Consider the following 70290-nt stretch of genomic DNA (forward strand, 5'->3'; position numbering starts at 1 on the left):
ACATTCCCGGGCACCTCCAAGTTTCATCGCCGCTGGTGTCTTTCCCCTGGGTCTAGGCCTCGCTTGAGGCCTCCTTGAAGGGGAGGTTTCTGTCAGGTGTATCTCCACACTGCAAGGTGTTGGAGCTCAGAGGGCCTCATCAGAGGGAAGGGGCGAACAAGGGGCTGTATGCCCAAGACCTCTTTGACGCAGCTGCTTCAGGGAAGCAGGGAGAGCATGAGCCCAGTGCGCGCCTAGGTCGGCTCTGCCTCTTCCCACATAGGCGGCCCGCAAAGCAGCTGTCTGACAGACTCTGGCTCCCCCTAGCTCTCTGACGGTACAGCGGGAGGAACAGACATGTGCATGTGATTCTGCCGTGGCCTAGGAGTGTGGACCACCAGGCTGGCCCCCAGGCTCAGGGGCAAAGTTCGGGAGAGAGCACCACCCCGAAGCGCTTTTCTCCCGGGCTTGGGAGCATTGTGCGCGGCTTGCAGGAACAGCCGGCGAGAGTGCTTCCAAAGCGGCCTTTGGAGCCAGCCGGGGAGGTCTTCCAGCGGGAGAGGGCCGGTTGTGCTCAGAGGCCCCACAGGCAACGGGCAGGACCCAGCAGGGCCCCTGACCCTGGAAAGCCTTGCCCAGACCTTCATGGCCTCCGGCGGTACTGCCCCAACTAGGGGCAGGCTGCGGGGTCTGGGTCCAGACATGCCCGGGCACCACCCCAGGTTCATCCCCGCTGGTGTCTTTCCCCTGGGTCTAGGCCTCGCTTGAGGCCTCCTTGAAGGGGAGGTTTCTGTCAGGGGCTGTTTCCACACTGCAAGGAGCTGGACCTCAGAGGGCCTCATCAGAGGGAAGGGGCGAACAAGGGGCTGGATGGCCAAGACCTATTTGACCCAGCTGCTTCAGGGTAGCAGGGAGAGCATGAGCACAGTGCGCGCCTAGGTCGGCTCTACCTCTTCTCACACAGGTGACTAGGACAGCAGCTGCCTGACAGACTCTGGCTCTCCCTAGCTCTCAGACATTACAGCGGCAGGAGCAGACGTTTGGATGTGGTTCTGCCTTGGCCTGGGAGTGTGGCTCCCCAGGCTGGCCCCTATGCTGAGGGGGAAGAGCCAGCAGGGTCGAGCCTTGGGAGGCGAACGGGCATGTTCTGACCCACTCCCGGCAGCCTACTCTTAGGAGGGGAGCACCCACGGACGCCAGGAAAGTCTGGCCAAGGCTGGCCAGAGGCATGAACCCTGCCGCTGGCCTGTGGGGCCTCTGAGTACAACCGGCCCTCTCCCGCTGGAAGACCTCCCCGGCTGCCTCCAAAGGCCGCTTTGCAAGCACTCTCGCCGGCTGTTCCCGCCAGCCGCGCACAATGCTCCCAAGTCCGGGAGAAAAGCGCTTCGGGGTGGTGCTCTCTCTCGGCCCTTCCCCCTGAGCCTGAGGGCCAGGCAGGGGGTCCACACTCCCAGGCCAAGGCAGAACCACATGCACACGTCTGTTCCTCCGGCTTTCCGTCCAAGAGCTAGGGGGAGCCAGAGTCTGTCAGGCAGATGCTGGGCTGGCCGCCTGTGTGGGAAGAGGCAGAGTCGACCTAGGTGCGCACTGGACTCATGCTCTCCCAGCTTTCCTGAAGGAGCTGGGTAAAAGAGGTCTTGGCCGTCCAGCCCCTTGCTTGTCCCTTCCCTCTGACGAGGCCCTCTGAGTTCCAGCACCTTGCAGTGTGGAGATCGCCCCTGTCAGCAACGTCCCCTCCAAGGAGGCCTCAAGCGAGGCCTAGGCCCAGGGGAAAGGCGCCAGCCGGGATGAGCCAGGGGAGGCACGCGGGCATGTCTGGACCCAGTCCCCGCAGCCTGCCCCTTGTTGGGGCAGTAGCCCCGGAGGCCAGGAAGGTCTGGCCAAGGCTAGCCAGGGGCAGGGGCCCTGCTGGGTCCTGCCCCTGGCCTGTGGGGCCTCTGAGCACCACCGGACCTCTCCCGCGGGAAGACCTCCCCGGCTGCCTCCAAAGGCCGCTTTGCAAGCACTCTCGCTGGCTGTTCCCGCCAGCCGCGCACAATGCTCCCAAGTCCGGGAGAAAAGCGCTTCGGGGTGGTGCTCTCTCCCGGCCCTTCCCCCTGAGCCTGACGGCCAGGCAGGGGGTCCACACTCCCAGGCCAAGACAGAACCACGTGCACACGTCTGTTCCTGCCCCCTGCACCGGCAGAGAGCTCGGGGGAGCCAGAGTCTGCTGAGCACAACCGGCCCTCTCCCGCTGAAAGACCTCCCCTTGTGCCTCCAAGGCCGCTTTGCAAGCACTCTCGCCGGCTGTTCCCGCCAGCCGCGCACAATGCTCCCAAGTCCGGGAGAAAAGCGCTTCGGGGTGGTGCTCTCTCTCGGCCCTTCCCCCTGAGCCTGAGGGCCAGGCAGGGGGTCCACACTCCCAGGCCAAGGCAGAACCACATGCACACGTCTGTTCCTGCCCCCTGCACCGGCAGAGAGCTCGGGGGAGCCAGAGTCTGCTGAGCACAACCGGCTCTCTCCCCCTGGAAGACCTCCCCGGCTGCCTCCAAAGGCCGCTTTGCAAGCACTTTCGACGGCTGTTCCCGTCAGCCGCGCACTATGCTCCCAAGTCCGGGAGAAAAGCGCTTCGGGGTGGTGCTCTCTCCCGGCCCTTCCCCCTGAGCCTGACGGCCAGGCAGGGGGTCCACACTCCGAGGCCAAGACAGAACCACATGCACACGTCTGTTCCTCCCGCTTTCCGTCCAAGAGCTAGGGGGAGCCAGAGTCTGTCAGGCAGCTGCTGGGCTGGCCGCCTGTGTGGGAAGAGGCAGAGTCGACCTAGGTGCGCACTGGACTCATGCTCTCCCTGCTTCCCTGAAGGAGCTGGGTAAAAGAGGTCTTGGCCGTCCAGCCCCTTGCTTGTCCCTTCCCTCTGACGAGGCCCTCTGAGTTCCAGCACCTTGCAGTGTGGAGATCGCCCCTGTCAGCAACGTCCCCTCCAAGGAGGCCTCAAGCGAGGCCTAGGCCCAGGGGAAAGGCGCCAGCCGGGATGAGCCTGGGGAGGCACGCGGGCATGTCTGGACCCAGTCCCCGCAGCCTGCCCCTTGTTGGGGCAGTAGCCCCGGAGGCCAGGAAGGTCTGGGCAAGGCTGGCCAGGGGCAGGGGCCCTGCTGGGTCCTGCCCCTGGCCTGTGGGGCCTCTGAGCACCACCGGACTTCTCCCGCTGGAAGACCTCCCCGGCTGCCTCCAAAGGCCGCTTTGCAAGCACTCTCGCTGGCTGTTCCCGCCAGCCGCGCACAATGCTCCCAAGTCCGGGAGAAAAGCGCTTCGGGGTGGTGCTCTCTCTCGGCCCTTCCCCCTGAGCTTGAGGGCCAGGCAGGGGGTCCACACTCCCAGCCAAGACAGAACCACATGCACACGTCTGTTCCTGCCCCCTGCACCGGCAGAGAGCTCGGGGGAGCCAGAGTCTGCTGAGCACAACCGGCCCTCTCCCGCTGAAAGACCTCCCCTGCTGCCTCCAAAGTCCGCTTTGCAAGCACTCTCGCCGGCTGTTCCCGCCAGCCGCGCACAATGCTCCCAAGTCCGGGAGAAAAGCGCTTCGGGGTGGTGCTCTCTCTCGGCCCTTCCCCCTGAGCCTGAGGGCCAGGCAGGGGGTCCACACTCCCAGGCCAAGGCAGAACCACATGCACACGTCTGTTCCTGCCCCCTGCACCGGCAGAGAGCTCGGGGGAGCCAGAGACTGTCAGGCCGCTGCTGGGCTGGCCGCCTGTGTGGGAAGGGGCAGAGCCGACCTAGGGGCAAACTGGGCCATTTGCTCTCCCTGCTGCCCTGAGGCTGCTGGGCCAAAGAGGTCTTGGGCATCCAGCCCCTTGCTGGTCCCTTCCCTCTGACGAGGCCCTCTGAGCTCCAGCACCTTGCAGTGTGGAGAGAGCCCCTGCCAGCAACCTCCTCTCCAAGGAGGCCTCAACCGAGGCCTAGGCCCAGGGGAAAGGCACCAGCCGGGATGAGCCTTGGGAGGCGCCCGGGCATGTCTAGACCCAGTCACCGCAGCCTGCCCCTTGGTGGGGCAGTACCCCCGGAGGCCAGGAAGGTCTGGGCAATGCTGGCAGGGGCAGGGGCCCTGCTGGGTCCTGCCCCTGGCATGTGGGGCCTCTGAGCAGAACCGGCCCTCTCCCGCTGGAAGACCTCCCCGGCTGCCTCCAAAGTCCGCTTTGCAAGCACTCTCGCCGGCTGTTCCCGCCAGCCACGCACAATGCTCCCAAGTCCGGGAGAAAAGCGCTTCGGGGTGGTGCTCTCTCCCGGCCCTTCCCCCTGAGCCTGACAGCCAGGCAGGGGGTACACACTCCCAGGCCAAGACAGAACCACATGCACACGTCTGTTCCTGCCCCCTGCACCGGCAGAGAGCTCGGGGAGCCAGAGTCTGCTGAGCACAACGGCCCTCTCCCGCTGAAAGACCTCCCCGGCTGCCTCCAAGGCCGCTTTGCAAGCACTCTCGCCGGCTGTTCCCGCCAGCCGCGCACAATGCTCCCAAGTCCGGGAGAAAAGCGCTTCGGGGTGGTGCTCTCTCCCGGCCCTTCCCCCTGAGCCTGACGGCCAGGCAGGGGGTCCACACTCCCAGGCCAAGACAGAACCACATGCACACGTCTGTTCCGGCCCCCTGCACCGGCAGAGAGCTCGGGGGAGCCAGAGTCTGCTGACCACATCCGGCCCTCTCCCGCTGAAAGACCTCCCCGGCTGCCTCCAAAGGCCGCTTTGCAAGCACTCTCGCCGGCTGTTCCCGCCAGCCGCGCACAATGCTCCCAAGTCCGGGAGAAAAGCGCTTCGGGGTGGTGCTCTCTCCCGGCCCTTCCCCCTGAGCCTGACGGCCAGGCAGGGGGTCCACACTCCCAGGCCATGGCAGAACCACATGCACACGTCTGTTCCTGCCCCCTGCACCGGCAGAGAGCTCGGGGGAGCCAGAGTCTGCTGAGCACAACCGGCCCTCTCCCGCTGAAAGACCTCCCCTGCTGCCTCCAAAGGCCGCTTTGCAAGCACTCACGACGGCTGTTCCCGCCAGCCGCGCACAATGCTCCCAAGTCCGGGAGAAAAGCGCTTCGGGGTGGTGCTCTCTCCCGGCCCTTGCCCCTGAGCCTGGGTGCCAGGCAGGGGGTCCACACTCCCAGGCCAAGGCAGAACCACATGCACACGTCTGTTCCTGCCCCCTGCACCGGCAGAGAACTCGGGGGAGCCAGAGACTGTCAGGCAGCTGCTGGGCTGGCCGCCTGTGTGGGAAGGGGCAGAGCCGACCTAGGGGCAAACTGGGCCTCTTGCTCTCCCTGCTGCCCTGAGGCTGCTGGGCCAAAGAGGTCTTGGGCATCCAGCCCCTTGCTGGTCCCTTCCCTCTGACGAGGCCCTCTGAGCTCCAGCACCTTGCAGTGTGGAGAGAGCCCCTGCCAGCAACCTCCTCTCCAAGGAGGCATCAACCGAGGCCTAGGCCCAGGGGAAAGGCACCAGCGAGGATGAGCCTGGGGAGGCGCCCGGGCATGTCTGGGCCCAGTCCCCGCAGCCTGCCCCTTGGTGGGGCAGTACCCCCGGAAGCCAGGAAGGTCTGGGCAAGGCTGGCCAGGGGCAGGGGCCCTGCTGGGTCCTGCCCCTGGCCTGTGGGGCCTCTGAGCACAACCGGCCCTCTCCCGCTGGAAGACCTCCCCGGCTGCCTCCAAAGGCCGCTTTGCAAGCACTCTCGCTGGCTGTTCCCGCCAGCCGCGCACAATGCTCCCAAGTCCGGGAGAAAAGCGCTTCGGGGTGGTGCTCTCTCCCGGCCCTTCCCCCTGAGCCTGAGGGCCAGGCAGGGGGTCCACACTCCCAGGCCAAGACAGAACCACATGCACACGTCTGTTCCTGCCCCCTGCACCGGCAGAGAGCTCGGGGGAGCCAGAGTCTGCTGAGCACAACCGGCCCTCTCCCGCTGAAAGACCTCCCCTGCTGCCTCCAAGGCCGCTTTGCAAGCACTCTCGCCGGCTGTTCCCGCCAGCCGCGCACAATGCTCCCAAGTCCGGGAGAAAAGCGCTTCGGGGTGGTGCTCTCTCTCGGCCCTTCCCCCTGAGCCTGAGGGCCAGGCAGGGGGTCCACACTCCCAGGCCAAGGCAGAACCACATGCACACGTCTGTTCCTGCCCCCTGCACCGGCAGAGAGCTCGGGGGAGCCAGAGTCTGCTGAGCACAACCGGCTCTCTCCCCCTGGAAGACCTCCCCGGCTGCCTCCAAAGGCCGCTTTGCAAGCACTCTCGACGGCTGTTCCCGTCAGCCGCGCACTATGCTCCCAAGTCCGGGAGAAAAGCGCTTCGGGGTCGTGCTGTCTCCCGGCCCTTCCCCCTGAGCCTGACGGCCAGGCAGGGGGTCCACACTCCGAGGCCAAGACAGAACCACATGCACACGTCTGTTCCTGCCCCCTGCACCGGCAGAGAGCTCGGGGGAGCCAGAGTCTGCTGAGCACAACCGGCCCTCTCCCGTTGGAAGACCTCCCCTTCTGCCTCCAAAGGCCGCTTTGCAAGCACTCTCGCCGGCTGTTCCCGCCAGCCGCGCACAATGCTCCCAAGTCCGGGAGAAAAGCGCTTCGGGGTGGTGCTCTCTCTCGGCCCTTCCCCCTGAGCCTGAGGGCCAGGCAGGGGGTCCACACTCCCAGGCCAAGGCAGAACCACATGCACACGTCTGTTCCTGCCCCCTGCACCGGCAGAGAGCTCGGGGGAGCCAGAGTCTGCTGAGCACAACCGGCTCTCTCCCCCTGGAAGACCTCCCCGGCTGCCTCCAAAGGCCGCTTTGCAAGCACTCTCGACGGCTGTTCCCGTCAGCCGCGCACTATGCTCCCAAGTCCGGGAGAAAAGCGCTTCGGGGTGGTGCTCTCTCCCGGCCCTTCCCCCTGAGCCTGACGGCCAGGGAGGGGGTCCACACTCCGAGGCCAAGACAGAACCACATGCACACGTCTGTTCCTGCCCCCTGCACCGGCAGAGAGCTCGGGGGAGCCAGAGTCTGCTGAGCACAACCGGCCCTCTCCCACTGGAAGACCTCCCCTGCTGCCTCCAAAGGCCGCTTTGCAAGCACTCTCGCCGGCTGTTCCCGCCAGCCGCGCACAATGCTCCCAAGTCCGGGAGAAAAGCGCTTCGGGGTGGTGCTCTCTCTCGGCCCTTCCCCCTGAACCTGAGGGCCAGGCAGGGGGTCCACATTCCCAGGCCAAGGCAGAACCACATTCACACGTCTGTTCCTCCCGCTTTCCGTCCAAGAGCTAGGGGGAGCCAGAGTCTGTCAGGCAGCTGCTGGGCTGGCCGCCTGTGTGGGAAGAGGCAGAGTCGACCTAGGTGCGCACTGGACTCATGCTCTCCCTGCTTCCCTGAAGGAGCTGGGTAAAAGAGGTCTTGGCCGTCCAGCCCCTTGCTTGTCCCTTCCCTCTGACGAGGCCCTCTGAGTTCCAGCACCTTGCAGTGTGGAGATCGCCCCTGTCAGCAACGTCCCCTCCAAGGAGGCCTCAAGCGAGGCCTAGGCCCAGGGGAAAGGCGCCAGCCGGGATGAGCCTGGGGAGGCACGCGGGCATGTCTGGACCCAGTCCCCGCAGCCTGCCCCTTGTTGGGGCAGTAGCCCCGGAGGCCAGGAAGGTCTGGGCAAGGCTGGCCAGGGGCAGGGGCCCTGCTGGGTCCTGCCCCTGGCCTGTGGGGCCTCTGAGCACCACCGGACCTCTCCCGCTGGAAGACCTCCCCGGCTGCCTCCAAAGGCCGCTTTGCAAGCACTCTCGCTGGCTGTTCCCGCCAGCTGCGCACAATGCTCCCAAGTCCGGGAGAAAAGCGCTTCGGGGTGGTGATCTCTCCCGGCCCTTCCCCCTGAGCCTGAGGGCCAGGCAGGGGTTCCACACTCCCAGGCCAAGACAGAACCACATGCACACGTCTGTTCCTGCCCCCTGCACCGGCAGAGAGCTCGGGGGAGCCAGAGTCTGCTGAGCACAACCGGCCCTCTCCCGCTGAAAGACCTCCCCTGCTGCCTCCAAAGGCCGCTTTGCAAGCACTCTCGCCGGCTGTTCCCGCCAGCCGCGCACAATGCTCCCAAGTCCGGGAGAAAAGCGCTTCGGGGTGGTGCTCTCTCTCGGCCCTTCCCCCTGAGCCTGAGGGCCAGGCAGGGGGTCCACACTCCCAGGCCAAGGCAGAACCACATGCACACGTCTGTTCCTGCCCCCTGCACCGGCAGAGAGCTCGGGGGAGCCAGAGACTGTCAGGCCGCTGCTGGGCTGGCCACCTGTGTGGGAAGGGGCAGAGCCGACCTAGGGGCAAACTGGGCCATTTGCTCTCCCTGCTGCCCTGAGGCTGCTGGGCCAAAGAGGTCTTGGGCATCCAGCCCCTTGCTGGTCCCTTCCCTCTGACGAGGCCCTCTGAGCTCCAGCACCTTGCAGTGTGGAGAGAGCCCCTGCCAGCAACCTCCTCTCCAAGGAGGCCTCAACCGAGGCCTAGGCCCAGGGGAAAGGCACCAGCCGGGATGAGTCTTGGGAGGCGCCCGGGCATGTCTAGACCCAGTCACCGCAGCCTGCCCCTTGGTGGGGCAGTACCCCCGGAGGCCAGGAAGGTCTGGGCAAGGCTGGCAGGGGCAGGGGCCCTGCTGGGTCCTGCCCCTGGCCTGTGGGGCCTCTGAGCAGAACCGGCCCTCTCCCGCTGGAAGACCTCCCCGGCTGCCTCCAAAGTCCGCTTTGCAAGCACTCTCGCCGGCTGTTCCCGCCAGCCGCGCACAATGTTCCCAAGTCCGGGAGAAAAGCGCTTCGGGGTGGTGCTCTCTCCCGGCCCTTCCCCCTGAGCCTGAGGGCCAGGCAGGGGGTCCACACTCCCAGGCCAAGGCAGAACCACATGCACACGTCTGTTCCTGCCCCCTGCACCGGCAGCGAGCTCGGGGGAGCCAGAGTCTGATGAGCACAACCGGCTCTCTCCCGCTGGAAGACCTCCCCGGATGCCTCCAAAGGCCGCTTTGCAAGCACTCTCGATGGCTGTTCCCGCCAGCCGCGCACAATGCTCCCAAGTCCGGGAGAAAAGCGCTTCGGGGTGGTGCTCTCTCCCGGCCCTTCCCCCAGAGCCTGACGGCCAGGCAGGGGGTCCACACTCCCATGCCAAGACAGAACCACATGCACACGTCTGTTCCTGCCCCCTGCACCGGCAGAGAGCTCGGGGAGCCAGAGTCTGCTGAGCACAACCGGCCCTCTCCCGCTGAAAGACCTCCCCGGCTGCCTCCAAGGCCGCTTTGCAAGCACTCTCGCCGGCTGTTCCCGCCAGCCGCGCACAATGCTCCCAAGTCCGGGAGAAAAGCGCTTCGGGGTGGTACTCTCTCCCGGCCCTTCCCCCTGAGCCTGACGGCCAGGCAGGGTGTCCACACTCCCAGGCCAAGACAGAACCACATGCACACGTCTGTTCCTGCCCCCTGCACCGGCAGAGAGCTCGGGGGAGACAGAGTCTGCTGACCACATCCGGCCCTCTCCCGCTGAAAGACCTCCCCGGCTGCCTCCAAAGGCCGCTTTGCAAGCACTCTCGCCGGCTGTTCCCGCCAGCCGCGCACAATGCTCGCAAGTCCGGGAGAAGAGCGCTTCGGGGTGGTGCTCTCTCTCGGCCCTTCCCCCTGAGCCTGAGGGCAAGGCAGGGGGTCCACACTCCCAGGCCAAGGCAGAACCACATGCACACGTCTGTTCCTCCCGCTTTCCGTCCAAGAGCTAGGGGGAGCCAGAGTCTGTCAGGCAGCTGCTGGGCTGGCCGCCTGTGTGGGAAGAGGCAGAGTCGACCTAGGTGCGCACTGGACTCATGCTCTCCCAGCTTTCCTGAAGGAGCTGGGTAAAAGAGGTCTTGGCCGTCCAGCCCCTTGCTTGTCCCTTCCCTCTGACGAGGCCCTCTGAGTTCCAGCACCTTGCAGTGTGGAGATCGCCCCTGTCAGCAACGTCCCCTCCAAGGAGGCCTCAAGCGAGGCCTAGGCCCAGGGGAAAGGCGCCAGCCGGGATGAGCCTGGGGAGGCACGCGGGCATGTCTGGACCCAGTCCCCGCAGCCTGCCCCTTGTTGGGGCAGTAGCCCCGGAGGCCAGGAAGGTCTGGGCAAGGCTAGCCAGGGGCAGGGGCCCTGCTGGGTCCTGCCCCTGGCCTGTGGGGCCTCTGAGCACCACCGGACTTCTCCCGCTGGAAGACCTCCCCGGCTGCCTCCAAAGGCCGCTTTGCAAGCACTCTCGCTGGCTGTTCCCGCCAGCCGCGCACAATGCTCCCAAGTCCGGGAGAAAAGCGCTTCGGGGTGGTGCTCTCTCCCGGCCCTTCCCCCTGAGCCTGAGGGCCAGGCAGGGGGTCCACACTCCCAGGCCAAGACAGAACCACATGCACACGTCTGTTCCTGCCCCCTGCACCGGCAGAGAGCTCGGGGGAGCCAGAGTCTGCTGAGCACAACCGGCCCTCTCCCGCTGAAAGACCTCCCCTGCTGCCTCAAAGGCCGCTTTGCAAGCACTCTCGCCGGCTGTTCCCGCCAGCCGCGCACAATGCTCCCAAGTCCGGGAGAAAAGCGCTTCGGGGTGGTGCTCTCTCTCGGCCCTTCCCCCTGAGCCTGAGGGCCAGGCAGGGGGTCCACACTCCCAGGCCAAGGCAGAACCACATGCACACGTCTGTTCCTGCCCCCTGCACCGGCAGAGAGCTCGGGGGAGCCAGAGACTGTCAGGCCGCTGCTGGGCTGGCCACCTGTGTGGGAAGGGGCAGAGCCGACCTAGGGGCAAACTGGGCCATTTGCTCTCCCTGCTGCCCTGAGGCTGCTGGGCCAAAGAGGTCTTGGGCATCCAGCCCCTTGCTGGTCCCTTCCCTCTGACGAAGCCCTCTGAGCTCCAGCACCTTGCAGTGTGGAGAGAGCCCCTGCCAGCAACCTCCTCTCCAAGGAGGCCTCAACCGAGGCCTAGGCCCAGGGGAAAGGCACCAGCCGGGATGAGCCTTGGGAGGCGCCCGGGCATGTCTAGACCCAGTCACCGCAGCCTGCCCCTTGGTGGGGCAGTACCCCCGGAGGCCAGGAAGGTCTGGGCAAGGCTGGCAGGGGCAGGGGCCCTGCTGGGTCCTGCCCCTGGCCTGTGGGGCCTCTGAGCAGAACCGGCCCTCTCCCGCTGGAAGACCTCCCCAGCTGCCTCCAAAGTCCGCTTTGCAAGCACTCTCGCCGGCTGTTCCCGCCAGCCGCGCACAATGCTCCCAAGTCCGGGAGAAAAGCGCTTCGGGGTGGTGCTCTCTCCCGGCCCTTCCCCCTGAGCCTGAGGGCCAGGCAGGGGGTCCACACTCCCAGGCCAAGGCAGAACCACATGCACACGTCTGTTCCTGCCCCCTGCACCGGCAGGGAGCTCGGGGGAGCCAGAGTCTGCTGAGCACAACCGGCTCTCTCCCGCTGGAAGACCTCCCCGGATGCCTCCAAAGGCCGCTTTGCAAGCACTCTCGACGGCTGTTCCCGCCAGCCGCGCACAATGCTCCCAAGTCCGGGAGAAAAGCGCTTCGGGGTGGTGCTCTCTCCCGGCCCTTCCCCCTGAGCCTGACGGCCAGGCAGGGGGTCCACACTCCCATGCCAAGACAGAACCACATGCACACGTCTGTTCCTGCCCCCTGCACCGGCAGAGAGCTCGGGGAGCCAGAGTCTGCTGAGCACAACCGGCCCTCTCCCGCTGAAAGACCTCCCCGGCTGCCTCCAAAGGCCGCTTTGCAAGCACTCTCGCCGGCTGTTCCCGCCAGCCGCGCACAATGCTCCCAAGTCCGGGAGAAAAGCGCTTCGGGGTGGTGCTCTCTCCCGGCCCTTCCCCCTGAGCCTGAGGGCCAGGCAGGGGGTCCACACTCCCAGGCCAAGGCAGAACCACATGCACATGTCTGTTCCTGCCCCCTGCACCGGCAGAGAGCTCGGGGGATCCAGAGTCTGCTGAGCACAACCGGCTCTCTCCCGCTGGAAGACCTCCCCGGCTGCCTCCAAAGGCCGCTTTGCAAGCACTCTCGCCGGCTGTTCCCGCCAGCCGCGCACAATGCTCCCAAGTCCGGGAGAAAAGCGCTTCGGGGTGGTGCTCTCTCCCGGCCCTTGCCCCTGAGCCTGGGGGCCAGGCAGGGGGTCCACACTCCCAGGCCAAGGCAGAACCACATGCACACGTCTGTTCCTGCCCCCTGCACCGGCAGAGAGCTCGGGGGAGCCAGAGACTGTCAGGCAGCTGCTGGGCTGGCCACCTGTGTGGGAAGGGGCAGAGCCGACCTAGGGGCACACTGGGCCTCTTGCTCTCCCTGCTGCCCTGAGGCTGCTGGGCCAAAGAGGTCTTGGGCATCCAGCCCCTTGCTGGTCCCTTCCCTCTGACGAGGCCCTCTGAGCTCCAGCACCTTGCAGTGTGGAGAGAGCCCCTGCCAGCAACCTCCTCTCCAAGGAGGCATCAACCGAGGCCTAGGCCCAGGGGAAAGGCACCAGCGAGGATGAGCCTGGGGAGGCGCCCGGGCATGTCTGGGCCCAGTCCCCGCAGCCTGCCCCTTGGTGGGGCAGTACCCCCGGAGGCCAGGAAGGTCTGGGCAAGGCTGGCCAGGGGCAGGGGCCCTGCTGGGTCCTGCCCCTGGCCTGTGGGGCCTCTGAGCACAACCGGCCCTCTCCCGCTGGAAGACTTCCGGGGCGGCCTCCAAAGGCCACTTTGCAAGCACTCTCGCCGGCTGTTCCCGCCAGCCGCGCACAATGCTCCCAAGTCCGGGAGAAAAGCGCTTCGGGGTGGTGCTCTCTCCCGGCCCTTCCCCCTGAGGCTGAGGGCCAGGCAGTGGTTCCACACTCCCAGCCCAAGGCAGAACCACATGCACACGTCTGTTCCTGCCCCCTGCACCGGTAGAGAGCTCGTGGGAGCCAGAGTCTGCTGAGCAGAACCGGCTCTCTCCCGCTGGAAGACCTCCCCGGCTGCCTCCAAAGGGCGCTTTGCAAGCACTCTCGCCGGCTGTTCCCGCCAGCCGCGCACTATGCTCCCAAGTCCGGGAGACAAGCGCTTCGGGGTGGTGCTCTCTCCCGAACTTTGCCCCTGAGCCTGGGGGCCAGCCTGGTGGTCCACACTCCCAGGCCAAGGCAGAACCACATGCACACGTCTGTTCCTCCCGCTTTCCGTCCAAGAGCTAGGGGGAGCCAGAGTCTGTCAGGCAGCTGCTGGGCTAGCCGCCTGTGTGGGAAGAGGCATAGTCGACCTAGGTGCGCACTGGACTCATGCTCTCCCTGCTTCCCTGAAGGAGCTGGGTAAAAGAGGTCTTGGCCGTCCAGCCCCTTGCTTGTCCCTTCCCTCTGACGAGGCCCTCTGAGTTCCAGCACCTTGCATTGTGGAGATCGCCCCTGTCAGCAACGTCCCCTCCAAGGAGGCCTCAAGCGAGGCCTAGGCCCAGGGGAAAGGCGCCAGCCGGGATGAGCCTGGGGAGGCACGCGGGCATGTCTGGACCCAGTCCCCGCAGCCTGCCCCTTGTTGGGCAGTAGCCCCGGAGGCCAGGAAGGTCTGGGCAAGGCTGGCCAGGGGAAGGGGCCCTGCTGGGACCTGCCCCTGGCCTGTGGGGCCTCTGAGCACCACCGGACTTCTCCCGCTGGAAGACCTCCCCGGCTGCCTCCAAAGGCCGCTTTGCAAGCACTCTCGCTGGCTGTTCCCGCCAGCCGCGCACAATGCTCCCAAGCCCGGAAGAAAAGCGCTTTGGGGTGGTGCTCTCTCCGGACCCTTCCCCCTCAGCCTGGGGGCCAGCCTGGGGGTCCACACTCTCAGGCCCAGGCAGAACCAGATTCACACGTCTGCTCCTGCTGCTGTACCGTCTGAGAGCTAGGGGGAGCCAGAGACTGTCAGGCAGCTGCTGTGCTAGCCGCCTATGTGAGAAGAGGCAGAGCCGACCTAGGGGCGCACTGGGCTCATGCTCTCCCTGCTGCCCTGAAGGTGCTGGGCCCAAGAGGTCTCGGGCATCCAGCCCCTTGCTCCCCCCTTCCCTCTGACGAGGGCCTCTGAGCTCCAGTACCTTGCAGTGTGGAGACAGCCCCTGCCAGCAACCTCCCCTCCCAGGAGGCCTCAACCGAGGCCTAGGCACATGGGAAAGGCGCCAGCTGGGACGAGCCTCGCGAGGAGCCCCGGCATGTCTGGACCCACTCCGAGCAGTCTGCCCCTTGGTGGGACCGTACCCCCGGAGGCCAGGAAAGTCTGGCCAAGGCTGGCCAGGGGCAGGACCCCTGCTCCTGGCATGTGGGGCCTCTGAGCACAAATGGCCCTCTCCCAATGGAAGACCTCCCCGGCTGCCTCGAAAGGCCGGTTTGCAAGCACTTTCGCGCGCTCGTCCCGCAAGCCGCGCAGAAGGCTCCCAAGCCCGGGAGAAAAGCGCTTCGGGGTGGTCCTCTCTCCGGGCCCTTGCGCTTGAGCCTGGGGGCCAGCGAGGGGCTCCACACTCCCAGGCCAAGGCAGAACCACATGCACACGTCGGTTCCTACCCCATGCCCCGTCACAGAGCTCGGGGTACCAGAGTCTGTCAGGCAGCTGCTGGGCTGGCCGCCTGTGTGAGAAGGGGCAGAGCCGACCTAGGGGCACAGTGGGCCTCTTGCTCTCCCTGCTGCCCTGAAGGTGCTGGGCCCAAGAGGTCTTGGGCATCCAGCCCCTTGCTGGTCCCTTCCCTCTGACGAGGCCCTCTGAGCTCCAGCACCTTGCAGTGTGGAGACAGCCCCTGCCAGAATCCTCCCCTCCCAGGAGGCCTCAACTGACGCCTAGGCCCAGGGAAAGGCGCCAGCGTGTACGAGCCTGTGGTGGCGCTCGGGCATGTCTGGACCCACTCCGAGCAGCCTGCCCTTTTGCGGGGCAGCACCCCCGGAGGCCAGGAAGGTCTGGGCAAGGCTTGCCAGGGGCAGGGGCCCTGCTGGGTCCTGCCCCTGGCCTATCGGGCCTCTGAGCATAACCGGCCGTCTCCCGCAGGAAGACCTCCCCATCTGCCTCCAAAGGCCGGTTTGCAAGCACTCTCGCCCGTTGTTCCCGCAGGCCGCGCACAATGGTCCCAAGCTCGGGAGAAAAGCGCTTCGGGGTGGTCCTCTCTCCGGTCCCTTATGCCTGAGCCTGGGGGCCAGCGAGGGGGTCCATACTCCCAGGCCAAGGCAGAACCACATGCACACGTCTGTTCCTGCCCCCTGCACCGGCAGAGAGCTCGGGGGAGCCAGAGTCTGTCAGGCAGCTGCTGGATTGGCCGCCGGTGTGGGAAGGGGCAGAGCCGACCTAGGGGCCCAATGGGCCTCTTACTCTCCCTGCTTACCTGAGGCTGCTGGGCGAAAGAGTTCTTCGTCATCCAGCCCCTTACTCGCCCTTTCCCTCTGACTAGGCCCTCTGAGCTCCAGTACCTTGCATTGTGGAGACAGCCCCTGCCAGAAACCTCCCCTCCCAGGAGGCCTAAATCAAGGCCTAGGCCCAGGGGAAAGGCGCCAGCTGGGACGAGCCTGGGGAGGAGCCCCGGCATGTGTGGACCCACTCCCCGCAGTCTGCCCCTTGGTGTTGCAGTACCCCCGGAGGCCTGGAAAGTGTGGGCAAGGCTGTCCAGGGGCAGGATCCCCTGCCCCTGGCCTGTGGGGCCTCTGAGCACAAATGGCCCTCTCCCACTGGAAGACCTCCCCGGCTGCCTCCAAAGACCGCTTTGCAAGCACTCTCGCCCGTTGTTCCCGCAAGCTGCAAACAATGCTCCCAAGATCGGGAGAAAAGTGCTTCGGGGTGGTCCTCTCTCTGGGCCCTTGCCCCTGAGCCTGGGGGCCAGCCAGGGGATCCACACTCCCAGGCCTAGGCAGAACCACATACACATGTCTGTTCCTGCCCGCTGCACCGTCAACGAACTCGGGCGAGCCAGAGTCTGTCTCCAGTCTGCAAGGGCCTGGAGGGCAGAGGGCTTCCTAAGAGAGATGTGGCGAGAAAGTGGGTGGATGCCCTAGACCTCTTTGGCCCAACATCCTCAGGGCGCAGGAAGTGCAAGAGGCCCACTGTGCTGCTATGTCGGCTCTGTTCAGTGGCCCCACAGGCCAGAGCCAAAACCCAGCATTGCCCCTGACCTTAGCCAGCCTTGCCCAGAGCTTCCTGGCCTCCACGGTTACTGCCCCATGCAGAGTCAGGCTGCGGGGAGTGTGCCAGAAATGCCCGGGTGCCTCCGCAAGCTCATTCCCCCTAACGCCTTTTCCCTGGGCCTAGGCCTCATTTGAGGCCTACTTGAAGGGGTGGTGCTGGCAGGGACTGTTTCCACACTGCAAGGGCCTGGGGTGCAGAGGGCCTCGTCAGAGGGAAGGAAGGGTAGAACAAAGGGCTGGAAGCCCAAGACCTCTTTGCCCCGCAGCCTCAGGGCAGCAGGGAGAGCAAGAGGCCCACTGTGCCCGTAGGTCGGCTGTGCCCCTTCACACGCAGGCGGTGCTTCTGGGATTGCCGAGGAACTGCCTGACAGACTCTGGCTCACCTAAGCTGTCTCTAGTTGCAGGTAGCAGGAACAGACCTGTGTGCATGTGGTTCTGCCTTGGCCTGGGAGTGTGGAGCCCCTCGCTGGCCCCCAGGCTCAGGGGCAAGGGCCCCGAGAGAGGACCACCCCGAAGCGCTTTTCTCCCGGGCTTGGGAGCATTGTTTGCGGCTTGCGGGAACAGCGGGCGAGAGTCCTTGCAAAGCGGCCTTTGGAAGCAGCTGAGGAAGTCTTCCAGCGGGAGAGGGCTGGTTCTGCTCAGAAGCCCCACAGGCAAGAGGCAGAGCCCAGCATGGCCCCTGCCCTTGGCCAGACTTGCCCAGACCTTCCCTTGTTTGTTTCACTGTCGTCTAATTCATCGCCTTTCCTCTCTGGCTAACAGGCCTCCAGCCATCACTCTTTCTTTACTGGTACCCAGTGCCTGCCTGGCACTGGCTCTAGAAAATAAAGAGATACATAGCTTGTTCAAATCCGCTCTTTAACAAAAGTAAATAAACACACCCAAAGGAGCTCTCATACTAAGAAGTGTTTGTACAAGATAACTCAAAGATCTTCTTTAGAATCTCATCAGACAATTCCAAAGCAAGATACTGAATGACACAAACATCACTTTATTCTTCAAAATTGAGAAGAAAAAAAAAAAACTGAGCACAGACTTCCCAGTTAATGGGAATGAATTCACTCCCTATTGAAAGGAAACAGATACAGAAAGGTAATTTTTTTTTGTATTGTAAAAGAAATAAATGTTCACTGTAAAAACTCTGGGAATAGTTTTTTATTTTTTAATAAAGAATAAATAACAAAGATTCTTATACATAAATCTTTGAACAAATGTTTTATTTCCCAAGGACAATTTTCTGGAAATAAAATTTCTGAGAAAAAGGGCATATGTCATGAGATTTTTCAATATATTGCCTCATTGCCCTCCAGGAAGGGAACCTTCCTGGATGATATTATTATCATTCGAATAATGGCAATCTAAGTTACCTTTTCTCAGTACCTCTTCTCAGTTTGGACATAATTTTCTAAAATTTTTTCTCATCATAAGTGTTAAATAGAGTTTCAGGTTTTTTTTAATGTCAATGTTTTAATTTGAATTTCTTTCTTAGGTTTAATATCATTTCATGTAATTTTTTTTTTTTTTTTGCATTAAGTCTTCAAAATTTTGTTTTCTGCCCTTCATTTATTTATTGGAATGTTTGTGCTTTTATCATTTTAACAGGTAAAGCTATTACATTTCATACATTTCATAGTGAAGTTATCAATTCTTTGTCATCTGTACTGGAAATATTTTCCCCATTTAATTCTTGTTTTTGGTGCTTTGTGAAGTCAAGAAGTATTACATTTTTATGTAGTCAGTTCATTTTAAGCTTTCTTTACTAATGAGATATGCTTTTCCCACCCTGACCTGAAAACTGATAAATACTTAAATATATTTTTCTAGTTGGTTTTTTTTTTATAGTTTAGATTAAATGTAACTCTTTATTCCATTTGGAATTTATTTTGATCTATGGGGTAAGGTAGAACTCAAACTATTTTTCTGCAAATAGTTATTAACACATTACCAGCCAGAATTTTAAAATATAATTTCTTTTATTTATCCCCTTTTCCTACTGGATTTTTGTATTTTACAGTGTTTATGCTTTGGGCCTGCATAAAGTACCTCAAATTCGTTTTGAATGTAGGTAGGGAATAAATAAAATATAATTAATAAACTTTCCCCTGGAAAATTAGTTGTATTACTTTCTTGTGAATCAATCTAAAATCTCATATTGTGTCCACATTTTTCTTTGTTTTAGCAAGATTAACCCTTTACCAAGGTCACACCTATGGAAGAAATAATCAAATTAAAGAGGATTAAAATTGGATGACATTTTTCTCTTGGCTTTGTCTTCCATTTAGCCATAGAGAAGATTATCAGTAATAAAATTATCTCACCTCCACTTTTCTCAACCATGGCCAATTTTCTTGATATCTGATTCTTTGAAATCCCAACCAGAGGATTATAAGAGAGCAGGGTAAAAATCACTTCTCCTGCATCAGGTTCACTTACCATCCTAAGTATGCTCCAGGAACTTCAAGTGCTAGCTGTCTGACTCTTGAACATCTCAAACCCCCCAAACCAATCAAGCTTTACAAAATCAGCTATGTTTAATTAACAGAAAGCATCTAGGAAGGAACTTACATGCAGAGTACATCATGAGAAATGCCAGGCTGGGTGAAGCACAAGTTGCAATCAATATATTTGGAGAAATATCAAGAACCTCAGATATGCAGATGACACCACCTTTATGGCAGAAAGTGAAGAACAACTGAAGAGCCTCTTGATGAAACTGAAAGAGGAGAGTGAAAAAGTTGGCTTAAAACTGATTCAGAAAACTAAGATCATGGCATCCAGTCCCATCACTTCACGGCAAATAGATGGGGAAACAATGGAAACAGCGACAGACTTTAATTTAGGGGGCTCCAAAATTACTGCAGATGGTGACTGTGGCCATGACATTAAAAGATGTTTGCTCCTTGGAAGAAAAGCTATGACCAACCTAGACAGCATATTAAAAAGCAGAAACATCACTTTTCCAACAAAGGTCCATCTAGTTAAAGCCATGGTTTTTCCAGTCGTCATGTATAGATGTGTGAGTTGGATCATAAAGAAGGCTGAGTGCTGAAGAATTGATGCTTTTGAGCTGTGGTCCTGGAGAAGACTCTTGAGAGTCCCTTGGACTGCAAGGAAATCCAACCATTCCATCCTAAAGGAAATCAGTCCTAAATATTCATTGGAAGGACGGATGCTGAAGCTGAAACTCCTATACTTTGGCCACCTGATGCAAAGAACTGACTCACTGGAAAAGACCCTGATGCTGGGAAAGATTGAAGGTGGAAGGAGAAGGGGACAACAGAGGATGAGATGGTTGGATGGCATCACTGACTCGATGGACATGAATTTGAGTAAGCTCCGGGAGTTGCTGATGGACAGGAAAGCCTGGTGTGCTGCAGTCCATGGGGTGGCAAAGAATTGGACACGACTGAAAGACTGAACTGAACTGACAAAAAGAATAAGTGAAAACTAATAATGTGCCAAGAAGTATAAAGGAGGAAAATCTATCATTAAAAAATCCCATCATCAAGACTTTTACCTTTAATATTTTACCATTTCCTCTTCCAGTGTTTCTGCCACGATTTATTTACATATTTATTTATAGCCCATTCAACTTGGTATTCAGTTTAATCTAAAATTATAACCACATTCCCATTTTATTAATAATTTCTTGGAAAAAATTGCTTAATGACTTCACAATAATCCATTATAAATATATAATATCTGTCTTACAGTTTTGAATTTTCTTAAACTGTGGTAAAATACATATCACATAAACTTTACCATCCTAACCAATTTTAAGTATACTATGCAAGACTGTAAGTATTTTCACATTGTTGTACAGACACTAGGCTTCCCTGGTGGCTCAGATGGTAAAGAATCTGCTTGCAATGCAGGACACCCAGGTTTGATCCCTGGGTGGGGAGGATCCCCTGGAGTAGGAAATGGCAACGCACTCTTGTATTCTTGCCTGGAGAAGCCCATGGACAGAGGAGCCTGGCAGGCTACAGTCCATGAGATTGCAAAGAGTCAGCACGACTGAGCAACTAACACACACACACATACACAGGCATTAATTTTTGTGGGCACCTGTGCTATCTCTTCATTTTCTCTACCTTTAAAATTTACATACAGTAAAATTTGGTGGGGGGGGGGGGGATGCTCAATTCCATGATATTTAACAAACCCATACAGTTGTGTAAGCACTACCACAATTAACATGTGAAACAGATCCATCATCCCATAAATGCCCTCAGGTTGCCCCTTGTAGCCAACTTCTCTCCACCCTCAGACCTTGGCAACTACTGACTTGTTTTCTGCGCCCATTAATATTGCCTTGTCCTGTAAATGGAATCATACAGTTCATAGTTGCCAGGCCAGCCGGAAGATTTCAGCGAGCAACACGACGCGTTCCTTTAGGCTAAGAAATAAAGACACAGAACAGATGGGGTCGAGAGGATCGCTGCAGTCAATGATGATTCTTTATTTCTCAGGGTTACATATATACTAAACCAAGAAGAGAGGCATCCCAAAGAAAATTCTTCCCCATGTACATCATCTTTAAGATAACAATCACCAGAGCTCTCTCATGGCGCCAAGGGATAAGAAAAGGCATCCTACTTATCTTAAGGGCAGTCGTGCAAAGCGATCTATCTGCGTCTTGTGTGCACTCAAGGCTTACTAATGTTCTGTTAGGAGTTAACTTGGATCGTAAATTCCAGAGAGGTGGCGGGACAGAGAGCTATGTCTGCAAACAGACCCTTGATAATCAATCAAGGCAGCTCCCAGAGTCAGCTCTTTCAAGCCGCTCCCCGCAGCTCCCCCTCTTTTATTTAGTAAAATGGCACGCCTGATTCTTTTGGCATAAGTAATTACTGTGTAGGACAGCCTTGATGTCCCACAGCTCTTTGACAAATTTCTTTATGATACAAGGAGCAATGCACACAAAAAGCGCTAATACCAGAAGCATGGCCACGACCCCTGAAAAAAGATGCCAAAGTGAGGTTATCGAGGGAAAATTGGAAAACAAACTGTTAACAAACTCTTCAGCATTTTCTGCCAAATCCATACTAGCCCGAGGAGCATTTTCTATATCAAGAATTTCCTGATGAAGTTGTATTAGATCTAAGGAAATGTTTTCATTATGCCAAATACCATCTAAATGTGATTTCACTCTGTCCCAAGGAGTTTCAGTACCATTATAAATTTTTGCTGTAACACAAATCCAACGATAGTTAGCATGACATCTAATTTTTGTTCTTAGCTTTAACCCTTGCACTTCTTCTCCCAAAAAGCTTACTGCATCATAAAGCGCATTTAATCTATCCTCTAATTTTCTATCTATATCTTCTTGAATCCCTAAAGCTTTGGAAGTATTTTTTGCCAAATCGTCTACAATGCTAGCAGTATGCACAGATTGAGCTAAAGATACAGAAGCAGTAACAGCAGAAGCAATTAAAGTTATAAGCGTTACTACTCCTAGAATTATTAATCCTATCCCCCTTCGTGGCCTAGCAAGAGCCATGCGCACTCTTTGCCATAGTTCAAGCCCAGACTCTTCATACCAGGGCTCAGTAAGATTTACAGGCAACATAACAAAGGGTGGTTGTTTAACTATTAAGACTCCAGAATTATTTCTTATTCCTCGAATGCAATTGGTTAGGGTACAATTAAAACAATGAATATAATATTGACTATTATTCTTAGTAAGATTTACAGAACCAGCAATAATCATAAATGGATAAGGTACACAAGCCCGAGGATATCTCCAGGTTGCATTCCCAAAAAATCCACCTTTAACCTTTTCTCCAGTCTACATGAAGGATCGGCTTGTTTCAAAAGTGGCCAGCAACTTCCAGACCTCAGTTTGATAAACAAGGGTGCCGCCAAGATTCCAAATTCTCGCTGCAAACTGTCTGTTACTTTCCTTTCCGGGGTTTCTCTCTGAGTCTGGCGACCAGTCCCACAGTGAATGCGTGCTGTTAGGAATAGAATACACCATAGCAGTCTCATTCCAGCAGTTTCCATGGCACCGCTATATGTTTCCCTTTATGCCCCAGGCCACAGAATGGGATATCCTGGGGTCCCATTCCGTTGCGTCGCTGTGCATGCCCTGTGAGCTTGGTCACACCAGGAGTATCCACACTCCAGCCAGTGCTGTAATCAGAATACCCAACATCTGTAACAGTGAGACAACCTGAAACATTATGATTTCGGAAAAAGCACATTGGTAATTGTGAAGAAAACCCTGTATAAGAAATACTGGCATAAGGAAGCTGTGGTACATATACACCATGGAATATTACTCAGCCATTAAAAAGAATTCATTTGAATCAGTCCTAATGAGATGGATGAAACTGGAGCCCATTATACAGAGTGAAGTAAGCCAGAAAGATAAAGAACATTACAGCATACTAACACATATATATGGAATTTAGAAAGATGGTAACGATAACCCTATATGCAAAACAGAAAAAGAGACACAGAAATACAGAACAGACTTTTGAACTCTGTGGGAGAAGGTGAGGGTGGGATATTTCAAAAGAACAGCAGGTATACTATCTATGGTGAAACAGATCACCAGCCCAGGTGGGATGCATGAGACAAGTGCTTGGGCCTCGTGCACTGGGAAGACCCAGAGGAATCGGGTGTAGAGGGAGGTGGGAGAGGGGATCGGGATGGGGAATATGTGTAAATCTATGGCTGATTCATATCAATGTATGACAAAACCCACTGAAATGTTGTGAAGTAATTAGCCTCCAACTAATAAAAAAAAAAAAAAAACAACTAAATTTAAAATGAGATTTGCCCTAAAAAAAAAAAAGAAGAAGAAGAAGAAAAAAGAAATACTGGCATTCTGCGGAAAAATATGCTTATCAGAAAACCCCCCCAAAAATATTGTGTCATTCACATACACAGGAACGGAACTCATTTCCCATCCAACAGGCTGTAAAAGAGGGGGATCAGGAACATACGCCCAGAAGATACTGGCTTCCATGGAACTTATCTGGTTTAAAAGGAGTAGTAATGAAATTAATATACTAGTAGGAGAGGCAGGGGAAGGGTTCGAAGCATTCTCACATGCCATCTGTAATAGTGCCTGTATCTGCTGAGTTGTCGGCAGCAGGACCGTCTCCTGGATTGTGAGCTGTCTCATTCGCTCCACCAGTGATCTCCTCCGCCGTGCGTACCAACGTTTCTGGGAGCCAGCGCGGCGCTTCGGCATTCTGCAGGAAAACACAAACGTGACCTCTCCACCATATTAGAACTGGATCCGGCCCATGCCATCTGCCTTCCAGCGGGTCTTTCCACCTGACTAATGGCCGTGCCTTTTTATTATCATAGTGCCAAAAACGTTGAGCTGCTGATTTTCCATTTTTATTGAGGCTCAGAAAATTTAAAACAAACAAAGCATGACTAAGAAGATTGTTAGGCGTAATAGCATACAAACTCCCCCTTTTTAATTTTTTCAATTGGTGCTGAAGGGTTTGATGTGCCCGCTCAACAATTCCTTGGCCCTGTGGATTATATGGGATTCCAGTCTTGTGTACAATGCGCAGCTGGGCACAAAAGGTTTGAAAATTGCGGCCAACATATCCAGGGCCATTGTCTGTTTTGATGCATTTAGGTAGGCCCATAGCAGAAAAACTCCATAAGCAATGCTGAATACAATGTGTACTAGCCTCTCCAGATTGAAGTGTGGCCATGATAAAACCAGAGAAGGTGTCAATAGTAACATGCACATATTTCAATTTTCCAAAATCAGAAATATGTGTAACATCCATTTGCCACAAATCATTGGGGAGTAAACTCCATATGTTGGGAGCACAAAAAATTGTGGACAAGTAGGACAAGCTTTTACAATTTGACGAGCAGCTTCCCGAGAAATTCCAAATTGTAACCGTAAAGAATTGCTATTCTGATGGTGTATTGCATGAGAGGCCTGTGCTGCAGAGATAGGGGTTAAGGAAGAATAACATACCATATGGGTGGCTTCATCAGCCAGAGCATTCCCGGCCACTAAAGGCCCAGGAAGGGCAGTGTGAGCACGTATGTGCCCAAAAAAGCAAGGATGAGTTCAGGCTTGAATGAGATTCTGAATTTTCAAAAACAAGGTTTGAATAGAGGCCTTTGCAGCTCCAATAAGGGGCACTGTTTCAATGACTGAGAGAGCTCTGACAACATAATGACTGTCAGAGTATAAATTAAAACTTTGAGGAACACGTTGCAGAGCCTGGAGTACTGCAAAAAGCTCTACTTCCTGAGCTGATGAATATGAGGTTTGACAATAGTAAGATTCATTTTCGATTACCAAACTGGCTATGCCATTGGAAGATCCATCAGTAAAGACAGTTGTCCCCTTTTTCAAAGGGCATTGCTGCACGACTTTTGGAAAAATAAACTGATGCAGCTGTGCAAATTGTAACAATTTATTAGCAGGATAATGTTGTTTAATCTCCCCTGCATACTGTGCAAGCGCAATTGCCCAATCATCAGAAAATTGAGAGAGCCATAGTTGTTGTTCAGTTGAAAAAGGATTACAAATAAAGTGGGGATCTCTTCCCAAATAGGTCACAGATTCCTGTCTTCCTTTTGCTATTACTTTGGCTACAAGAACACGGTAAGGACTTAACACCCGTAGGAGAGAGACTGATAAATAAATCCACCTTAGAGGATTATCTTGAAACAGGACACCGGTAGGTGAATGTTCTGAGGCAAGGATATAAAGTCCCCAGGGCCTTTCATAGTCACAGTAACTGGAGTGCTGCTGTGATAAAGCAGTTTCCACTTTCTGAAGAGCTTGCTCTCCAGCTTCTGTGAGGCTGTGTGGGGAGGTAGGATTCTTATCCCCCTTTAAGATATCAAAAAGAGGCTTCAATTCGTATGTAGCAAGATGTAGATAGGGTCTAATCCAATTAATGTCCCCGAGCAACTTTTGAAAATCATTAAGTGTTTTCAGATTATCCCTTCGTAATGCAATGGGCTGAACTCCAAATGTTTCCCTTTCTAAAGGAAAGCCAAGATAGGAATAAGGAGGAAAGGTTTGCACCTTTTCTTTGGATATTATTAGCCCTACTGCTTTTAAGGCAGGTTCCATGAAGGCATAAGCTGGTAACAAATACTCTTTATCAATATGCGCTAGCAGTATATCATCCATGTAATGCAGAATATAAGCATCGGAGTATTTTGCCCGAGTTTCCTGCAATGCTGCTGCAACAAACTTCTGGCACCCGGTGGGGCTATTGGCCATACCCTGTGGCAAAACCTTCCAATGATACCTACGCATTGGTTGGGAAAAATTAACAGAAGGAACACTAAAAGCAAATCGAGGGCAATCTTGAGGTGCTAAAGGAGTAGTATAAAAGCAGTCTTTTAAATCTAGAATTATTTTGTGGGCATCCCTTGGAATAGCCATGGGAGAAGGCAATCCTGGTTGTAAAGTTCCCATGACTTGCATAGTTTCATTAACCTTTCACAGATCCTGTAAAAGCCTCCATTTCCCAGATTTTTTCTTAATAACAAAAATGGGCGAATTCCAAGGTGAATTAGACTGTTCAATATTTCCCAATTCTAACTGTTCCTGCACCAGTTGTTGGGCAGCGTCAATTTTCTCTTTGGAAAGGGGCCACTGATCAACCCACACAGGCTCCTCAGACTTCCAAGTAATAGGATCTGCGTGAATTACAGGAGGATCAGAGGTTCCGTCTAAAAATACCCAAGTCCACTTCTTTTTGGTAACCTTTTTGTCTGAACAGGCACAACAGTTCCCTGATTATTTTCTTCCAAGTCCCGAGGTGGGAAGAAGCCCTTGATCTAAAAGCTGATTGCTAACCTGATCACTGGGGCTGTATAGGTATACTCCCATATGAGTCATAACATCTTGTCCCCACAAATTTACAGGGAGGTTTGGGAGGATATAAGGCCTAATGTCCCCTTCATGACCCTCATGGTCAGTTCAATGTAACAGCTCTGTACTTTGTTCAGGGTTATTAGTTTGACCAATTCCTTGCAATGATGATATAGCTATCTGTTTAGGCCATTCTCGGGGCCAGTGTCTCTCGGCAATAACAGAAACATCAGCTCCTGTCTCCAGAATGCCTGTAAACAACTTTCCATTTATTCTTAATGTGAACTCAGGACGATTATTAGTTATTGCCTGGACCCAGTAGGCGTCAGAGAATCCGAAGGCACCTTCCCCTCTCCTGGAAGCCAGTGCTTTTCCAGTCTGCACCGCAGGGACCAATATCAATTGAGCTATACGCTGTCCGCTAGCTATGGTGGTAATGCATCGCGGGGAATGGGCCATAATTTTGATTTCTCCTGTATAATCAGCATCAATTACTCTAGGAGCTATGAGCAGTCCTTTTATGGTGGAGCTACTATGTCCGAGCAAAAGTCCCACGGTTCCATCAGGCAAAGGGCTGTATACCCCAGTGGGCAGAGCCTGCATTCCCATTTCGGGAGTCAGTACTGTGTAGGAGGAGGAACAGAGGTCCAAGCCTGTGCTCCCTGAGGTGGCTCTGAAAAAGTCTGTGACTCGCCTTCTACCATCTGATTTCCCTGCATTGCCCCGTAACATTGTTTCGGGGCCAGGGGCTGGCCCCTCACCCAGTTTCCCGACTGCGAGGGAAGTGGGTTGCCCTGGACAATTTTGGATTTACAATCTTTTGCCCAATGTCTTCCTTTTTTACACCTAGGGCATAAATTAGGAGTTTTAATATTCCCCGAATTGGCTTGTTGGGGTCAAAAGGCGGCACGATGTCTGGGCTGGCCACAAACAAAACAGCCAGCATTTCCTCTACTAGGTAATCCTCGTTTATTTTTCATTTGCTGTTGATATAATACTTCTTTTATACTTTTACCTCGTAAAGCTGCAGCCAGGGTAATACCCTGCATATAGGAAGGTCCGATATCAGCACATATACGAATGTAATCTGATAGAACCCCCTTTTTTCTGTACGGTCTAAGCGCAGCCTGACAGGCAGAATTTGCATTTTCATAGGCTAATTGTTTAGTAAGCACCATTCCAGCCTGCTCATCAGCTATAATCTTACCTACTGCTTCAAGAAGACGAGCCACAAAATCTTGATATGGTTCATCAGGCCCCTGATGAATTTTTGAAAGATCCTCAGTCTTATTACTAGAGCAAGGGAGCTTTTTCCAAGCCTGCTGGGCAGCATTAGAAATTTGAGCATATGCTCCAGGCAAATAGTTCAATTGAACATTGGTATTCTGGTAGGCCCCTTCCCCTACCAACATTTCATATGTAGTATTGATCCCTTGTCGCTGGTTTAGTTCAGCTATATGGCCACATTGTTCTGTAAATTCTGATTTCCATAATAAATAGTCCCCTCCTGATAAGCAAGCTCTTGCAATTTGTTTCCAATCACTAGGTGGCAAATTTTGACCTCCTAGACTCTCTATCATGGTCTGGGTAAAAGGACCGTAGGTCCATATTGGGCACAGGCAATTTTAAATTCCTTTTGTTTTTTGAAAGGTAGGGAATACCGGGAAAGCAGCGGAGAATCCCTGAACAGTTTCTCCAGCTCTTTGGGCCTGTTGCATAGCCTTTTGCAAGGGGGACAAACTGTGTGATTCACGAGTTATATTCAACGAATTTTCAGGTTTGGAAATAGGTGGAGGATCTAATCCAGCAATGATTGAGGGTGCATAAGCAGGAGGCACAGTAGGGATTGCACCAGCGCCTTCATCCCTACCTTCCCTTTTTATTTCTTCCTTTATTGTTATTAATAATTTCTGCATGAGTGCCTCCAGACCCTTTGTCGGAGGGGCAGCTGCTGCCTGCACATTCGAATCGTCAGTTACAAGTAATTCCCAATGATCATCCTTATGGTAAGCAGCTGCCTGTTCCTCTAAACTTTCCTCATCCTCTGGAGTCAGCGTTCCCTCATTTTCCTTCAAAGGTTTTGCAGATTCTAATTCAAAGGTTGTGGGTCCTTTCCCTTTAGGAGTAGCATAAACTTTAGGAGTAGCATAAATTGGTTCTTCGGGTGGGAGCATGTGTTTTAATTTACTCCCTTCCTCATGTTCAAAATCAAGGCAGTCTCTTATTAAAGACCATAATGAAAATGTTTCCACAGGAACCTTATTAGGTCCGTGGAGAGTATAATATGTTTGAATCTGTTTCCCTATCTTTTTCCATATCTCTAAACTCATAGTCCCTTCCTGCGGAAACCAGGGACATACTTCCTCAACAAAACTAAGAAAAGTCTGCAATTTCATTTTAGTAACCTGCATTCCCTGATCCTTCAACATTATCTGTAACATATGCACAAACAACTGACGACTATGATCTTGTCCCATGGTTTATACTCTCGACAATACTCCTTCCTGCCCCTCAATATACAAGTACACACACTCTTACTTACCTTAATAGTTTCAACGGGCAGCGGCCGCAAGGAACTTTCGTTGAGCTCCACGCTGTTGGGCGCCACTTGCCAGGCCAGCCGGAAGATTTCAGCGAGCAACATGACGCGTTCCTTTAGGCTAAGAAATAAAGACAGAACAGATGGGGTCGAGAGGATCGCTGCAGTCAACGATGATTCTTTATTTCTCAGGGTTACATATATACTAAACCAAGAAGAGAGGCATCCCAAAGAAAATTCTTCCCCATGTACATCATCTTTAAGATAACAATCACCAGAGCTCTCTCATGGCGCCAAGGGATAAGAAAAGGCATCCTACTTATCTTCAGGGCAGTCGTGCAAAGCTATCTATCTGCATCTTGTGTGCACTCAAGGCTTACTAATGTTCTGTCAGGAGTTAACTTGAATCGTAAATTCCAGAGAGGTGGCGGGACAGAGAGCTATGTCTGCAAACAGACCCTTGATAATCAATCAAGGCAGCTCCCAGAGTCAGCTCTTTCAAGCCGCTCCCCGCACATAGTCTTTTGAGACTGACCCCTGTCACTTAAAATAATACATGTGAAATCCATTCATGTTGATGTGTGTACCCGTAGTTCATTCCTTAATTGCTGAACAGTATTCCACTGTGTGTATCACACAGTTTATTTACCTATTCACCAGCTAGATGTTTGGGTTGTCTCCAGCTTTTAGCAATTATAGACACAAATGCCATGAACATTCACATATGGGTTTTGTGTGAACACAACTTTTTATTTCTCTTGGGTAAATACTCAGAACAGGGATTGCTGAGTCTCCTTATTTTACATAACTTTTTGCTAAACATCTTCATGCTTTCATTTCTGTTTAGGATACATATCTAGAAATGAATAACAAATACCAGTCCGCAAGACTCCTGAGTCCATTGAATTCTTCAGGCAAGAATACCGGAGTGGGCTGTCATTTCCTTTTCCAGGAGATCTTCCCGACCCAGGGATTGAACCCGGGTCTCCCATATTGCAGGCAGACTCTTTATCACCTGAGCCACCAGGGAACAGAAATAGAAATAGAGTGCATAATAAGTGGACTGCACTTGAAACACCCCCTAACCTTCCCCCACCCCTGTTTGTCAAAAACTTGTCTTCCAAAAAAATTCCCAAGGTCAAGGAAGAAACTACAAGTGTACTCATCTGTCCCAGGTTGCTGGCTTAGGGAGATGCTGAAGCAGGGGTGTCCCAAGAGGTAGACCCTCCCTTGTGTGGGGTCTTCAACAGGCCTCCGAAAGCCTTGGTGATGATCAGAGAGATTTGTTTCATTTTTTTAAAAAATATCCTTGTGGGATAAACTTAAAACTTAGCAATTCTGTTACAGTCTTCCTAAGAAAAAGTTTTCTTTCTTTACTGATCCGTGAAGTACCAACTGTGATGATCACTGTTCTAATATACCTAATAGTGTTGCTGACACTATGGATATAATTGTGTGACATTGAACTTATTCAAAAAAAGGATGAAGCATCCGCCCTGTGCCCACCACTTTCCAAGGGTTGGGGAGTACAATGAAAATACTGCATAAGATGCACAGCTGGTAGGCACATTCTTTAAAAAAGCCTTTTACACTTCCACCAATAGTTTATTCTCAACGTCAACATTTGCCAATTAATGACCATGCTGGGTAGAAAGCTCATTAAAAACCCAGGAGCCAGGGTTCCTGGAAGGATATCCCATCTCCCTTGGACAGTCCTCCACCCTCTCTGTCTCTCAGTTTCCTCATCTGCAAAATCATGGACAACTAACTATAATTCATCCCTGGAACCCAAGTCTATTGAGAGATGGGAAATATTACTCCAAGGCCTGGATGAAAGACCAGATTTAAAGAAAAATATGCCATTGCTGCTTTTCAGTCAAACAGACAAATACAATGAAGAAAGGAGTCCCTGGCCCTAAGGGATTTGCCTAGGGGTCTAGTCTGGGAAATTCTTACACATCAGGAGATGGCTCTGAGCTGGATTTTCACAAACAAGAACATCCATGCAAAGGACAAGCCTGCAGAGCTCTGTGCCCATCGGTCACAAGAGACTGCCTCCCGACGGCCAGCAGCATTTACAAGTGACCTCCTAAGACCTTCACCAAACTACAGGGGCACCTCTGGCTTTTCTGTTTCCCTCACTTTTCAGACTCTTTCCTTAAAAAAAAAAAAAAAGAAAAGCAAATTTCTTCATACAATGCCACAGTGGAAGGAAAATAGACCTTCAATTTTTAGACCTCAGGTTGCAAAAAAACTTGGAGCTTTTTTTTTTAACTAAAGCACCACATAATTAAAAAATTTTACACGTTCTAATTATTCAGTTCCAAAACACCATACTTATTGCACAGGGTCCCTAAGGAAAGGCCCCCTTTCAGCAGGACAGCCACAGATTCCACCACGAAAGGGCAGCAAGGTGCCCTCCTCTTTTCTTTTCTGCCTGGGTGGCCACCAGGTTTTTAAATCCATGCACCCTACTAAGTTTCTAGGGTGCATTTTGGGGACCCTTCCCTTTCCCATCCCAGCAGGTGATTAAGGGCCCACTGGACTGCAAACTGCCGGTAGCAGGGCTGGGCCGGCCAGGCAGCCAGAGTAAGGTTTGTGGAGTGCCCAGCAGGTGAAAGAAATCACCAGGCAGGATAAATCCCTTGGAGTTCCTGGGGACTTCGCGGCAGGCACTAGGCTGCTTGGAAAAATCACAAGGGTCTGAGCTTTATGCGAAGGGGTAAAGTGGTAAAGGCCTTGACCCCAATGGCAAGGCCTTTCTGCGACCTCCAGGTAAGGAGGCTCCGAGACTATGCCAACAGAGAGGGCAGAATACTTCGTTCCATGCTCCACCCTACGCCACCGAGTCACAATTCCCTTACCTGTGGTCCGTACCCCTGCGCTTGGCTCACTGGATGCTGATCGAAGGGGATCCAGGAGCCCATGAAATGGGCATTCCCAGTTGCAATGGTCCCTGAGACCTGGGACCCACTGCTTAGGAGCTCAGAGGAGGCAGGCTTCACCCCCGACATTGGCCAGGTGTGCTCCGCCAATACGCCCACTTTCAGGAGAGGTCCACGGGCCTCCCTACTGCCGCCAGGTGAAATCCATCCAGAAGCAAATTCACCCCAACAAGACAATTCAAGCTTTCTCTCACCTGTGAAGTAAAGTCACTCAGTCCTGTCCGACTCTTTGAGACCCCCATGGACTGTAGCCCACAAAGTTCCTCTGTCCATGGCATTTCACAGGCAAAAATACTGGAGTGGATTGCCAAGTCCTACTCCAGGGGATGTTCCCAAGCCAGGGATTGAACCTGGGTCTGCCGCACTGCAGGCAGACGCTTTCCCATCTGAGCCACCAGGGAAGCCCCTCGCTAGGTACCTGGAAAGGGGGAGGCGGGCGAGGCGCAAGGCACGCCCTGCGGGCCACCGCCCGGCTTTCGACCACCACCACCGCCGCCGCGTCCCCGCCCGCGGGCCTCGACCCTGCCGGGCCCGTGACGCACGGGGGCTCCCAGATGGGCAAGCAGTGGAAACAGTGGCAGACTTTATTTTGGGGGGCTCGGAAATCACTGCAGATGGTGACTGCAGGCATGAAATTAAAAGATGCTTGCTACTGCTGCTGCTAAGTCACTTCAGTCATGTCTGACTCTGTGCGACCCCACAGGTGGCAGCCCACCTGGCTCCCCCATCCCTGGGATTCGCCAGGCAAGAACACTGGAGTGGGTTGCCATTTCCTTCTCCACTGCAGGAAGGTGAAAAGTGAAAGTGAAGTTGGTCAGTCGTGTCCGACTCTTAGCGACCCCATGGACTGCAACCTACCAGGCTAGTCTCTCCATGGGATTTTCCAGGCAAGGGTACTGGAGTGGGTTGGCATTGCCCTCTCCGAAAAGATGCTTTACGGCTTGTGCCTTAGCCAGACTACTTTGGGTTGGAGGGCGTTTTTGAGGAGATCGAGTGGGGAGCAAATCAGAAGGCTGTTGTAGGTGTCCTGGTATACGATCTCAGGACCTGAACAAGGATGGCAGTGGGGATGGAGAGAAGGAGCTGCAACGGAGAAAGATTTTAGTGGATATGACTTCACAGCTCAGTAGTTAATTACAGACAGGGGAAATATGAGCAAGAGGCAAAGAATGACGGCAGGCTTCTAGTCTAAGGAACTGACAGCAAAGCCTGGAACCATACTTGCGTGGTTGAGATTCAATCAATGAGTAACTTGTGCTCAAGCAACTTTCTCCAAGGGGAGTAATTCCACCATTAAACTGTAGAAATACTGTTCCTGGGCCCTCATACGTGCAAGTCCCCGAGCACTTGGCATTTCATGAGAATGACGACCGCTCTTTATCTGGTCATCCAGGAAGGCTGTGGGTTTAGGAACGAGGATGGGCTTGTTTTAAATAAAGGGTGTTGAGAGCCTTGCAGGATCTTGGGCAATCAAATAGCTTCCTGAGCACTGACATTTATTTCTTAATTTTTAAATTTACAATTCATCCAAATCTTGCAGTCCAAAGCAAACAAAAAAACAAACAAAACATGTGAAAACATCACAGAAAAATAATATCTGAAAATATCTGATCGCCTTGTGATTCGTAGGGGATAAGCCTAAACTGCCCTTGAAATTGAGGGCCTAGTGAATATTGGCCCTCAGATCTCATCATAATCAACGATGAGCAACTTTTGAAGAATTGCCAGAAGTATTTTCAAGTTCGCTGACTTCTCCTGAAGTCAAGATTGCTAGCTGTGATGATTTAAAAATCACTAATTGATAAACACCAATACAATTAGTTAACATCCACATAGCCAATGTCTACGGAGCCAGGCATAACAGAGTCTACATTAATCAGATGGGATTCCTATTTTGCAGTGCAGTTGATGAGACAAGTTACACAAGATAGGAGATAATATAAATGAAAAGTGAAGCTATATGAGCAGTGCTTTGGGGAATAAACACTGATATGTAAATCGTCACTTCTGTGAAGGATTATCTCATAGACCCAGCCTATGATTTCCTAATCTGTTCATAGACGTCAGTGTTTAAGTAAGGGACTTTACTCCAGATGGAGCAAAGTGTGAATTTTCCAGATCCGTCAAATTGAATCCTTCAAGAAACAAATAATTTTTTGAGTCAACTGCTCTTAGAGATCTCTGAAAATTGAATTCTACATTACAAAAACTTCCAACATTTCTGCCTGGAGAAATCAGAGTAGATGGAGCTGTGGTAGCCATCAGGAATATTCATAAGTATCCAGCCCATGGAGGACTGCACTTCCCCACTCCCTTGGAAAGGAAGTGTGATCACTGACTATCTTTGGCCGGCGAAATATGCATCTAAGTGTCTCTGTCACTTCTGTTAGACGCTTCAAGGGTCAGCGTGTAAGCCACACATTCCCCTCCTGGCTACTGTACTTATTATGCAAAATGTCTGTGCAAATAAAGCCTCCCTCAGACTGGGTCTCTGAGACAGGAAAGGGCAGAGACCCCGGCTGACCCACACTGACCAAGTAGCAGGAGCTAAAAGTTATCTTTAATTGCTTTAAGCTCAGAGTGTTGGGGGTGGGGGTGGGGGGTGGGGGGGTGGATTCATTCCTGAAGGGATACCTAGCCGGTATTACATTGGAATTCTATCTAAGCATTAACGGACAGAGCAAGGTCATTAACATCATGGCGTTGTTTGAAAGTGGACACTTCACATTAAAATCTAGATTTCTGGCGCCTGTTGGCAAAAACCCTGACATGTTTGTACATGGTGGATCCCTTGAGCACATCAACAAGCAGGTATATATTCTCCAGCTCATGACAGCCCTCGTGACTCACTGTGACCATACCTGAGCAGTCTTCCTCCCTGAGGGGGGGTGTGTAGATATTTGACTTTCATCCGCTATCCTAAACGGTCTAAGCATCATCCACGTACTGTGCTGACTGTGGTCCACTAGATTGCATCTCATTTCCAGTTACAAACTTCAGTGACACTTGTGGCTACACAAAAAAGTACAAATATCCTCAATACAGCACAACGAAATCTCTTAAGAAAAGAGATTTTGGAATTCAGCTTCCTAGGTTCAAACACCGGCTCTACCATTTTCTATCTGTATCTGGATGGCCTTGCCAGAAGAGCACTCAGCTTTCAGCAAGGTACCACCTGCCCCAAAAATCCACTTGTCCAGCAGACTAACAAAAACATGTTAGGAAGCACACATTCTTCCTTTTATTTATTTATTTTTTTGTTTGTTTTTACCTTTTGGATCCTAGTTCCCCAACCAAGGACGAAACCTGCGCCCCGCCCTCTGCATTGGAAGCATGGAGTCTTAACCCCTGAACTGCCGGCGAAGTCCGAGGAAGCACACACATTCTAGAGGGGCTAATTCAGCATTGAAAACAACCTTTATCCCGTGCACCTGCTCAGTCGCTCAGCCGAGGCCAACTCTTTGTGACCCCCATGGACTGTAGCCCACAAAGTTCCTCTGTCCATGGCATTTCACAGGCAAAAATACTGGAGTGGATTGCCAAGTCCTACTCCAGGGGATGTTCCCAAGCCAGGGATCGAACCTGGGTCTCCCGCACTGCAGGCAGACGCTTTCCCATCTGAGCCACCAGGGAAGCCCCTCGCTAGGTACCTGGAAAGGGGGAGGCGGGCCACCGCCCGGCTTTCGACCACCACCGCCGCCGCCGCCGCCGCGTCCCCGCCCGCGGGCCTCGACCCTGCCGGGCCCGTGACGCACGGGGGCTCCCAGTGCGCCGGTCGACCGCCGCCCGGAGGTCCCCGCCGACGCCAAAAGACCACCCCCACATCCCCCCGAAGCGGGCAGAGCCCTCCCCCACCACCTCCTACACCGGTACGGCCGCCCCCCCCCCCCCGCCCCGGACCCCGTCCTCTGCCCTCAACCACCGGGGCCCCCTACCCGCGCCCGCGGCCCAGGCACCCTCCTCCCTCCACCACCAAGGGCAGAGAGGACGGGAAGCGTGGCGCCAAGCGGGCAGGGACACGACAGAGGTGAGAGGGCGAGACACAAGACAGCCGCGCGAGGCGTGGGGAGGGGTGGCCGGGAGCAAGCCCCGAGGCTCGGAGGGCGTGAGGAGGCGTCTGGCGACCGCGCGGCAGGCCCAGAGCAGCGGACGACGGCCGGCTGAGGCAAACAGGTCCAGGGCCAGCGGCGGGACGCGTCGGGCAGGCAAGCGGCCCAGCGACGGGGAGCCGCCAGCCGTCACGCCGCACAGCCCGCAAGACGCGACCGGAGGATCCGCGCTGTGCGGTCTGCGGCTGGGGGGAAGGCAGCCATGGCCGGCGCCGCGGGCGAGGCGCCCGCGGTGGGGTGGGGGCGCGCTGAGCACCTCCCACCACCACCCCCCACCCCACCCCACCCCTCGGACCCAACCTCGAGGGAACTTGGCGGGGAGGTCGGGCGGAAGAGGGACACCGGAGACGCCGCCACGGGGCGCGGGGCAAGGGTGGCGGGGGCGCCCGGCCGAGGATGGAGGGGCGGGCGGGAAGGCGGAGGAGAGCCGTCTCTCCCAGCCGACCCGCACTCTGCACGCCGCCCCCCCCCACAGTCTCCCGCGGGGCCCCTCCTCCCAGGCGGCTTTCCCTCCCTTACCTTCCAAATCGGGCCAGGTTAATGATCCTTCCCCAGGTTCAACTATGGAAAACTTGTCAGCTGATCTGTCTATAATTCAGGGATAAAACTACGACTACAGAAAGGAAAGATGACCTGACCTAGGATGGCCAAGATGTTCTACAGAACCAGAGAAAACTGGTTAAAATAAAAACCAAAAACAAAAAACCAAAAACAAAACTTTTTTTCTTGGAAACTGTAAAGCTGGTTCTTTTGCATATGAATTAAAAACAGAGCTTGTTACAAAGGCCTGCCTAGGGCAGAGCTTGAAGTTAACCATTTCCTGAGAAAACAATGCCCACTTTGCCTGAGACCTCAGCCTTGGGCAAATGAGAACTTCAACACCCCCCTCCCCCCAAAAAAGGGGGAGTCAAAGAGATATTTTCAATCTTAGGCGGAAAACTAGAAGACCTCTGTGTGGATTTCTGTATGTCTCAGTGTGAGTCTTCTATTTTTTGATAATATTGCTGAAGCTGTGCGTGAGTTCCTATTTAAATAATCTAAAGAAAAGGAAGCCCTCAAGAAATGCAAAGAAATACTCTAATATTTCTAAATACAAGGAAAAAAAAAAAAAAAAAAAAGCTCTAAATACAAGAAAAAAAATGGACCTAAATGAATTTTGGATTCATGTGAATTGGGAACTAGTCAATAGTAAATATCTAGTATTTTATTGTTTTCACTACTCTAATATAGACATGTTTAAGAGTCATTAACATTAAGCATAAACTTTTCACAGTGCCTAGGTTTACTATAACTTAAATATTGCTATATTGTTATCTCTCTCACAGACTGGTCAACAAAGAAAGTACCTCTAAAAACAAACCAAAAACACTCCTAAAAAATGGAAATGCGATATGAGCTTTTAGGTAAGCTATTAAAAATAATTATACTTTAAAATATCTGTCTATAGTAGTCTCGATTGAAGGCAGAGGAGAAGGGGACAACAGAGGATAAGATGGTTGGATGGCATCGCTGACCCGATGGACATGAGGTTGAGCAAGCCCCGGGAGTTGGTGATGGACAGGGAAGCCTGGCAGCCTGCAGTCCATGGGGTCGCAAAGAGTCAGACGCAACTGAACTGAACTGAACTTACAATAGTTTCTCCAGATCTTGGCTACCTGAATGTCTATGGTTGTGCTAGACTAAGTGATGACAGTGTATTGAATAGCTAGGTCATTTCATAAATTAAGGTTCTGAAACATTCACCACTTGACAGGGCCTTCGTCTTACACAGAAACTAAAGAGATTTTGACTATCCATGAATAGTGTCTGGTGCCATGCTGAGATGTGCAGTGTAAGAAAGCTTTTTTTTTTTTTAGATAGTATCGCTGATACGTATGTTCACCAGTCTGTAAAATGCCAATATAAAAGTCAGTTCTCGGTTGCTTAAGGAAAAATGTATGACTTGTAATTAAAGAAGGTCCGAGGAATGAAATCGCATTTGATGAAGGAAAAAGAAGTAGTTCTGACTTACAGGTGGCAGTTTCAGGATGGGGGAAGCAAAGGAATGGGTACAGAATGGGATAAGGAGGTTTTATGGAAAGTGGACCCCCAGAAAAGAGTTTTGTGCCTAGTACAAGGTTTCTTGAGATGTTGAACTGCCTTTGCTAGTGGATTTTAAGTTTCTTTACACCTCTTAAATGATCCGTCCTAGGTTTACCTTTGAAATCTTTTGTTACCTTTGGCTAAGTGGATAAGTATTCTTTCACAGCCTACCTGACTGTCATGAACCCTTTTGATATTTGTGAACAAACCTTCCTAAATAACTGACTTCTAGCTAACTTTGGGATGCTTCAGAGGGCCCCTGAGGCCTCCCAAAGAGAGATATTTATTAAACAACCTGAGTTCATTTGGCATGTTAAACTACATGGGAAGTGTTGTTCAGAAGGAGTGATTGAATCTTCTCAAGTTATATTGTATGGTTGATGCTACTAATATAGATATCCTAGAAGTTATGTGACATTCATGAAAATCTGATATGTTCTGATAAAATGCTGTCAGTTATAATTTGAGTTATCATATTAAAGTGTTTCAAATCACAGCAATGACCAGATTTACTTTGTCAATTTCAACTTAATCAGATTTTCAACATGCCTTCTGTGGTTTCACACTGATGCCTTTGCAGAAATACTGCTACTTCAAGATATACGGAAAAGACTTTTCTAAGCTTACCCATAAACAATTTTTTTGTTTGTTTGTTATCTGCTAAGCTGGTACCAGATTGGAATTTAGTCTCCTCTCTAGGTTAAGAGAACACACTTTTCTTAGAATGCGGCTTTCAATCACAGATTATCAATTTCTTTACCTTTCAGTGATTTATCTTTGTTTTTATAATTTTTTTTTTTTTTTTTTTTTCACTTCGGTAAAGTAAATAACCATTGTTTACGATTATGGTACATGTAGGATGGAGCAAGCTTTCCCCACTCCTACAAATTCTCTTAACCCCTCATATTCTTCTGATGGGACCAAGGTCTCACTTCCCTCCAGAGGGACAATCCAAGCTTTTTTATCAGCTGATCTGCCCCTGATATCAGAGTCAATTTGAGCACTGTTTGGTCTATAATTTAGGCATGAAACTATGACTACCTAAAGGAAAGATGACTTTTTGATGCAGGATGGCCATGATAGTCCTTGGACTTCAGAGAAAATTGGTTAAAATGAAACTTTTCTTCCCCCCCCCCCCCTGGAAACTGCAAAGCTGGTTCTTTTAGCATATGCAATTGAAAACATCTAGGTTGTTAGGTCAGTTTTCATTCCAGTCCCAAAGAAAGGCAATGACAAAGAATGTTCAAACTGCTGCACAGTTGCACTCATCTCACACACTAGTAAAGTAATGCTCAAAATTCTCCAAGCCAGGCTTCAACAATACATGTGCTGTGAGCTTCCAGATGTTCAAGCTGGATTTAGAAAAGGCAGGGGAACCAGAGATCAAATTGCCAACATCCACTGGATCAAGGAAAAAGCAAGAGGGTACCAGAGAAACACCTATTTCTGCTTTATTGACTGTGCCAAAGCCTTTGACGGTAGGTATCACAATAAACCGGGGAAAATTCTGAAAGAGATGGCAATACCAGCCCACCTGACCTGCCTCTTGAGAAACCTGTATGCAGCTCAGGAAGAAACAGAACTGGACCTGGAACAACAGACTGGTTCCAAACAGGAAAAGGAGTATGTCAAGGCTGCATATTGTCACCTTGCTTATTTAACTTATATGCAGAGTACATCGTGAGAAATGCCGGGCTGGATGAAGCACAAGCTGGAATCGAAACTGCCAGGAGAAATATCCATAACGTCAGATAGGCAGATGACACCACCCTTATGGCAGAAAGGGAAGAAGAACTATAGAGCCTCTTGACGAGAGGGAAAGCGGAGAGTGTAAAAGCTACCTTAAAGCTCAACATTCAGAAAACGAAGATCATTGTATCTGGCCTCATCACTTCATGGCAAATAGATGGGCAAGCAGTGGAAACAGTGGCAGACTTTATTTTGGGGGGCTCGGAAATCACTGCAGATGGTGACTGCAGGCATGAAATTAAAAGATGCTTGCTACTGCTGCTGCTAAGTCACTTCAGTCATGTCTGACTCTGTGCGACCCCACAGGTGGCAGCCCACCTGGCTCCCCCATCCCTGGGATTCGCCAGGCAAGAACACTGGAGTGGGTTGCCATTTCCTTCTCCACTGCAGGAAGGTGAAAAGTGAAAGTGAAGTTGGTCAGTCGTGTCCGACTCTTAGCGACCCCATGGACTGCAACCTACCAGGCTAGTCTCTCCATGGGATTTTCCAGGCAAGGGTACTGGAGTGGGTTGGCATTGCCCTCTCCGAAAAGATGCTTTACGGCTTGTGCCTTAGCCAGACTACTTTGGGTTGGAGGGCGTTTTTGAGGAGATCGAGTGGGGAGCAAATCAGAAGGCTGTTGTAGGTGTCCTGGTATACGATCTCAGGACCTGAACAAGGATGGCAGTGGGGATGGAGAGAAGGAGCTGCAACGGAGAAAGATTTTAGTGGATATGACTTCACAGCTCAGTAGTTAATTACAGACAGGGGAAATATGAGCAAGAGGCAAAGAATGACGGCAGGCTTCTAGTCTAAGGAACTGACAGCAAAGCCTGGAACCATACTTGCGTGGTTGAGATTCAATCAATGAGTAACTTGTGCTCAAGCAACTTTCTCCAAGGGGAGTAATTCCACCATTAAACTGTAGAAATACTGTTCCTGGGCCCTCATACGTGCAAGTCCCCGAGCACTTGGCATTTCATGAGAATGACGATCGCTCTTTATCTGGTCATCCAGGAAGGCTGTGGGTTTAGGAACGAGGATGGGCTTGTTTTAAATAAAGGGTGTTGAGAGCCTTGCAGGATCTTGGGCAATCAAATAGCTTCCTGAGCACTGACATTTATTTCTTAATTTTTAAATTTACAATTCATCCAAATCTTGCAGTCCAAAGCAAACAAACAAACAAACAAAACATGTGAAAACATCACAGAAAAATAATATCTGAAAATATCTGATCGCCTTGTGATTCGTAGGGGATAAGCCTAAACTGCCCTTGAAATTGAGGGCCTAGTGAATATTGGCCCTCAGATCTCATCATAATCAACGATGAGCAACTTTTGAAGAATTGCCAGAAGTATTTTCAAGTTCGCTGACTTCTCCTGAAGTCAAGATTGCTAGCTGTGATGATTTAAAAATCACTAATTGATAAACACCAATACAATTAGTTAACATCCACATAGCCAAGTCTACGGAGCCAGGCATAACAGAGTCTACATTAATCAGATGGGATTCCTATTTTGCAGTGCAGTTGATGAGACAAGTTACACAAGATAGGAGATAATATAAATGAAAAGTGAAGCTATATGAGCAGTGCTTTGGGGAATAAACACTGATATGTAAATCGTCACTTCTGTGAAGGATTATCTCATAGACCCAGCCTATGATTTCCTAATCTGTTCATAGACGTCAGTGTTTAAGTAAGGGACTTTACTCCAGATGGAGCAAAGTGTGAATTTTCCAGATCCGTCAAATTGAATCCTTCAAGAAACAAATAATTTTTTGAGTCAACTGCTCTTAGAGATCTCTGAAAATTGAATTCTACATTACAAAAACTTCCAACATTTCTGCCTGGAGAAATCAGAGTAGATGGAGCTGTGGTAGCCATCAGGAATATTCATAAGTATCCAGCCCATGGAGGACTGCACTTCCCCACTCCCTTGGAAAGGAAGTGTGATCACTGACTATCTTTGGCCGGCGAAATATGCATCTAAGTGTCTCTGTCACTTCTGTTAGACGCTTCAAGGGTCAGCGTGTAAGCCACACATTCCCCTCCTGGCTACTGTACTTATTATGCAAAATGTCTGTGCAAATAAAGCCTCCCTCAGACTGGGTCTCTGAGACAGGAAAGGGCAGAGACCCCGGCTGACCCACACTGACCAAGTAGCAGGAGCTAAAAGTTATCTTTAATTGCTTTAAGCTCAGAGTGTTGGGGGTGGGGGTGGGGGGTGGGGGGGGGGATTCATTCCTGAAGGGATACCTAGCCGGTATTACATTGGAATTCTATCTAAGCATTAACGGACAGAGCAAGGTCATTAACATCATGGCGTTGTTTGAAAGTGGACACTTCACATTAAAATCTAGATTTCTGGCGCCTGTTGGCAAAAACCCTGACATGTTTGTACATGGTGGATCCCTTGAGCACATCAACAAGCAGGTATATATTCTCCAGCTCATGACAGCCCTCGTGACTCACTGTGACCATACCTGAGCAGTCTTCCTCCCTGAGGGGGGGTGTGTAGATATTTGACTTTCATCCGCTATCCTAAACGGTCTAAGCATCATCTATGTACTGTGCTGACTGTGGTCCACTAGATTGCATCTCATTTCCAGTTACAAACTTCAGTGACACTTGTGGCTACACAAAAACGTACAAATATCCTCAATACAGCACAACGAAATCTCTTAAGAAAAGAGATTTTGGAATTCAGCTTCCTAGGTTCAAACACCGGCTCTACCATTTTCTATCTGTATCTGGATGGCCTTGCCAGAAGAGCACTCAGCTTTCAGCAAGGTACCACCTGCCCCAGAAATCCACTTGTCCAGCAGACTAACAAAAACATGTTAGGAAGCACACATTCTTCCTTTTATTTATTTATTTTTTTGTTTGTTTTTACCTTTTGGATCCTAGTTCCCCAACCAAGGACGAAACCTGCGCCCCGCCCTCTGCATTGGAAGCATGGAGTCTTAACCCCTGAACTGCCGGCGAAGTCCGAGGAAGCACACACATTCTAGAGGGGCTAATTCAGCATTGAAAACAACCTTTATCCCGTGCACCTGCTCAGTCGCTCAGCCGTGTCCAACTCTTTGTGACCCCCATGGACTGTAGCCCACAAAGTTCCTCTGTCCATGGCATTTCACAGGCAAAAATACTGGAGTGGATTGCCAAGTCCTACTCCAGGGGATGTTCCCAAGCCAGGGATCGAACCTGGGTCTCCCGCACTGCAGGCAGACGCTTTCCCATCTGAGCCACCAGGGAAGCCCCTCGCTAGGTACCTGGAAAGGGGGAGGCGGGCCACCGCCCGGCTTTCGACCACCACCGCCGCCGCCGCCGCCGCGTCCCCGCCCGCGGGCCTCGACCCTGCCGGGCCCGTGACGCACGGGGGCTCCCAGTGCGCCGGTCGACCGCCGCCCGGAGGTCCCCGCCGACGCCAAAAGACCACCCCCACATCCCCCCGAAGCGGGCAGAGCCCTCCCCCACCACCTCCTACACCGGTACGGCCGCCCCCCCCCCCCCCCCGCCGCGGACCCCGTCCTCTGCCCTCAACCACCGGGGCCCCCTACCCGCGCCCGCGGCCCAGGCACCCTCCTCCCTCCACCACCAAGGGCAGAGAGGACGGGAAGCGTGGCGCCAAGCGGGCAGGGACACGACAGAGGTGAGAGGGCGAGACACAAGACAGCCGCGCGAGGCGTGGGGAGGGGTGGCCGGGAGCAAGCCCCGAGGCTCGGAGGGCGTGAGGAGGCGTCTGGCGACCGCGCGGCAGGCCCAGAGCAGCGGACGACGGCCGGCTGAGGCAAACAGGTCCAGGGCCAGCGGCGGGACGCGTCGGGCAGGCAAGCGGCCCAGCGACGGGGAGCCGCCAGCCGTCACGCCGCACAGCCCGCAAGACGCGACCGGAGGATCCGCGCTGTGCGGTCTGCGGCTGGGGGGAAGGCAGCCATGGCCGGCGCCGCGGGCGAGGCGCCCGCGGTGGGGTGGGGGCGCGCTGAGCACCTCCCACCACCACCCCCCACCCCACCCCACCCCTCGGACCCAACCTCGAGGGAACTTGGCGGGGAGGTCGGGCGGAAGAGGGACACCGGAGACGCCGCCACCGGGCGCGGGGCAAGGGTGGCGGGGGCGCCCGGCCGAGGATGGAGGGGCGGGCGGGAAGGCGGAGGAGAGCCGTCTCTCCCAGCCGACCCGCACTCTGCACGCCGCCCCCCCCCACAGTCTCCCGCGGGGCCCCTCCTCCCAGGCGGCTTTCCCTCCCTTACCTTCCAAATCGGGCCAGGTTAATGATCCTTCCCCAGGTTCAACTATGGAAAACTTGTCAGCTGATCTGTCTATAATTCAGGGATAAAACTACGACTACAGAAAGGAAAGATGACCTGACCTAGGATGGCCAAGATGTTCTACAGAACCAGAGAAAACTGGTTAAAATAAAAACCAAAAACAAAAAACCAAAAACAAAACTTTTTTTCTTGGAAACTGTAAAGCTGGTTCTTTTGCATATGAATTAAAAACAGAGCTTGTTACAAAGGCCTGCCTAGGGCAGAGCTTGAAGTTAACCATTTCCTGAGAAAACAATGCCCACTTTGCCTGAGACCTCAGCCTTGGGCAAATGAGAACTTCAACACCCCCCTCCCCCCAAAAAAGGGGGAGTCAAAGAGATATTTTCAATCTTAGGCGGAAAACTAGAAGACCTCTGTGTGGATTTCTGTATGTCTCAGTGTGAGTCTTCTATTTTTTGATAATATTGCTGAAGCTGTGCGTGAGTTCCTATTTAAATAATCTAAAGAAAAGGAAGCCCTCAAGAAATGCAAAGAAATACTCTAATATTTCTAAATACAAGAAAAAAAAAAAAAGCTCTAAATACAAGAAAAAAAATGGACCTAAATGAATTTTGGATTCATGTGAATTGGGAACTAGTCAATAGTAAATATCTAGTATTTTATTGTTTTCACTACTCTAATATAGACATGTTTAAGAGTCATTAACATTAAGCATAAACTTTTCACAGTGCCTAGGTTTACTATAACTTAAATATTGCTATATTGTTATCTCTCTCACAGACTGGTCAACAAAGAAAGTACCTCTAAAAACAAACCAAAAACACTCCTAAAAAATGGAAATGCGATATGAGCTTTTAGGTAAGCTATTAAAAATAATTATACTTTAAAATATCTGTCTATAGTAGTCTCGATTGAAGGCAGAGGAGAAGGGGACAACAGAGGATAAGATGGTTGGATGGCATCGCTGACCCGATGGACATGAGGTTGAGCAAGCCCCGGGAGTTGGTGATGGACAGGGAAGCCTGGCAGCCTGCAGTCCATGGGGTCGCAAAGAGTCAGACGCAACTGAACTGAACTGAACTTACAATAGTTTCTCCAGATCTTGGCTACCTGAATGTCTATGGTTGTGCTAGACTAAGTGATGACAGTGTATTGAATAGCTAGGTCATTTCATAAATTAAGGTTCTGAAACATTCACCACTTGACAGGGCCTTCGTCTTACACAGAAACTAAAGAGATTTTGACTATCCATGAATAGTGTCTGGTGCCATGCTGAGATGTGCAGTGTAAGAAAGCTTTTTTTTTTTTTTTTTTTTTTTTTAGATAGTATCGCTGATACGTATGTTCACCAGTCTGTAAAATGCCAATATAAAAGTCAGTTCTCGGTTGCTTAAGGAAAAATGTATGACTTGTAATTAAAGAAGGTCCGAGGAATGAAATCGCATTTGATGAAGGAAAAAGAAGTAGTTCTGACTTACAGGTGGCAGTTTCAGGATGGGGGAAGCAAAGGAATGGGTACAGAATGGGATAAGGAGGTTTTATGGAAAGTGGACCCCCAGAAAAGAGTTTTGTGCCTAGTACAAGGTTTCTTGAGATGTTGAACTGCCTTTGCTAGTGGATTTTAAGTTTCTTTACACCTCTTAAATGATCCGTCCTAGGTTTACCTTTGAAATCTTTTGTTACCTTTGGCTAAGTGGATAAGTATTCTTTCACAGCCTACCTGACTGTCATGAACCCTTTTGATATTTGTGAACAAACCTTCCTAAATAACTGACTTCTAGCTAACTTTGGGATGCTTCAGAGGGCCCCTGAGGCCTCCCAAAGAGAGATATTTATTAAACAACCTGAGTTCATTTGGCATGTTAAACTACATGGGAAGTGTTGTTCAGAAGGAGTGATTGAATCTTCTCAAGTTATATTGTATGGTTGATGCTACTAATATAGATATCCTAGAAGTTATGTGACATTCATGAAAATCTGATATGTTCTGATAAAATGCTGTCAGTTATAATTTGAGTTATCATATTAAAGTGTTTCAAATCACAGCAATGACCAGATTTACTTTGTCAATTTCAACTTAATCAGATTTTCAACATGCCTTCTGTGGTTTCACACTGATGCCTTTGCAGAAATACTGCTACTTCAAGATATACGGAAAAGACTTTTCTAAGCTTACCCATAAACAATTTTTTTGTTTGTTTGTTATCTGCTAAGCTGGTACCAGATTGGAATTTAGTCTCCTCTCTAGGTTAAGAGAACACACTTTTCTTAGAGTGCGGCTTTCAATCACAGATTATCAATTTCTTTACCTTTCAGTGATTTATCTTTGTTTTTATAATTTTTTTTTTTTTTTTTTTTTTTTTTTCACTTCGGTAAAGTAAATAACCATTGTTTACGATTATGGTACATGTAGGATGGAGCAAGCTTTCCCCACTCCTACAAATTCTCTTAACCCCTCATATTCTTCTGATGGGACCAAGGTCTCACTTCCCTCCAGAGGGACAATCCAAGCTTTTTTATCAGCTGATCTGCCCCTGATATCAGAGTCAATTTGAGCACTGTTTGGTCTATAATTTAGGCATGAAACTATGACTACCTAAAGGAAAGATGACTTTTTGATGCAGGATGGCCATGATAGTCCTTGGACTTCAGAGAAAATTGGTTAAAATGAAACTTTTCTTCCCCCCCCCCCTGGAAACTGCAAAGCTGGTTCTTTTAGCATATGCAATTGAAAACATCTAGGTTGTTAGTTTTCATTCCAGTCCCAAAGAAAGGCAATGACAAAGAATGTTCAAACTGCTGCACAGTTGCACTCATCTCACACACTAGTAAAGTAATGCTCAAAATTCTCCAAGCCAGGCTTCAACAATACATGTGCTGTGAGCTTCCAGATGTTCAAGCTGGATTTAGAAAAGGCAGGGGAACCAGAGATCAAATTGCCAACATCCACTGGATCAAGGAAAAAGCAAGAGGGTACCAGAGAAACACCTATTTCTGCTTTATTGACTGTGCCAAAGCCTTTGACGGTAGGTATCACAATAAACCGGGGAAAATTCTGAAAGAGATGGCAATACCAGCCCACCTGACCTGCCTCTTGAGAAACCTGTATGCAGCTCAGGAAGAAACAGAACTGGACCTGGAACAACAGACTGGTTCCAAACAGGAAAAGGAGTATGTCAAGGCTGCATATTGTCACCTTGCTTATTTAACTTATATGCAGAGTACATCGTGAGAAATGCCGGGCTGGATGAAGCACAAGCTGGAATCGAAACTGCCAGGAGAAATATCCATAACGTCAGATAGGCAGATGACACCACCCTTATGGCAGAAAGGGAAGAAGAACTATAGAGCCTCTTGACGAGAGGGAAAGCGGAGAGTGTAAAAGCTACCTTAAAGCTCAACATTCAGAAAACGAAGATCATTGTATCTGGCCTCATCACTTCATGGCAAATAGATGGGCAAGCAGTGGAAACAGTGGCAGACTTTATTTTGGGGGGCTCGGAAATCACTGCAGATGGTGACTGCAGGCATGAAATTAAAAGATGCTTGCTACTGCTGCTGCTAAGTCACTTCAGTCATGTCTGACTCTGTGCGACCCCACAGGTGGCAGCCCACCTGGCTCCCCCATCCCTGGGATTCGCCAGGCAAGAACACTGGAGTGGGTTGCCATTTCCTTCTCCACTGCAGGAAGGTGAAAAGTGAAAGTGAAGTTGGTCAGTCGTGTCCGACTCTTAGCGACCCCATGGACTGCAACCTACCAGGCTAGTCTCTCCATGGGATTTTCCAGGCAAGGGTACTGGAGTGGGTTGGCATTGCCCTCTCCGAAAAGATGCTTTACGGCTTGTGCCTTAGCCAGACTACTTTGGGTTAGAGGGCGTTTTTGAGGAGATCGAGTGGGGAGCAAATCAGAAGGCTGTTGTAGGTGTCCTGGTATACGATCTCAGGACCTGAACAAGGATGGCAGTGGGGATGGAGAGAAGGAGCTGCAACGGAGAAAGATTTTAGTGGATATGACTTCACAGCTCAGTAGTTAATTACAGACAGGGGAAATATGAGCAAGAGGCAAAGAATGACGGCAGGCTTCTAGTCTAAGGAACTGACAGCAAAGCCTGGAACCATACTTGCGTGGTTGAGATTCAATCAATGAGTAACTTGTGCTCAAGCAACTTTCTCCAAGGGGAGTAATTCCACCATTAAACTGTAGAAATACTGTTCCTGGGCCCTCATACGTGCAAGTCCCCGAGCACTTGGCATTTCATGAGAATGACGATCGCTCTTTATCTGGTCATCCAGGAAGGCTGTGGGTTTAGGAACGAGGATGGGCTTGTTTTAAATAAAGGGTGTTGAGAGCCTTGCAGGATCTTGGGCAATCAAATAGCTTCCTGAGCACTGACATTTATTTCTTAATTTTTAAATTTACAATTCATCCAAATCTTGCAGTCCAAAGCAAACAAACAAACAAACAAAACATGTGAAAACATCACAGAAAAATAATATCTGAAAATATCTGATCGCCTTGTGATTCGTAGGGGATAAGCCTAAACTGCCCTTGAAATTGAGGGCCTAGTGAATATTGGCCCTCAGATCTCATCATAATCAACGATGAGCAACTTTTGAAGAATTGCCAGAAGTATTTTCAAGTTCGCTGACTTCTCCTGAAGTCAAGATTGCTAGCTGTGATGATTTAAAAATCACTAATTGATAAACACCAATACAATTAGTTAACATCCACATAGCCAATGTCTACGGAGCCAGGCATAACAGAGTCTACATTAATCAGATGGGATTCCTATTTTGCAGTGCAGTTGATGAGACAAGTTACACAAGATAGGAGATAATATAAATGAAAAGTGAAGCTATATGAGCAGTGCTTTGGGGAATAAACACTGATATGTAAATCGTCACTTCTGTGAAGGATTATCTCATAGACCCAGCCTATGATTTCCTAATCTGTTCATAGACGTCAGTGTTTAAGTAAGGGACTTTACTCCAGATGGAGCAAAGTGTGAATTTTCCAGATCCGTCAAATTGAATCCTTCAAGAAACAAATAATTTTTTGAGTCAACTGCTCTTAGAGATCTCTGAAAATTGAATTCTACATTACAAAAACTTCCAACATTTCTGCCTGGAGAAATCAGAGTAGATGGAGCTGTGGTAGCCATCAGGAATATTCATAAGTATCCAGCCCATGGAGGACTGCACTTCCCCACTCCCTTGGAAAGGAAGTGTGATCACTGACTATCTTTGGCCGGCGAAATATGCATCTAAGTGTCTCTGTCACTTCTGTTAGACGCTTCAAGGGTCAGCGTGTAAGCCACACATTCCCCTCCTGGCTACTGTACTTATTATGCAAAATGTCTGTGCAAATAAAGCCTCCCTCAGACTGGGTCTCTGAGACAGGAAAGGGCAGAGACCCCGGCTGACCCACACTGACCAAGTAGCAGGAGCTAAAAGTTATCTTTAATTGCTTTAAGCTCAGAGTGTTGGGGGTGGGGGTGGGGGGTGGGGGGGTGGATTCATTCCTGAAGGGATACCTAGCCGGTATTACATTGGAATTCTATCTAAGCATTAACGGACAGAGCAAGGTCATTAACATCATGGCGTTGTTTGAAAGTGGACACTTCACATTAAAATCTAGATTTCTGGCGCCTGTTGGCAAAAACCCTGACATGTTTGTACATGGTGGATCCCTTGAGCACATCAACAAGCAGGTATATATTCTCCAGCTCATGACAGCCCTCGTGACTCACTGTGACCATACCTGAGCAGTCTTCCTCCCTGAGGGGGGGTGTGTAGATATTTGACTTTCATCCGCTATCCTAAACGGTCTAAGCATCATCTATGTACTGTGCTGACTGTGGTCCACTAGATTGCATCTCATTTCCAGTTACAAACTTTAGTGACACTTGTGGCTACACAAAAACGTACAAATATCCTCAATACAGCACAACGAAATCTCTTAAGAAAAGAGATTTTGGAATTCAGCTTCCTAGGTTCAAACACCGGCTCTACCATTTTCTATCTGTATCTGGATGGCCTTGCCAGAAGAGCACTCAGCTTTCAGCAAGGTACCACCTGCCCCAGAAATCCACTTGTCCAGCAGACTAACAAAAACATGTTAGGAAGCACACATTCTTCCTTTTATTTATTTATTTTTTTGTTTGTTTTTACCTTTTGGATCCTAGTTCCCCAACCAAGGACGAAACCTGCGCCCCGCCCTCTGCATTGGAAGCATGGAGTCTTAACCCCTGAACTGCCGGCGAAGTCCGAGGAAGCACACACATTCTAGAGGGGCTAATTCAGCATTGAAAACAACCTTTATCCCGTGCACCTGCTCAGTCGCTCAGCCGTGTCCAACTCTTTGTGACCCCCATGGACTGTAGCCCACAAAGTTCCTCTGTCCATGGCATTTCACAGGCAAAAATACTGGAGTGGATTGCCAAGTCCTACTCCAGGGGATGTTCCCAAGCCAGGGATCGAACCTGGGTCTCCCGCACTGCAGGCAGACGCTTTCCCATCTGAGCCACCAGGGAAGCCCCTCGCTAGGTACCTGGAAAGGGGGAGGCGGGCCACCGCCCGGCTTTCGACCACCACCGCCGCCGCCGCCGCCGCGTCCCCGCCCGCGGGCCTCGACCCTGCCGGGCCCGTGACGCACGGGGGCTCCCAGTGCGCCGGTCGACCGCCGCCCGGAGGTCCCCGCCGACGCCAAAAGACCACCCCCACATCCCCCCGAAGCGGGCAGAGCCCTCCCCCACCACCTCCTACACCGGTACGGCCGCCCCCCCCCCCCCCCCCGCCGCGGACCCCGTCCTCTGCCCTCAACCACCGGGGCCCCCTACCCGCGCCCGCGGCCCAGGCACCCTCCTCCCTCCACCACCAAGGGCAGAGAGGACGGGAAGCGTGGCGCCAAGCGGGCAGGGACACGACAGAGGTGAGAGGGCGAGACACAAGACAGCCGCGCGAGGCGTGGGGAGGGGTGGCCGGGAGCAAGCCCCGAGGCTCGGAGGGCGTGAGGAGGCGTCTGGCGACCGCGCGGCAGGCCCAGAGCAGCGGACGACGGCCGGCTGAGGCAAACAGGTCCAGGGCCAGCGGCGGGACGCGTCGGGCAGGCAAGCGGCCCAGCGACGGGGAGCCGCCAGCCGTCACGCCGCACAGCCCGCAAGACGCGACCGGAGGATCCGCGCTGTGCGGTCTGCGGCTGGGGGGAAGGCAGCCATGGCCGGCGCCGCGGGCGAGGCGCCCGCGGTGGGGTGGGGGCGCGCTGAGCACCTCCCACCACCACCCCCCACCCCACCCCACCCCTCGGACCCAACCTCGAGGGAACTTGGCGGGGAGGTCGGGCGGAAGAGGGACACCGGAGACGCCGCCACCGGGCGCGGGGCAAGGGTGGCGGGGGCGCCCGGCCGAGGATGGAGGGGCGGGCGGGAAGGCGGAGGAGAGCCGTCTCTCCCAGCCGACCCGCACTCTGCACGCCGCCCCCCCCCACAGTCTCCCGCGGGGCCCCTCCTCCCAGGCGGCTTTCCCTCCCTTACCTTCCAAATCGGGCCAGGTTAATGATCCTTCCCCAGGTTCAACTATGGAAAACTTGTCAGCTGATCTGTCTATAATTCAGGGATAAAACTACGACTACAGAAAGGAAAGATGACCTGACCTAGGATGGCCAAGATGTTCTACAGAACCAGAGAAAACTGGTTAAAATAAAAACCAAAAACAAAAAACCAAAAACAAAACTTTTTTTCTTGGAAACTGTAAAGCTGGTTCTTTTGCATATGAATTAAAAACAGAGCTTGTTACAAAGGCCTGCCTAGGGCAGAGCTTGAAGTTAACCATTTCCTGAGAAAACAATGCCCACTTTGCCTGAGACCTCAGCCTTGGGCAAATGAGAACTTCAACACCCCCCTCCCCCCAAAAAAGGGGGAGTCAAAGAGATATTTTCAATCTTAGGCGGAAAACTAGAAGACCTCTGTGTGGATTTCTGTATGTCTCAGTGTGAGTCTTCTATTTTTTGATAATATTGCTGAAGCTGTGCGTGAGTTCCTATTTAAATAATCTAAAGAAAAGGAAGCCCTCAAGAAATGCAAAGAAATACTCTAATATTTCTAAATACAAGAAAAAAAAAAAAAGCTCTAAATACAAGAAAAAAAATGGACCTAAATGAATTTTGGATTCATGTGAATTGGGAACTAGTCAATAGTAAATATCTAGTATTTTATTGTTTTCACTACTCTAATATAGACATGTTTAAGAGTCATTAACATTAAGCATAAACTTTTCACAGTGCCTAGGTTTACTATAACTTATTGCTATATTGTTATCTCTCTCACAGACTGGTCAACAAAGAAAGTACCTCTAAAAACAAACCAAAAACACTCCTAAAAAATGGAAATGCGATATGAGCTTTTAGGTAAGCTATTAAAAATAATTATACTTTAAAATATCTGTCTATAGTAGTCTCGATTGAAGGCAGAGGAGAAGGGGACAACAGAGGATAAGATGGTTGGATGGCATCGCTGACCCGATGGACATGAGGTTGAGCAAGCCCCGGGAGTTGGTGATGGACAGGGAAGCCTGGCAGCCTGCAGTCCATGGGGTCGCAAAGAGTCAGACGCAACTGAACTGAACTGAACTTACAATAGTTTCTCCAGATCTTGGCTACCTGAATGTCTATGGTTGTGCTAGACTAAGTGATGACAGTGTATTGAATAGCTAGGTCATTTCATAAATTAAGGTTCTGAAACATTCACCACTTGACAGGGCCTTCGTCTTACACAGAAACTAAAGAGATTTTGACTATCCATGAATAGTGTCTGGTGCCATGCTGAGATGTGCAGTGTAAGAAAGCTTTTTTTTTTTTTTTTTTAGATAGTATCGCTGATACGTATGTTCACCAGTCTGTAAAATGCCAATATAAAAGTCAGTTCTCGGTTGCTTAAGGAAAAATGTATGACTTGTAATTAAAGAAGGTCCGAGGAATGAAATCGCATTTGATGAAGGAAAAAGAAGTAGTTCTGACTTACAGGTGGCAGTTTCAGGATGGGGGAAGCAAAGGAATGGGTACAGAATGGGATAAGGAGGTTTTATGGAAAGTGGACCCCCAGAAAAGAGTTTTGTGCCTAGTACAAGGTTTCTTGAGATGTTGAACTGCCTTTGCTAGTGGATTTTAAGTTTCTTTACACCTCTTAAATGATCCGTCCTAGGTTTACCTTTGAAATCTTTTGTTACCTTTGGCTAAGTGGATAAGTATTCTTTCACAGCCTACCTGACTGTCATGAACCCTTTTGATATTTGTGAACAAACCTTCCTAAATAACTGACTTCTAGCTAACTTTGGGATGCTTCAGAGGGCCCCTGAGGCCTCCCAAAGAGAGATATTTATTAAACAACCTGAGTTCATTTGGCATGTTAAACTACATGGGAAGTGTTGTTCAGAAGGAGTGATTGAATCTTCTCAAGTTATATTGTATGGTTGATGCTACTAATATAGATATCCTAGAAGTTATGTGACATTCATGAAAATCTGATATGTTCTGATAAAATGCTGTCAGTTATAATTTGAGTTATCATATTAAAGTGTTTCAAATCACAGCAATGACCAGATTTACTTTGTCAATTTCAACTTAATCAGATTTTCAACATGCCTTCTGTGGTTTCACACTGATGCCTTTGCAGAAATACTGCTACTTCAAGATATACGGAAAAGACTTTTCTAAGCTTACCCATAAACAATTTTTTTGTTTGTTTGTTATCTGCTAAGCTGGTACCAGATTGGAATTTAGTCTCCTCTCTAGGTTAAGAGAACACACTTTTCTTAGAATGCGGCTTTCAATCACAGATTATCAATTTCTTTACCTTTCAGTGATTTATCTTTGTTTTTATAATTTTTTTTTTTTTTTTTTTTCACTTCGGTAAAGTAAATAACCATTGTTTACGATTATGGTACATGTAGGATGGAGCAAGCTTTCCCCACTCCTACAAATTCTCTTAACCCCTCATATTCTTCTGATGGGACCAAGGTCTCACTTCCCTCCAGAGGGACAATCCAAGCTTTTTTATCAGCTGATCTGCCCCTGATATCAGAGTCAATTTGAGCACTGTTTGGTCTATAATTTAGGCATGAAACTATGACTACCTAAAGGAAAGATGACTTTTTGATGCAGGATGGCCATGATAGTCCTTGGACTTCAGAGAAAATTGGTTAAAATGAAACTTTTCTTCCCCCCCCCCCCCCCCTGGAAACTGCAAAGCTGGTTCTTTTAGCATATGCAATTGAAAACATCTAGGTTGTTAGGTCAGTTTTCATTCCAGTCCCAAAGAAAGGCAATGACAAAGAATGTTCAAACTGCTGCACAGTTGCACTCATCTCACACACTAGTAAAGTAATGCTCAAAATTCTCCAAGCCAGGCTTCAACAATACATGTGCTGTGAGCTTCCAGATGTTCAAGCTGGATTTAGAAAAGGCAGGGGAACCAGAGATCAAATTGCCAACATCCACTGGATCAAGGAAAAAGCAAGAGGGTACCAGAGAAACACCTATTTCTGCTTTATTGACTGTGCCAAAGCCTTTGACGGTAGGTATCACAATAAACCGGGGAAAATTCTGAAAGAGATGGCAATACCAGCCCACCTGACCTGCCTCTTGAGAAACCTGTATGCAGCTCAGGAAGAAACAGAACTGGACCTGGAACAACAGACTGGTTCCAAACAGGAAAAGGAGTATGTCAAGGCTGCATATTGTCACCTTGCTTATTTAACTTATATGCAGAGTACATCGTGAGAAATGCCGGGCTGGATGAAGCACAAGCTGGAATCGAAACTGCCAGGAGAAATATCCATAACGTCAGATAGGCAGATGACACCACCCTTATGGCAGAAAGGGAAGAAGAACTATAGAGCCTCTTGACGAGAGGGAAAGCGGAGAGTGTAAAAGCTACCTTAAAGCTCAACATTCAGAAAACGAAGATCATTGTATCTGGCCTCATCACTTCATGGCAAATAGATGGGCAAGCAGTGGAAACAGTGGCAGACTTTATTTTGGGGGGCTCGGAAATCACTGCAGATGGTGACTGCAGGCATGAAATTAAAAGATGCTTGCTACTGCTGCTGCTAAGTCACTTCAGTCATGTCTGACTCTGTGCGACCCCACAGGTGGCAGCCCACCTGGCTCCCCCATCCCTGGGATTCGCCAGGCAAGAACACTGGAGTGGGTTGCCATTTCCTTCTCCACTGCAGGAAGGTGAAAAGTGAAAGTGAAGTTGGTCAGTCGTGTCCGACTCTTAGCGACCCCATGGACTGCAACCTACCAGGCTAGTCTCTCCATGGGATTTTCCAGGCAAGGGTACTGGAGTGGGTTGGCATTGCCCTCTCCGAAAAGATGCTTTACGGCTTGTGCCTTAGCCAGACTACTTTGGGTTAGAGGGCGTTTTTGAGGAGATCGAGTGGGGAGCAAATCAGAAGGCTGTTGTAGGTGTCCTGGTATACGATCTCAGGACCTGAACAAGGATGGCAGTGGGGATGGAGAGAAGGAGCTGCAACGGAGAAAGATTTTAGTGGATATGACTTCACAGCTCAGTAGTTAATTACAGACAGGGGAAATATGAGCAAGAGGCAAAGAATGACGGCAGGCTTCTAGTCTAAGGAACTGACAGCAAAGCCTGGAACCATACTTGCGTGGTTGAGATTCAATCAATGAGTAACTTGTGCTCAAGCAACTTTCTCCAAGGGGAGTAATTCCACCATTAAACTGTAGAAATACTGTTCCTGGGCCCTCATACGTGCAAGTCCCCGAGCACTTGGCATTTCATGAGAATGACGATCGCTCTTTATCTGGTCATCCAGGAAGGCTGTGGGTTTAGGAACAAGGATGGGCTTGTTTTAAATAAAGGGTGTTGAGAGCCTTGCAGGATCTTGGGCAATCAAATAGCTTCCTGAGCACTGACATTTATTTCTTAATTTTTAAATTTACAATTCATCCAAATCTTGCAGTCCAAAGCAAACAAACAAACAAACAAAACATGTGAAAACATCACAGAAAAATAATATCTGAAAATATCTGATCGCCTTGTGATTCGTAGGGGATAAGCCTAAACTGCCCTTGAAATTGAGGGCCTAGTGAATATTGGCCCTCAGATCTCATCATAATCAACGATGAGCAACTTTTGAAGAATTGCCAGAAGTATTTTCAAGTTCGCTGACTTCTCCTGAAGTCAAGATTGCTAGCTGTGATGATTTAAAAATCACTAATTGATAAACACCAATACAATTAGTTAACATCCACATAGCCAATGTCTACGGAGCCAGGCATAACAGAGTCTACATTAATCAGATGGGATTCCTATTTTGCAGTGCAGTTGATGAGACAAGTTACACAAGATAGGAGATAATATAAATGAAAAGTGAAGCTATATGAGCAGTGCTTTGGGGAATAAACACTGATATGTAAATCGTCACTTCTGTGAAGGATTATCTCATAGACCCAGCCTATGATTTCCTAATCTGTTCATAGACGTCAGTGTTTAAGTAAGGGACTTTACTCCAGATGGAGCAAAGTGTGAATTTTCCAGATCCGTCAAATTGAATCCTTCAAGAAACAAATAATTTTTTGAGTCAACTGCTCTTAGAGATCTCTGAAAATTGAATTCTACATTACAAAAACTTCCAACATTTCTGCCTGGAGAAATCAGAGTAGATGGAGCTGTGGTAGCCATCAGGAATATTCATAAGTATCCAGCCCATGGAGGACTGCACTTCCCCACTCCCTTGGAAAGGAAGTGTGATCACTGACTATCTTTGGCCGGCGAAATATGCATCTAAGTGTCTCTGTCACTTCTGTTAGACGCTTCAAGGGTCAGCGTGTAAGCCACACATTCCCCTCCTGGCTACTGTACTTATTATGCAAAATGTCTGTGCAAATAAAGCCTCCCTCAGACTGGGTCTCTGAGACAGGAAAGGGCAGAGACCCCGGCTGACCCACACTGACCAAGTAGCATGAGCTAAAAGTTATCTTTAATTGCTTTAAGCTCAGAGTGTTGGGGGTGGGGGTGGGGGGTGGGGGGGTGGATTCATTCCTGAAGGGATACCTAGCCGGTATTACATTGGAATTCTATCTAAGCATTAACGGACAGAGCAAGGTCATTAACATCATGGCGTTGTTTGAAAGTGGACACTTCACATTAAAATCTAGATTTCTGGCGCCTGTTGGCAAAAACCCTGACATGTTTGTACATGGTGGATCCCTTGAGCACATCAACAAGCAGGTATATATTCTCCAGCTCATGACAGCCCTCGTGACTCACTGTGACCATACCTGGGCAGTCTTCCTCCCTGAGGGGGGGTGTGTAGATATTTGACTTTCATCCGCTATCCTAAACGGTCTAAGCATCATCCACGTACTGTGCTGACTGTGGTCCACTAGATTGCATCTCATTTCCAGTTACAAACTTCAGTGACACTTGTGGCTACACAAAAAAGTACAAATATCCTCAATACAGCACAACAGTTAAGAAAATAGATTTTGGAATTCAGCTTCCTAGGTTCAAATACCGGCTCTACCATTTTCTATCAGTGTCATCAGGGCAAATCACTTAGCCTCTTCAAATTCCAGTTTCCTTATGAACAGAGCGAGGATAATGACGATCCCAGCTTCAGAGTGTCTGATGAGCTAACACAGTCAAGGGCTTAGACAGTGCCTGACCCCGAATATGCATCCAGTATGTGTTGGATGATATTCCTTTTACTAGAAACAGAGTGATTTCTTCGTGTATCCAGCCATCAGGGAATTCAATCAAGCTGAAAGATACAGTGGAATTGTTCTGCAGATCTGATTCCAACCAGGACCTGTTTCTGGTAAAAATCAGGGCCCCAAAGCAGAAGCAAATGTCCTTGAGTTTTGTTGTCTCAGGCTAGATGCTGCGCTCAGACTCCTGGTAAGCTGTTCCTAGGAGCACGGGGAACACAGGCATGGAAGGGAGCCAACTGGAAACACACTTGCAAAAACTGTGTGTAGCCCTGCCAAGTGAACATCAGGACTCAGTTCACTGATCCCAAGGCAATCAGAGAGGGCCACACAGCTTACTTTCTCCCATTGTGACAACTGTGGATGGCCACAGACACACTGTCCAGGAAAGGGAATTGATGTGAACATTACCCTGCTGAAGGAAAGAGGCTGACTTCAACTGAGAAGCTTGTGAGTCACTTCTGAAGAAGTGCATACAATATGCCTTCACCCTGCCAGTAACACATATTTCCATAACACACAGCGATGCACTCGATCGATGTGCATCCTCCAGTAAAGCCCAGCCCTGATGTCTTATAGGAGCCTCTCTGGCCATTGTCATAAGCGAGTCTAATTTTGTGTGAGGCCATGAAAACTCAGTGTTTTTCTTACGCTTGTGCTTATGACGGGAGGTCTGAGAAGGCACTTCTGAAGGTTTATTCCTACCAGTCGTTGTCATTTTTATCGAGTCTTTATTTATTTATTTATTTGTTAGTTCTACCAGTTTCTTGCTACCAACCCATCTCCCTCCACCCTCGTGCACACACGATCAGTCATGTAATCCCATGGACTTCGGCCCACCAGACTCCTCTGTCCATGGATTTCTCCAGGCAAGATCACTGGAGTGGGTTGCCATTTCCTTCTCCATGTATCGAGTCTTTCAAGGTGCCATCACTGAGGTGTGGCTTCGACACGTGTACGAGGCTGAGTAGCAACATGCCCTTTCTCCCTAAGTGCAGTAGAAGTCATCCCCACTTCCCAACATGTCTGTCTTCCGAACTCTGGAGCATGTATTGCTTGAGCTCACCAGAGCGTCAGGATATACTAGAAACCCTTCTGACTGCAGTCTCTTCAGGAGGTTGCAAGTGCTTCACACCTCAGGATTTTACAAAGCACTTTCTACAACCTCAGCTGGAAGAGAAGTCAACACTCGTGACAGTCACAGGCTTCCATGGCCTGGACTTGATTATGGGCTGTGCTTTCATAATCATCGTGTTTCCTATACCAACTAAGATGTCACTGAGAACTTTTTTCTCTATCATCATTGTATCTTGGATGTTCATTTAGACATATTATGGGTTTTCCTATATAGCTTCCCTTACGGATGAGGGTCTTAGGTTAGCAGTACTTACTAGAACTGACTTCCAGGTAGCTGTGGTAGAACAGGAAAAAGAATGACCAACTGCTGTATTCGTAACATTATGTATGAAAATATTATTCGTTTTACTGTTTGCAGTCATCCAATTCTAACGTTCTGAAATACGCATTCAGAAAAATCAAAATACCGCCTAGCTACTAGGCGGTCTCCCATCCAAGTACTAAGCAGGCCCGACCCTGCTCAGTTTCCCAGATCAGAGGAGATAGGGCACGTTCAGGGTGGTACGGCTTTAGACCGAGGCGGCTGCCAGGCGCCCCAAGAGCCCCGCGTTGCGCCTCCCTTTCGTTCTGACCTGCCGGTCGGGCCTGGGGCCGCAGCTCTTGACCGGGCGCGCGCTGCACTTGAGCCGCACGACTGGACTCCGGCCGGCCAGCCGGGCAGCTCGGGGGCCAGCAGAGGGCGCCCCGGCCCCGCACACCGCCAGCCCCGGCCAGCACCCGTCTGCCCCGCCCGGGCGTGGCGTGCCTGCGGGACCCGGGGTGGGGGGAGGAGGGATGGCTTGAGCGGCGAGGACATCTCGGTGCCCTGCCGCCCTGGGCCTCTTCAGGCTCGCGCCGCGCCGCCCCAAATCCCCAACCCCCGCCCCCCACCATCCCGTTCGCTGCTCAGGGTCACGTGGCTCCGGACGTGTGTGGCTTCGGCCCGGGGCCGCGGTCCCCGGAGCCTCCTGCGGGCTTCGGAGCAGCCCAGCCGGGGCCCCAGGCGCCCATCCTGCCCGCTGCCCAAACCCACCGGAGCGCGTCAGCCCCGCCCTTTCGCCCTACCGAGGCCCGCCTTGCTCCCACGAAGCGGGCCCAGCACAGGACCTTCCTGAGAGAGCAGACGAGCGACACGCAGGCACACGGACAGACACTCGCACGCACCCACGCCAAGTGAGACAGAGGCAGAAAGAGACGAGGGTTCAGAGAGAGACTCGAAGACAGCGTGTGGGCAAGGGGGGCCTCGGGCAGGATGCCGGGCAGGTGCAGAGGCCACCCGGCCCTGAGCAGCGAACGGGATGGGGGCGGGGGGAGGCCGCCCAGCAGGGGCGGGCCTGGAGAGGCCCAGGGCGGGAGCGCACCCGAGACCTCCGCGCCCCGCCCCCCTCCCCCCAACACCCCCGCAGGCACGCCGGGGCGCGCCGACAATAGCTTCTCCAGAGTTTGGTCACCTGAGTTTCTAACCTTGTGCGCAACTGAGTGATGACAGTGCATTGAACAGCTAGCTCATTTCCAAATAAATTAAGCTTAGTGTTTCACAGGACACCAGGACATGAATGGACAGACCAGCACGGATGCATGGACACCAACCTTGGGAACTAGACAACCGGTGGGAAATTGCTGTCTGACTCAGGGAACTCAAACTGCGGCTCTCTGATCGCCTAGAGAGGTGGGAATGGGCCAGACGTGGGAGGGAGATTCAAGAGCGAGGGCCACACGTACCCCTATGGTACATTCAGATTGACATATGACCAATCAAACCAATACTGTAGAGCAAGAATCATTCCCCTGTAAATAAATAACTGTTAGAAAGAGAGAAAGAAACCCAAACAGATGGAATGAAATGAACAGAAACACACACTTTGCAATTCACAACGCAATTCAATTACAAACAAAAACAAAAAATACACTATAACCATTTTAGAAAAACAACAGACCTCTCCATGACCTTTGGTCGGGTGATGAGTTCTAACACACAACAAAAAAGGCCAACTTTTCCAAATCGTGAATATAAGTTATTTCACACATCGACTTTTACATTGAAGTGTCTAACAAAGAAGCTTAAAATCATTGACTCACTGCAGAAGCAAGGAATTATTTTAAAGGTAAATTATGTTCTAGAGGATTCAGGAAGCACTTGGCACATGTGTAAGTGTATCAGACCTAAAACTGTAACTTAGTGGAAGAGTCAGGATCGTCTAAAAATGAATCCCTAACTAAAAGGAATCCGTGCAAGTCCCTGAGCACTTTGCATTTCATGAGAATGACAATCGCTCTTTATCTGGTCATCCAGGAAGGCTGTGGGTTTAGGAGCGAGGATGGGCTTGTTTTAAAGGGTGTTGAGAGCCTTGCAGGATCTTGGGCAATCAAATAGCTTCCTGAGCACTGACATTTATTTCTTAATTTTTAAATTTACAATTCATCCAAATCTTGCAGTCCAAAACAAACAAACAAGCAAAAAAAAAATGTGAAAACATCACAGAAAAATAATATCTGAAAATATCTGATTGCCTTGTGATTCGTAGCGATAAGCCTAAACTGCCCTTGAAATTGAGGGCCTAGTGAATATTGGCCCTCAGATCTCATCATAATCAATGATGAGCAACTTTTGAAGAATTGCCAGAAGTATTTTCAAGTTCGCTGACTTCTCCTGAAGTCAAGATTGCTAGCTGTGATGATTTGAAAATCACTAATTGATAAACATCAATACAATTAATTAACATCCACATAGCCAATGTCTATAGAGCCAGGCATAACAGAGTCTAAATTAATCAGATGGGATTCCTATTTTGCAGTGCAGTTGATGAGACAAGTTACACAAGATAGGAGATAATATAAATGAAAAGTGAAGCTATATGAGCAGTGCTTTGGGGAATAAATACTGATGTATAAATCGTCACTTCTGCGAAGGATTATTTCATAGATCCAGCCTATGATTTCTTCATCTGTTTATAGACGTCAGTGTTTAAGTAAGGGTCTTTACTCCAGATGGAGCAAAGTGTGAATTTTCCAGATCCGTCAAATTGAATCCTTCAAGAAACAAATCATTTTTTGAGTCAACTTCTCTTAGAGATCTCTGAAAATTGAATTCTACCTTACAAAAACTTCCAACATTTCTGCCTGGAAAAATCAGAGTAGATGGAGCTGTGGTAGCCATTAGGAATATTCATAAGTATTCAGCCCATGGAGGACTGCACTTCCCCACTCCCTTGGAAATGAAGTGTGATCACTGACTATCTTTGGCCGGCGAAATATGCATCTAAGTGTCTCTGTCACTTCTGTTCGACGCTTCAAGGGTCAGCGTGTAAGTCACACATTCCCCTCCTCGCTACTGTACTGATGATGCAAAATGTGTGTGCAAATAAAGCCTCCCTCAGACTGGGTCTCTGAGACAGGAAAGGGCAGAGACCCCTGCTGACCCACACTGACCAAGTAGCATGAGCTAAAAGTTATCTTTAATTGTTTTAAGCTCAGAGAGTTGGGGGTGGGGGGGTGGGGGTTGAGTATTCCTGAAGGGATACCTAGCCTGTATTACATTGGAATTCTATTTAACCATTAACGGACAGAGCAAGGTCAGTAACATCATGGCGTTGTTTGAAAGTGGACACTTCACATTAAAATCTAGATTTCTGGCGCCTGTTGGCAAAGGCCCTGACACGTTTATACATGGTTGATCCCTTGAGCACATCAACAAGCAGGTATATATTCTCCAGCTCATGACAGCCCTCGTGACTCACTATGACCATACCTGAGCAGTCTTCCTCCCTGAGGGGGGGGTGTAGATATTTGACTTTCATCCGCTATCCTAAACGGTCTAAGCATCATCCATGTACTGTGCTGGCTGTTGTCCACTGGAATTGCATCTCATCTCCAGTTAGAAACTTCAGTGATACTTGTAGCAACAGAAAAAAGTACAAATATCCTCAATACAGCACAACAGTTAAGAAAATAGATTTTGGAATTCAGCTTCCTAGGTTCAAATACCGGCTCTACCATTTTCTATCTGTATCATCAGGGCAAATCACTTAGCCTCTTCAAATTCCAGTTTCCTTATGAACAGAGCGAGGATAATGACGATCCCAGCTTCAGAGTGTCTGATGAGCTAACACAGTCAAGGGCTTAGACAGTGCCTGACCCCGAATATGCATCCAGTATGTGTTGGATGATATTCTTTTCACTAGAAACAGAGTGATTTCTTCGTGTATCCAGCCATCAGGGAATTCAATCAAGCTGAAAGATACAGTGGAATTGTTCTGCAGATCTGATTCCAACCAGGACCTGTTTCTGGTAAAAATCAGGGCCCCAAAGCAGAAGCAAATGTCCTTGAGTTTTGTTGTCTCAGGCTAGATGCTGCGCTCAGACTCCTGGTAAGCTGTTCCTAGGAGCACGGGGAACACAGGCATGGAAGGGAGCCAACTGGAAACACACTTGCAAAAACTGTGTGTAGCCCTGCCAAGTGAACATCAGGACTCAGTTCACTGATCCCAAGGCAATCAGAGAGGGCCACACAGCTTACTTTCTCCCATTGTGACAACTGTGGATGGCCACAGACACACTGTCCAGGAAAGGGAATTGATGTGAACATTACCCTGCTGAAGGAAAGAGGCTGACTTCAACTGAGAAGCTTGTGAGTCACTTCTGAAGAAGTGCATACAATATGCCTTCACCCTGCCAGTAACACATATTTCCATAACACACAGCGATGCACTCGATCGATGTGCATCCTCCAGTAAAGCCCAGCCCTGATGTCTTATAGGAGCCTCTCTGGCCATTGTCATAAGCGAGTCTAATTTTGTGTGAGGCCATGAAAACTCAGTGTTTTTCTTACGCTTGTGCTTATGACGGGAGGTCTGAGAAGGCACTTCTGAAGGTTTATTCCTACCAGTCGTTGTCATTTTTATCGAGTCTTTATTTATTTATTTATTTGTTAGTTCTACCAGTTTCTTGCTACCAACCCATCTCCCTCCACCCTCGTGCACACACGATCAGTCATGTAATCCCATGGACTTCGGCCCACCAGACTCCTCTGTCCATGGATTTCTCCAGGCAAGATCACTGGAGTGGGTTGCCATTTCCTTCTCCATGTATCGAGTCTTTCAAGGTGCCATCACTGAGGTGTGGCTTCGACACGTGTACGAGGCTGAGTAGCAACATGCCCTTTCTCCCTAAGTGCAGTAGAAGTCATCCCCACTTCCCAACATGTCTGTCTTCCGAACTCTGGAGCATGTATTGCTTGAGCTCACCAGAGCGTCAGGATATACTAGAAACCCTTCTGACTGCAGTCTCTTCAGGAGGTTGCAAGTGCTTCACACCTCAGGATTTTACAAAGCACTTTCTACAACCTCAGCTGGAAGAGAAGTCAACACTCGTGACAGTCACAGGCTTCCATGGCCTGGACTTGATTATGGGCTGTGCTTTCATAATCATCGTGTTTCCTATACCAACTAAGATGTCACTGAGAACTTTTTTCTCTATCATCATTGTATCTTGGATGTTCATTTAGACATATTATGGGTTTTCCTATATAGCTTCCCTTACGGATGAGGGTCTTAGGTTAGCAGTACTTACTAGAACTGACTTCCAGGTAGCTGTGGTAGAACAGGAAAAAGAATGACCAACTGCTGTATTCGTAACATTATGTATGAAAATATTATTCGTTTTACTGTTTGCAGTCATCCAATTCTAACGTTCTGAAATACGCATTCAGAAAAATCAAAATACCGCCTAGCTACTAGGCGGTCTCCCATCCAAGTACTAAGCAGGCCCGACCCTGCTCAGTTTCCCAGATCAGAGGAGATAGGGCACGTTCAGGGTGGTACGGCTTTAGACCGAGGCGGCTGCCAGGCGCCCCAAGAGCCCCGCGTTGCGCCTCCCTTTCGTTCTGACCTGCCGGTCGGGCCTGGGGCCGCAGCTCTTGACCGGGCGCGCGCTGCACTTGAGCCGCACGACTGGACTCCGGCCGGCCAGCCGGGCAGCTCGGGGGCCAGCAGAGGGCGCCCCGGCCCCGCACACCGCCAGCCCCGGCCAGCACCCGTCTGCCCCGCCCGGGCGTGGCGTGCCTGCGGGACCCGGGGTGGGGGGAGGAGGGATGGCTTGAGCGGCGAGGACATCTCGGTGCCCTGCCGCCCTGGGCCTCTTCAGGCTCGCGCCGCGCCGCCCCAAATCCCCAACCCCCGCCCCCCACCATCCCGTTCGCTGCTCAGGGTCACGTGGCTCCGGACGTGTGTGGCTTCGGCCCGGGGCCGCGGTCCCCGGGGCCTCCTGCGGGCTTCGGAGCAGCCCAGCCGGGGCCCCAGGCGCCCATCCTGCCCGGTGCCCAAACCCACCGGAGCGCGTCAGCCCCGCCCTTTCGCCCTACCGAGGCCCGCCTTGCTCCCACGAAGCGGGCCCAGCACAGGACCTTCCTGAGAGAGCAGACGAGCGACAGGCAGGCACACGGACAGACACTCGCACGCACCCACGCCAAGTGAGACAGAGGCAGAAAGAGACGAGGGTTCAGAGAGAGACTCGAAGACAGCGTGTGGGCAAGGGGGGCCTCGGGCAGGATGCCGGGCAGGTGCAGAGGCCACCCGGCCCTGAGCAGCGAACGGGATGGGGGCGGGGGGAGGCCGCCCAGCAGGGGCGGGCCTGGAGAGGCCCAGGGCGGGAGCGCACCCGAGACCTCCGCGCCCCGCCCCCCTCCCCCCAACACCCCCGCAGGCACGCCGGGGCGCGCCGACAATAGCTTCTCCAGAGTTTGGTCACCTGAGTTTCTAACCTTGTGCGCAACTGAGTGATGACAGTGCATTGAACAGCTAGCTCATTTCCAAATAAATTAAGCTTAGTGTTTCACAGGACACCAGGACATGAATGGACAGACCAGCACGGATGCATGGACACCAACCTTGGGAACTAGACAACCGGTGGGAAATTGCTGTCTGACTCAGGGAACTCAAACTGCGGCTCTCTGATCGCCTAGAGAGGTGGGAATGGGCCAGACGTGGGAGGGAGATTCAAGAGCGAGGGCCACACGTACCCCTATGGTACATTCAGATTGACATATGACCAATCAAACCAATACTGTAGAGCAAGAATCATTCCCCTGTAAATAAATAACTGTTAGAAAGAGAGAAAGAAACCCAAACAGATGGAATGAAATGAACAGAAACACACACTTTGCAATTCACAACGCAATTCAATTACAAACAAAAACAAAAAATACACTATAACCATTTTAGAAAAACAACAGACCTCTCCATGACCTTTGGTCGGGTGATGAGTTCTAACACACAACAAAAAAGGCCAACTTTTCCAAATCGTGAATATAAGTTATTTCACACATCGACTTTTACATTGAAGTGTCTAACAAAGAAGCTTAAAATCATTGACTCACTGCAGAAGCAAGGAATTATTTTAAAGGTAAATTATGTTCTAGAGGATTCAGGAAGCACTTGGCACATGTGTAAGTGTATCAGACCTAAAACTGTAACTTAGTGGAAGAGTCAGGATCGTCTAAAAATGAATCCCTAACTAAAAGGAATCCGTGCAAGTCCCTGAGCACTTTGCATTTCATGAGAATGACAATCGCTCTTTATCTGTTCATCCAGGAAGGCTGTGGGTTTAGGAGCGAGGATGGGCTTGTTTTAAAGGGTGTTGAGAGCCTTGCAGGATCTTGGGCAATCAAATAGCTTCCTGAGCACTGACATTTATTTCTTAATTTTTAAATTTACAATTCATCCAAATCTTGCAGTCCAAAACAAACAAACAAGCAAAAAAAAAAATGTGAAAACATCACAGAAAAATAATATCTGAAAATATCTGATTGCCTTGTGATTCGTAGGGGATAAGCCTAAACTGCCCTTGAAATTGAGGGCCTAGTGAATATTTGCCCTTAGATCTCATCATAATCAATGATGAGCAACTTTTGAAGAATTGCCAGAAGTATTTTCAAGTTCGCTGACTTCTCCTGAAGTCAAGATTGCTAGCTGTGATGATTTGAAAATCACTAATTGATAAACATCAATACAATTAATTAACATCCACATAGCCAATGTCTATAGAGCCAGGCATAACAGAGTCTAAATTAATCAGATGGGATTCCTATTTTGCAGTGCAGTTGATGAGACAAGTTACACAAGATAGGAGATAATATAAATGAAAAGTGAAGCTATATGAGCAGTGCTTTGGGGAATAAATACTGATGTATAAATCATCATTTCTGCGAAGGATTATTTCATAGATCCAGCCTATGATTTCTTCATCTGTTTATAGACGTCAGTGTTTAAGTAAGGGTCTTTACTCCAGATGGAGCAAAGTGTGAATTTTCCAGATCCGTCAAATTGAATCCTTCAAGAACCAAATCATTTTTTGAGTCAACTTCTCTTAGAGATCTCTGAAAATTGAATTCTACCTTACAAAAACATCCAACATTTCTGCCTGTAAAAATCAGAGTAGATGGAGCTGTGGTAGCCATTAGGAATATTCATAAGTATTCAGCCCATGGAGGGCTGCACTTCCCCACTCCCTTGGAAATGAAGTGTGATCACTGACTATCTTTGGCCGGTGAAATATGCATCTAAGTGTCTCTGTCACTTCTGTTTGACGCTTCAAGGGTCAGCGTGTAAGTCACACATTCCCCTCCTCGCTACTGTACTGATGATGCAAAATGTGTGTGCAAATAAACCCTTCCTCAGACTGGGTCTCTGAGACAGGAAAGGGCAGAGACCCCTGCTGACCCACACTGACCAAGTAGCATGAGCTAAAAGTTATCTTTAATTGTTTTAAGCTCAGAGAGTTGGGGGTGGGGGGGTGGGGGTTGAGTATTCCTGAAGGGATACCTAGCCTGTATTACATTGGAATTCTATTTAACCATTAACGGACAGAGCAAGGTCAGTAACATCATGGCGTTGTTTGAAAGTGGACACTTCACATTAAAATCTAGATTTCTGGCGCCTGTTGGCAAAGGCCCTGACACGTTTATACATGGTTGATCCCTTGAGCACATCAACAAGCAGGTATATATTCTCCAGCTCATGACAGCCCTCGTGACTCACTATGACCATACCTGAGCAGTCTTCCTCCCTGAGGGGGGGTGTAGATATTTGACTTTCATCTGCTATCCTAAGCGGTCTAAGCATCATCCATGTACTGTGCTGGCTGTTGTCCACTGGAATTGCATCTCATTTCCAGTTAGAAACTTCAGTGATACTTGTAGCAACAGAAAAAAGTACAAATATCCTCAATACAGCACAACAGTTAAGAAAATAGATTTTGGAATTCAGCTTCCTAGGTTCAAATACCGGCTCTACCATTTTCTATCTGTATCATCAGGGCAAATCACTTAGCCTCTTCAAATTCCAGTTTCCTTATGAACAGAGCGAGGATAATGACGATCCCAGCTTCAGAGTGTCTGATGAGCTAACACAGTCAAGGGCTTAGACAGTGCCTGACCCCGAATATGCATCCAGTATGTGTTGGATGATATTCTTTTCACTAGAAACAGAGTGATTTCTTCGTGTATCCAGCCATCAGGGAATTCAATCAAGCTGAAAGATACAGTGGAATTGTTCTGCAGATCTGATTCCAACCAGGACCTGTTTCTGGTAAAAATCAGGGCCCCAAAGCAGAAGCAAATGTCCTTGAGTTTTGTTGTCTCAGGCTAGATGCTGCGCTCAGACTCCTGGTAAGCTGTTCCTAGGAGCACGGGGAACACAGGCATGGAAGGGAGCCAACTGGAAACACACTTGCAAAAACTGTGTGTAGCCCTGCCAAGTGAACATCAGGACTCAGTTCACTGATCCCAAGGCAATCAGAGAGGGCCACACAGCTTACTTTCTCCCATTGTGACAACTGTGGATGGCCACAGACACACTGTCCAGGAAAGGGAATTGATGTGAACATTACCCTGCTGAAGGAAAGAGGCTGACTTCAACTGAGAAGCTTGTGAGTCACTTCTGAAGAAGTGCATACAATATGCCTTCACCCTGCCAGTAACACATATTTCCATAACACACAGCGATGCACTCGATCGATGTGCATCCTCCAGTAAAGCCCAGCCCTGATGTCTTATAGGAGCCTCTCTGGCCATTGTCATAAGCGAGTCTAATTTTGTGTGAGGCCATGAAAACTCAGTGTTTTTCTTACGCTTGTGCTTATGACGGGAGGTCTGAGAAGGCACTTCTGAAGGTTTATTCCTACCAGTCGTTGTCATTTTTATCGAGTCTTTATTTATTTATTTATTTGTTAGTTCTACCAGTTTCTTGCTACCAACCCATCTCCCTCCACCCTCGTGCACACACGATCAGTCATGTAATCCCATGGACTTCGGCCCACCAGACTCCTCTGTCCATGGATTTCTCCAGGCAAGATCACTGGAGTGGGTTGCCATTTCCTTCTCCATGTATCGAGTCTTTCAAGGTGCCATCACTGAGGTGTGGCTTCGACACGTGTACGAGGCTGAGTAGCAACATGCCCTTTCTCCCTAAGTGCAGTAGAAGTCATCCCCACTTCCCAACATGTCTGTCTTCCGAACTCTGGAGCATGTATTGCTTGAGCTCACCAGAGCGTCAGGATATACTAGAAACCCTTCTGACTGCAGTCTCTTCAGGAGGTTGCAAGTGCTTCACACCTCAGGATTTTACAAAGCACTTTCTACAACCTCAGCTGGAAGAGAAGTCAACACTCGTGACAGTCACAGGCTTCCATGGCCTGGACTTGATTATGGGCTGTGCTTTCATAATCATCGTGTTTCCTATACCAACTAAGATGTCACTGAGAACTTTTTTCTCTATCATCATTGTATCTTGGATGTTCATTTAGACATATTATGGGTTTTCCTATATAGCTTCCCTTACGGATGAGGGTCTTAGGTTAGCAGTACTTACTAGAACTGACTTCCAGGTAGCTGTGGTAGAACAGGAAAAAGAATGACCAACTGCTGTATTCGTAACATTATGTATGAAAATATTATTCGTTTTACTGTTTGCAGTCATCCAATTCTAACGTTCTGAAATACGCATTCAGAAAAATCAAAATACCGCCTAGCTACTAGGCGGTCTCCCATCCAAGTACTAAGCAGGCCCGACCCTGCTCAGTTTCCCAGATCAGAGGAGATAGGGCACGTTCAGGGTGGTACGGCTTTAGACCAAGGCGGCTGCCAGGCGCCCCAAGAGCCCCGCGTTGCGCCTCCCTTTCGTTCTGACCTGCCGGTCGGGCCTGGGGCCGCAGCTCTTGACCGGGCGCGCGCTGCACTTGAGCCGCACGACTGGACTCCGGCCGGCCAGCCGGGCAGCTCGGGGGCCAGCAGAGGGCGCCCCGGCCCCGCACACCGCCAGCCCCGGCCAGCACCCGTCTGCCCCGCCCGGGCGTGGCGTGCCTGCGGGACCCGGGGTGGGGGGAGGAGGGATGGCTTGAGCGGCGAGGACATCTCGGTGCCCTGCCGCCCTGGGCCTCTTCAGGCTCGCGCCGCGCCGCCCCAAATCCCCAACCCCCGCCCCCCACCATCCCGTTCGCTGCTCAGGGTCACGTGGCTCCGGACGTGTGTGGCTTCGGCCCGGGGCCGCGGTCCCCGGAGCCTCCTGCGGGCTTCGGAGCAGCCCAGCCGGGGCCCCAGGCGCCCATCCTGCCCGCTGCCCAAACCCACCGGAGCGCGTCAGCCCCGCCCTTTCGCCCTACCGAGGCCCGCCTTGCTCCCACGAAGCGGGCCCAGCACAGGACCTTCCTGAGAGAGCAGACGAGCGACACGCAGGCACACGGACAGACACTCGCACGCACCCACGCCAAGTGAGACAGAGGCAGAAAGAGACGAGGGTTCAGAGAGAGACTCGAAGACAGCGTGTGGGCAAGGGGGGCCTCGGGCAGGATGCCGGGCAGGTGCAGAGGCCACCCGGCCCTGAGCAGCGAACGGGATGGGGGCGGGGGGAGGCCGCCCAGCAGGGGCGGGCCTGGAGAGGCCCAGGGCGGGAGCGCACCCGAGACCTCCGC

The 70290-nt window shown here is 50.7% G+C and overlaps 2 protein-coding genes and 3 non-coding genes across 11 annotated transcripts; 1 reads left to right on the forward strand and 4 right to left on the reverse strand.

The window, feature by feature from the left end:
• Window positions 1–20422: 20422 nt before the first annotated feature.
• On the reverse strand, window positions 20423–23184 carry LOC122689391 (endogenous retrovirus group K member 7 Env polyprotein-like). Its single transcript, XM_043895786.1, has 3 exons — window positions 23040–23184; window positions 21992–22137; window positions 20423–21771 (listed from the first exon to the last, which is right to left on the reverse strand). The coding sequence occupies exons 1-3, from the start codon at window positions 23182–23184 to the stop codon at window positions 20788–20790; spliced, it is 1275 nt and encodes a 424-aa protein (XP_043751721.1). The 3' UTR covers window positions 20423–20787.
• An 11600-nt stretch (window positions 23185–34784) lies between these two features.
• LOC122690017 (basic salivary proline-rich protein 4-like) lies at window positions 34785–51546 on the forward strand. Of its 7 annotated transcripts, none has more exons than XM_043896933.1 (5): window positions 34785–35159; window positions 36725–36802; window positions 42118–42701; window positions 44262–44339; window positions 49667–51546. In XM_043896933.1, exon 5 carries the CDS (start codon window positions 49885–49887, stop codon window positions 51097–51099), a length of 1215 nt encoding a protein of 404 aa, XP_043752868.1. In that variant the 5' UTR covers window positions 34785–35159; window positions 36725–36802; window positions 42118–42701; window positions 44262–44339; window positions 49667–49884; the 3' UTR covers window positions 51100–51546. The 7 variants fall into 7 exon arrangements, with proteins under 7 accessions (XP_043752868.1, XP_043752864.1, XP_043752867.1 ...); XM_043896929.1 differs by lacking the exon at window positions 34785–35159 and adding an exon at window positions 35284–35317; XM_043896931.1 differs by lacking the exon at window positions 34785–35159 and adding an exon at window positions 35904–36375.
• On the reverse strand, window positions 34852–34923 carry TRNAC-GCA. The gene has a single exon. It is a non-coding gene; the product is annotated as a tRNA-Cys (tRNA).
• On the reverse strand, window positions 42394–42465 carry TRNAC-GCA. Its single transcript has one exon. It is a non-coding gene; the product is annotated as a tRNA-Cys (tRNA).
• TRNAC-GCA lies at window positions 49943–50014 on the reverse strand. Its single transcript has one exon. It is a non-coding gene; the product is annotated as a tRNA-Cys (tRNA).
• Window positions 51547–70290: the final 18744 nt, after the last annotated feature.

Source organism: Cervus elaphus, chromosome X (assembly GCF_910594005.1).
Source record: "Cervus elaphus chromosome X, mCerEla1.1, whole genome shotgun sequence".
Lineage (NCBI taxonomy): Eukaryota > Metazoa > Chordata > Mammalia > Artiodactyla > Cervidae > Cervus > Cervus elaphus.

Bases quoted from the DNA above. Each gene is read 5' to 3' on its own strand.
- LOC122689391 (XM_043895786.1), bottom strand. From the start codon at position 23,184: ATGCCGAAGCGCCGCGCTGGCTCCCAGAAACGTTGGTACGCACGGCGG. The intron at 22,138-23,039 runs GTGAGAATGCTT...TCACTGTTACAG, and splicing joins GGCACTATTACAGATGGCAT to ATGTTGGGTATTCTGATTAC. The intron at 21,772-21,991 runs GTGCCATGGAAA...TCCTTCATGTAG, and splicing joins ATAAAGGGAAACATATAGCG to ACTGGAGAAAAGGTTAAAGG.
- LOC122690017 (XM_043896933.1), top strand. From the start codon at position 49,885: ATGGCATTTCACAGGCAAAAATACTGGAGTGGATTGCCAAGTCCTACT.